The 72,089-nt window shown below is 39.3% G+C and overlaps 3 protein-coding genes across 8 annotated transcripts in view; 1 reads left to right on the top strand and 2 right to left on the bottom strand.

Annotated features, from left to right (window-relative positions):
• The first annotated feature begins 7,286 nt into the window (after positions 1 to 7,286).
• Positions 7,287 to 12,216, top strand: Mterf1 (mitochondrial transcription termination factor 1). 3 transcript variants are annotated; one of them, XM_028778294.1, is made up of 2 exons: positions 7,287 to 7,338; positions 10,917 to 12,216. In XM_028778294.1, the coding sequence occupies exon 2, from the start codon at positions 10,942 to 10,944 to the stop codon at positions 12,079 to 12,081; it is 1,140 nt and encodes a 379-aa protein (XP_028634127.1). In that variant the 5' UTR covers positions 7,287 to 7,338; positions 10,917 to 10,941; the 3' UTR covers positions 12,082 to 12,216. The 3 variants fall into 3 exon arrangements, with proteins under 3 accessions (XP_028634127.1, XP_028634126.1, XP_028634128.1); XM_028778293.1 differs by lacking the exon at positions 7,287 to 7,338 and adding an exon at positions 8,140 to 8,237; XM_028778295.1 differs by lacking the exon at positions 7,287 to 7,338 and adding an exon at positions 8,935 to 8,954 and having other exon boundaries at positions 10,917 to 12,081.
• Positions 12,217 to 27,021: 14,805 nt separating this feature from the next.
• LOC114630195 (leucine-rich repeat and death domain-containing protein 1) lies at positions 27,022 to 53,498 on the bottom strand. Its single transcript, XM_028778282.1, has 6 exons — positions 53,218 to 53,498; positions 45,152 to 47,123; positions 37,076 to 37,274; positions 32,056 to 32,217; positions 27,848 to 27,965; positions 27,022 to 27,252 (listed from the first exon to the last, which is right to left on the bottom strand). Exons 2-6 carry the CDS (start codon positions 47,048 to 47,050, stop codon positions 27,069 to 27,071), a joined length of 2,562 nt encoding a protein of 853 aa, XP_028634115.1. The 5' UTR covers positions 47,051 to 47,123; positions 53,218 to 53,498; the 3' UTR covers positions 27,022 to 27,068.
• A 5,554-nt stretch (positions 53,499 to 59,052) lies between these two features.
• Positions 59,053 to 72,089, bottom strand: part of Krit1 (KRIT1 ankyrin repeat containing) — a 28,501-nt gene continuing 15,464 nt past the window's right edge. For 3 of the 4 annotated variants that reach the window (XM_028778286.1, XM_028778288.1, XM_028778287.1), the window contains exons 10-17: positions 71,764 to 71,871; positions 69,287 to 69,443; positions 68,602 to 68,753; positions 65,887 to 66,053; positions 65,076 to 65,163; positions 64,427 to 64,633; positions 61,287 to 61,403; positions 59,053 to 59,535 (exon numbers count right to left, since the gene is read on the bottom strand). In XM_028778286.1, coding sequence (XP_028634119.1) covers positions 59,467 to 59,535; positions 61,287 to 61,403; positions 64,427 to 64,633; positions 65,076 to 65,163; positions 65,887 to 66,053; positions 68,602 to 68,753; positions 69,287 to 69,443; positions 71,764 to 71,871 — 1,065 coding nt within the window. In that variant the 3' untranslated portion in view covers positions 59,053 to 59,466. The remainder of the gene's footprint in view (positions 59,536 to 61,286; positions 61,404 to 64,426; positions 64,634 to 65,075; positions 65,164 to 65,886; positions 66,054 to 68,601; positions 68,754 to 69,286; positions 69,444 to 71,763; positions 71,872 to 72,089) is intronic. The other variant, XM_028778289.1, reaches the window with a different exon arrangement.

Here is a 72,089-nt window from a genome sequence, read left to right on the forward strand (position 1 = left end):
CTGTCTGCCTTGTAGATATGCCACTGTAGTTGGATCTCTTCCATTTAAATAGAAGCAGAGAGCTGATGGCTGAGAAGCAGAAGTGACTCCCCTTTGGTGCTAGAGTTGTTGGTGTCAAATTACTTCAGTATACAAGACACACAGTTTTAGAGAAATTTTCTAGCATAATATTCCAATACATTTCTGAAGACAGAATTTTCATGATAGAAGATATGTTACAGGTCATAAATTTAAATGATATTTGCAAAACACTAAGAAATTATTTTAAAACCCTTATTTCTGAAAACTTACTCCAACATTTGGAAGGATTTTCAAGCTATAAAACCATCAAGTGCATATCTATCAGAGAAAAATGTTAAAGCTTTAATCAGGACAAAATAACGACAAAGGTCTGAACACTTCCACAACATGCTATCTTGCTTTTAGGTGAAGACTTCCAAATCCTGTATATTCTTAATGAAAATCACAGTAAATACGTTCCTTAAAAAATCTTAAGTACACTAGCAAAAATTCAAGTTCTGACAGGCTTTCTCACAACACAGGTGCAAACGCAGGCAGGCCCGTTGAGGGCCGCTTCACTGAGAGTTTCCCTTTGCCCTCCCCTCCCTCAGGAATTCATATCAGTTTCTCCTCTGAAGATGTTTACATAACCGAACCATCATACAAATGAACTGGCACTTAACCCCCAGAATGACTGTAATAATACATACCCCCAGAAGAAGCATGCCTTTGTTTCCTGAGCCTTGGATTGGTACAACAAATGGTCTGATAGATTTGAAGTTCTAAGTATCTATTTTTAGCCATGTTGGTTCTTTACATTTCTCTTCAACAAAAGAAAACTATTTATTGAGCTGAAGCTTGCTTTCATAATAGCATTCTAGCTTAGAGAGCGAGAGGCTTTGTCAGGCTAGAAGGTTCAGTGAGATGCATAATTTAGACTGTAGGAGTAATAGATCCGGAGAAGAAATTTAAGGAGGAATTTAGATAATGCAGGCAATTAATTAAATACATTAGGGCACCTGACTCAACAATGGCTGATTTAAATATGTCCTTTAAATAGTAGAGATCACGAATCTTGATGACAATAATGGGCAATAGAGAGCACACTCTTACTTGTGTAATAAAGAAACACTGAATTGTTTTATACGCTTTAAAACCTCTGAAAGTCTCTTTATGAGATTAGCATTCATAGAAGATCACACTGACTGGGTAACAGAGAAAAAGGTCAAGCATGGGTTTATATTTAATGCCAAGGAAACAAAATATATTTTAGATGCTTGTTTTTAGTTAGATAAAAATTTTAACTTACAAACAATTCTCTGACAATTCTTGTAAGCATAATAATGGAAATTGTTTTTTAAAGTGTCATAGTAGTTGAGTACAATGGTACTATTTCATAAAACATTGTACTGAAAGATCACACATTTTTGTTTCTGCTACCTCACAAAAGACAGCAGCGATATCCTCATTTGTAGCTGGAAAGTTACCAATCTAATTAACTAAGTAAAGTTACTAATCTAATTAACTAAGTAATCAATCATTGAAGTCTGCCTTCAGGCAAGTTTTAACCCCAGCTCTTCTAAGAGGCAAAGGCAGCCAGATCTCAATACTAGTCGTGTCTATCTAGTGACTTCCAGCCCAGTCAGGGCTACATAGTGAGGTCTTGCCTTAATAAGAAGAAAAGAGAAACCAGTCTTCTTGTCTCTGTTGTTTCTGTTTGGGGATTGTCTCCACTGACACAGGAAATGTGGACTTCTTAGTTAAGGAATTTAAAATAATAAGTTATGCTGTGTTCTTCAATGCTGGTCTCTCTGCTCCTGCCTTTCTTCTCTCTCCCCTTCTCTCCCTCCCTCCACTCCTCCTTTCCGTACTAACTTATGTTTGTTTGTTTACTTGCTTTTTTGTTTTGAACCTATGCCATACTAGGCTACCTTGAATCCACTCTTTCGTGCCTCAGCCTCCCAAGTGTCGGTACATATGTGAGTACCTCCCAAACAGCCTTGAATGTTGTTTTTGAGCAAATGGTTTCATTAGGAATATAGTTTTATGGAGATTTTGAAAATGTTATTAATACTTTATATACTCTAAGGGTTGTTCTTAATTTTTATGTCAAAATTTCACTTTCAAAATCATGCAGTCTTGCTTTCCTTTGCTTTAAATAAACTAGGCTGTACATCGTACAATTAAACCATAGAATCCAAGCAGTTCAGAGATGCTTCAAAAGAGAAAGGAATCTGTAGTTAACTAGGTCCAAGACAAGAGATGGAGAAAATAAAAGAACGAGAGGCATGGTCTCCGAGAATGGTCATAGGTATTGCTGCCACAGGCAGATGGAATGAAACGCTGAGAGACACCTGGCCGCTTGACTCGAGGTGTTACTGAAGAGCCTCTAGGTCATGTAACTTCCTACGGAGTCCCGCCACTGACAGTTTCTGCAGGACAACTTTGTAAAAACGGTTTGAGCAGAGCTGGCAGGCACGGGAGGACATTAGAACAATCATCTTTTGTTTTGTTTTCCTAGAAACTGGTTCCCTTTCTGTTGCTCATGTTCCTTTGAGGGAAGAGTTTAATCACAACGAACAACAGCAACAATGTGTAATGATTGGAACCAAGAGTCCCGGCCTCCGAGGGACTAGACTCTGAGTGTTGAACTGTGCTGCTGCTGCTGCTGCTGCTGCTGCTGCTGCTGCTCCTGCTGCTGCTGCCGCCTAAAAATCCTTGAATTCTCCTTGACTAGGAATAGAATTAGTGTCCACATTGAGTTTAGACGTAGGCAAGGGGAATAAATTAAGACACTAGTTTCAAAGGTGCAGTAGCTTTAAATTCTGCCAGTATATTAGAACCATTGCCAGGAATGGAAGAAAAAAAAACAGAAAAATCACATCATGGTCTGATCCTTATGTCAAAACAGTTAACTAGAATCCCTGAGGGTGGACGCTGGGCTTCAGTACCTATAAAAAGCTCCCTCAGTGATGTTAATATGCAGCAAGGGTTGAGATATGCATGATGGGAGGTACACAGAGGTGAAAGAGTCAAGCATCCACCTCATGGTGTAGGTGGTAGAGGAAACTCTGTGGGTAGTTCTGCAGTGAGAACACTGTAAGTCTACCTGGCTTGCTAGTGGCCCCAGGTCAGGGAGAATCTGGAAGACACTCGTTATTGGTAGATATTGTAGAGCGATGAGGAGAGATGGAGAAAGTATGCCAAATGTTCATGCTGTTTTGGTTGGGTGGATCTAAATCCTTGTGTTTGTGACTGAGAAGTGACACCTACACCCCATCTCCAACACTCAGCATGGGCATAGTAACTTACAACATACCAGAATCTATTATTTTGTTTTGTCCTTTGCATTGATTTGAGCCCATAGGATAGGAGTTAAAAAACTAAGCCACCTCCTTGATAAGTAACCACACTATTTAGGTGGTCAAAGACAAAATATCCCATTGGATAGAAAGTCGGAATTTTAGAACTGAACCATGGGTATGCCCATGGATATGAGTTGATACAATTCCGTGTTTAAAACTGTATCTCACTGGACATGTTAAAGGTGGGGACTGTTTCTCATGTTTCATTGCTTCTCTTGTGACCAGAGTTGGTGCAAAAGTATTGAATGGCCAACTCATGGTTAAATAAAACATAAATAGAGTTACAGAGTCAATACATTACTCAAAACTAGGAAAAATATCTAGAAAGCTGCAGACATGCATGAAAATGTTAAATATATATATATATATATATATATATATATATATATATATATATTAGACTTGAATATTTTGAAACCAAAACAAGAATAATACACCTTGCAAGTCAGTGGGAGAGCAAAACCTAAACAATACACCCTGCAGGTTAAGAGTTCTCTTTGCAGTTACGACATTCAAGAATATGTTCCTGACTAACCTGTGTTAAATCCTTGCAAGTTAAAGTTTCCATTTGTAATTAAGAATAAGCTCCTATTTCTTAGATCCGATGTGAACTGCAAAGCAGGTTTTCAATCTACACAAAACTTTGTGAACCTATTCTCATGATGTAATAATTCTTACCCTTGACCTTGCCTTTCATCACATCATTCTACTAACATGTAACAGCCTACTCTTTGCCCAGGTAACACCTATCTCCCTACAAAAGAGACTTCAAGAGGCTGACAGGCTACTCTCTCTAATCTCTACCTGGGGTGGGAAAGCCAGCTTATCAGTCATGGTGCATCCAGAAATACAGCTTGCTTTAATTGAACAATCGTGGATTCGTTCTTTTCTCCTCAAAATTCTCAAGTGTAACATATTTCTGCACTCTCAAAAATTACAGCTCCATTTTACTCCAGTTAACATTTTGATGCACTCAGTAGGGAAGGCATTGTATTCAGTGCTGTAGAGATTAGCAGAGTTTGGGTCTGCGCTGAGACTCTGGTTTCAGATAGTATGGTTGTAGTTTTTGCTTACATTGTAGCTGCATTATATACAACTAATTATTTAAGCTCCTTATGTATACCTTCTCTGAAGAAAGAGGATAGTAAACTGCCTCCTTGGGAAAATGGGTTTGCCATAGTGAAGTATTGCCCAACAACGGAGGGACCTAGATGAGAAATAATTCTCCTGAGACTCATGCTAGTGTTAGAGACATCAGTGTGGAGACGGGACAGAACACAGTTGAACTGGGACAAAAACCAAGGATCCTGAAATTCTGGGGACCATTCAGAAAAAAGAAAGTGTGAGCCAGTCAACTCAACAGTGTATCCAGGCATTGCTGATATGCATAATCTTCATTTTTCTCTGGATATTTTAGGTGTAAATTACTAGAGTAGAAGGCCCAATTGTTCTGAGTTCTGTGTGCACCAGGCCATGTGTAGTCAGCAGAGGCAGAGGATGAGAAGACAGTTGGTAGTTGGATTCCACAAGGATGAGTAAGATACTGTGTCCACAAGGTGTTGCCATTGAACAGCAAGGAGACAGGCATATGTGTACTAAGTCACTTAAGTACAGATGGGATGAATTTAGAATTACAATGATTGAACAAAAGCCTCAAAATACAGAAATGGGGATGATTATTTTTACTTATAAAGAAATGTGAAACAAGTAAGTTTGGAAATCTGATCCCCTCTCCTGGCCCCACCCCTAGGGCATCTGTATGCACATAAGTGCACATGCACAGAGATGTACACACACACACACACACACACACACAATGAATGGGGTAGAAAATAGTAAAGGGTTAAAACAAGAAGCAGGAATGGAGAAAATAATACACAAATGAGTTTACAAGCTTTAGATAAAAACTGTCTGGCTACTGTTTCCTCTTTCAGATTATTTTGATTTAAAACTACCACATTACAATAATGAGGAATATATCTTTACAGATGGAATTTTAAAACATACTGTAGGCAGTTTTGAACAAGGAAGATGCCATCCTTCTGAGTATTTGCTTTCCATCTCTCTGCTGAGATAAATCCTCTACCAAGATTGAAAATTACTCCATGGTAATTGATTAAAGATAGAGTTCTGGCATTTAAACTCATATGACTGTCTAGTATTTCTAGGAAGTATTCCATTTGTCTTGGCCACTTCTGTCCTCTTATGTTGTTAGCCTAATCCCATGGGAATCCAGGATCCCTTCAGGTCTGCAGGCAGCAAATTTCCTAAGCTACCATCCTGTTCTTTGCCACAGGCCTTTGTTATAATAGGATATCTGATTCAAAGAGTCTCTCTAGATTCTGGTTAGGCACTTTTCAAAGAAAGTAAGATGCCTTGAGTAAGATCTTCAGGACTGTGAGGTCATCAGAAAGGGAAGGAATTTGAGCTAGCTTTTTTGGATGCTTCTTTCTACAAACGACCTTTACCTTCACTCTTTGGGATTAATGGTGTATAGTAAGGGCACATGTGTTTTCCAGCCAGAGGATTTAGAGGCATGCCTGTATTGTAGCAGGAGTAGCCATGTTGCTGGATTAAAGTCCCTCTACAGGTCTGAGTGTAACTACAGGAAGATGTAGATTTGTGTAATTGAGGAGGAGGTAGAAAGGACATTGTTTATTGAATCCTGGAGTCTATGGCTGGTGGTATTTTACTTGTGGGTTCCCTTAGAGGAATGGAAGGCTAATTCGTTTCTGACTCTAACTGGGTTTGTTGAGATTCAATCATGAATGGTAAAGTAAGGGTCTGTGAACTTCTCAAGGAAAAGCTACTGAGGCGGGCATATAAGGCATAGCAGTCAATATTTTAGTTATTATATCACTATTATTAATCTTTGGTTGTAAGAGGCCAGGGGCAATTCTGAAGATGGCATAGACATGGCATTTGAACTACATATTGAGTCTAATGCCCTAGTGATTTAAGTCTAATTTTAGGGAGATTCGTCTTGATGTAGACTTCCCTACTCTCTTCCTTCCAAGTGAGGTCATTTAAAGTCACAAGCATCATCACATGTCACTGTCCTTTCAAAAAAGAAATGGTAAAAGAGAGATGTTTGCATAGCAACACAACTTTGATATAAAGTTGGCTTAATCATCCTTTAAAAGACCAAAGGAAGATGAGAATCCAGGAACAGCGTTTTGGGAAAAGTCTACCGTACTGCTGCTAGTTCTCGTTTCCTCTTCTTTGCTCCTCATCTTTCACTCCCTACCCTTGGTCCTCCTGTCTCCCAAACTCTCCAGTATCTCAGCCGCACCTTTTCCTCATTCACATCACTTTCATGGGGACTTAAGTCATCTCCTGGTGTTCATAGATGAAAATCCGTGGGGCATGCTGAGGAGAGACTATTCAGGGAGAAGTGACACCACCACGGGAGTTATGAACCAGAAAGCAGAGGTTGTCTTGCTTTCTCCTATATTCCTGAATGTGAAACAGGCCTGAAACGCACAGGTGCTCAATAAATAGCCACTGAATAAATAAACACAGGCAAGGAATAAACTGTGATCAGTAGTTTCACTTTCTGGGTAAACTGATTATTCATAATTTAAATTCCCAAATAGAAATCTTTATTCTTACAAACACCAAACGAAACACAAAAACAGAAAGTATTTGGAAAAATATAAAGCAACCTAAGAGAAAGAGTGAGATCAAAACCAAACCTGGTCCTTGGTACAGACAGAATATCAGCCCCAGGCATAGGGAAACCTCGGCTCTGCCCTGTGATCTCGAACCAGCGCCACAGAGGAGCATCCATAGTCTCTAGCCGCCCCCTGCTGGTCTCCTGCCCTCAGACTTGCTAGGATTTAGGCACGACGCGCAGAGCCGATGACGTCACCTCGGCGCCTGGCCGGAGGCCGGAAGTCAGTCATTACTTCCGCCCTCCGGTCCCTCCTGGGCGTCTAGAGGCGGAAGTGAGAGGTGTCTACCGCGAGCTTTGGTAAGAAGGGAACGCGGATACAATGTTAGGTTCGGGCTGGGGCTGGGGTTGGGGAGCTGCTGTGGCCTTTGTAAGCGGGCTGCAGGTCCCTGCTAGACAGTGCAATGCTAAAGGCGATTGCAGAATTGAGGGAAGGAGAGGTTTTGATGTGGAATTACGGCGGGTTTGAGTTAGACTCATCAAATTCTACACTTCACCCAGCAAGGGAGCTCGGCATTGTGTCAGCATTGTAACTTTAGGGACAGTGCCTGCCCCTTAGGTTGTTGTATATATAGGGCTTTACGAAGTAATGTATGTGGAACATTGGGTTGTGGTGTTAAAGTGCGTTTGTGACTCCGCTGCCTTTCCCCCGATGCATGAAGGATGGTCTTTCGTTGCCGTTTTCTTTTCATTATGACTGAGAAACGTTTAGTTAGCGAGAAGTCATGCATCTCACAAAAATGATGTGGAGGTGTCTGGCCCGGATCTCTTTATTCTTTACTCTACTGGCGATATTTTTGCCTTTTCTAACCCTAACCCTTTTCTGAAGACAGCCAAAGTCTCTCATCCTAACGACAAATTCGATGTTGAAATGTAGTTCTAAAAAAAAAAAAACCTTCTCTCCGCGGGACAGAACAGAAGTCTTCCTCCTTGAACCTCGCTCATTACAATCACGGAGATTTTTATGATATTCACTAAATTTAACATTCCTTTAGAAAGTGGTTTATTTTTAAGAGGAAAATTGAAGTCAATTCGATATTTACTTTTGTTTTTAAAATTGCATTAGGCTGAATTTTGTTTTTAAAATTGCATTAGGCTGAATTTTGTTTTTAAAAGAAGATTGTGTTTATACAAGGCCTTACAATACAGCTAGAATTCAAGAAAATGACCCTTTCTGAAAGAAAAGACAGTTTAACAAGGTAAATGAGACTTTTAAAAAAGGTGTATTGTGTATAGGTGTGCACACTCGCTAGTGAGTTTGATACAACAGTAGCAAGTACTGTTAGGCAAAGGGTCTACCAAGAAGGTGACAGGAATATGAGAATTATGAGGAAATACAATAGGACATTTTTCTAATGCAGAATTTAGATTCATATAAAATTATATATGTATATGCATGTGTATAACATGAAAGCAAAAGAAAGACTTCGAGGGGATATATATATATATATATACACATATGTATACATTATTTGTTATGTCAATTAAAAATAATGAAAAGACAGCAAGGACACTGAGACGAAAATGGGTAAGAATGTTCAGAAAAAAATTGCTTTGTTACTGTTTTGAGTGAAGTTGAGTTGGTAAGGAGAGAAAAAACCCTCATAGGTGCATGTCACAAATGACGTTAATCAGAGGAGGGCTGTTTTATATGGAGGGCTGCATAGATGCTCAGTTCAGTTTTGGGCTTGTTGGTTCATTTAGAAGGCATTTGTTTGAAGGATACATTATATAAAGAGAAACAAAATCTACTTGTGACAGATCTAGCAGAAACCTTAATAGATTTTTTTTTATCCCTTTTTTAGGAATCTTGGCAAACCTTTTTGTTTCCTTTTGATTATCAATATTAGAATTTCTCCTGAATATTCTGCGGCATGTTTATCTGTTCACCATGGTGCTAATCATCTGAAGACAATGTACTGTATAGGGCAGTAATCTTTAAGCCTAATGCCTTGGTATATGTATGGTCTTATGTTTGGTATATTTATGGTATATGTATGACTGATTTTTTTAATGTACCTATCATTTAATGATGTATATGTTATGAAACTTATAAAAAGTAGAAATCTTAATAGGGTAAGACAAATACAGTTGAAAATTTATACTGTGTTCTCTCCTTACACCCTATTGGATCATTTTGCATGTTTATTTATGAAGCTTGTTATAAAACTTGGCTGATTGTATTATGATACTGTTCTGTCCGGTTATCCAGCAGAGGTCACCCATGTGTATCTAAAAAAGAAAAGGTTGTTGAATTGTACAAGCTAGAGCCTTCATTTTTTTTTTAGTATGTATGTTTTTACTAATTACTTGAGAATTTAATGCAGTGTATTTTGATCAGATTCACCTGACACCTCCAGTGCCTCTTAGATTCACATTGCATTCCATAACCATTCAACTTTGTGTTCTTGCTCTCTCTCTCTCTCTCTTTTAACTTCAGTTAGTATTGCCTGTATGCATTTAGTGATCTGGCCACCGCCAGAGTGTTTCATCTACTAGGGGCCACAGCCTTCTATAAAGAAAGGAAATTAAAGGAGGACATGGCTGTTCCTGGGTTTGGTGGAGGAGAAGGGTGATTGTAGATATGAGGGAGAAAACAGCCAGAGGCATCTGGAAGAATTTAGAGTGGATATGAGTGGCTGACTGAGCTGGGTGGGCCATGTGAGGAGAGAGGAGGGGACAGGAAGATAGGGGAACCTTGAGCAGTAGCCAAAAGGTAAAAGGGACCAAAAGGGCCAGCGTTGCCAAAATGGCTAGACTATGGAAGAGTACCTCTTCCATATATAATCTAGCCATTTTGGGAGGAGGGCAGCCCAGCCTCTGAGCTGGAGAATTCAGGGGTGGGATATGCTAGCCAGGAGGACCCTGTAACAGTAAAGGACTGAGCGATGATGACAGAACCTGGCTGCCAGGTCAGCTTTGATATTTTTAATGAACATTTCAGCTAGTGTTCTTGGCAAACTCTTGTCCCAGGTTTAAGACCTAACAACTTTGAATGAGAAAATCAATTCTTCCTCCTTCTCCTTTCTGATGATGGGGATTGAGTTCAAGTCCTTATGCATGCTAAGGATATATGATGTACCACTGATCTACCTTTGAATTACACTCCATCCCCTCAACTGTATCATTTTGAAGATAGAAATGAGTTTAGAATTATTGCATTGCACTCAAACAGTTTCGTAAACTGAGGTAGAGATTGATGTTGTTAGCTGTTGTCCAGAGATTTCTATAAGCATATGTATACATATATGCTTATATATAATATACAATTTAATATATAATGGTTATATTATATAATGCTTATATAATATATATTATATCATACATATTATTAAGTATATGTTAATATAATATATGATATAATTTTATATATAATATATAGACACATATAATCAGTGTGATCCATTTAAAGGGTATTATGAATCAAAAAAAGACATTAAAGATGGAAATTAGACAATCTGAAGTGTTTTAGAGTTTGAGATCAAAGTAGCCAGAAGCAAAGAAATCTAGTGTCTGTGGGCGGGGTCAGTTCAGACATCTGGCAAGTTGAAAGGCAAATGGTAATGAAAGTGCCATTTATTAGGAACAAACCAAAGATGCCAGAGACCAAAGAAAGCAGAAAACAGAAGAGATGGAGAGGAGAACTGATTCACAGTCAGAACAGGAGGCACAGTGAACTAAAAGAACAATACAAGGGCAGGGCAGCTTGGGGCAGCAGTGGTGCTTGTTCTGCTTCTCTGTAAGTCAAAAGAGGAAGAGCCCTAAGACCACAGGGATCCGAGGCGCCTCCTATTTAAAGAATCATAGTATTGACATTGGATATTTAACATATGCATTCACATAATATTATATATTAACATTACATGTCATTTACACAGCATTTGGAAAACTTTGGACTATCCAATGATTATGGCATCAAGAAACATCTGCTGTGTGAGAAGGAACTTTCTCTTTGATTTAAGAGGTTGGATGCTCCAATATTCAGCAGAAATTTTCCTCAAGTCAATTCCATTCAGGCTGTTTAATGTGGAATGCAACAGTAAAGGCAAGGAGTCTTTGGAGAATAAGGACCTACTGAACAACTTGCTCAACATGGGAGTTGATATTGACAGGGCAAGGAGACGACAGCCTGGAGTGTTTAACAGGGCTGTTACGAATGAGCAGGAGCTGAAGATATTCCTTCTATCCAAAGGAGCTAGTGACACAGTGATTGGTAGCATCATATCAAGATATCCACGAGCCATAACACGCACTCCTGAAAGTCTTTCAAAACGATGGGAACTGTGGAGAAAGATTATGGCATCAGACCTTGAAATTGTGAATATTTTGGAGCGTTCTCCTGAATCCTTTTTTCGGTCTAATGACAACCTAAACTTAGAAAATAATATAAAGTTCCTCTGCTCTGTTGGATTGACTCATAAATGCCTCTGCCGACTGCTGACCAATGCTCCCAGAACCTTCTCCAACAGTCTGAATTTGAATAAACAAATGGTTAAATTTTTGCAGGAGACCAGTAGATCCTTAGGTCACAATGATCCCACAGATTTTGTCAGAAAGATAATTTCTAAAAATCCTTCCATCTTAATTCAGAGTACCAAACGTGTGAAAACTAACATTGAATTTTTACAGTCAACTTTCAACTTAAACAAAGAGGACCTGCTGCTTCTGATATGTGGCCCAGGAGCTAGAGTCTTAGACCTTTCCAATGACTGTACCAAAAAAAACTACACAAACATCAAAAAGAGGCTGCTTTCTCTTGGACACACCGAGGAGGAGATACAGAGGTTTGTCCTAAGCTATCTGAATATGATCTTCCTGTCAGAGAAAAAATTTAATGATAAAATAGACTGCCTTATAGAAGAAAAAATTAGTATGTCACAAATAATTGAAAATCCAAGGGTGTTAGACTCCAGCATAAATACTTTAAAAACCCGCATCAGAGAGTTGTCACATGCTGGGTATGACTTGAGCACATCCAGCATTGCTCTGCTATCCTGGAGTCAGAGAAGATACGAAGCTAAACTGAAGAGACTGAGTGGATAGGACAGTATGGGAGGAGTCACAGGGAACCGGACTAGTGCACCACTGGTTCCAGCAGACTTTTCAAACAAGAGAGTTTTTTCTTTTTTTAATATATTTTTTTATTTTAAAATTTTTTTAAATAAATATTTAAAAATATTTAAGATTTCATTTATTTGTGTGTGTGTGTGTGCATGCTTGTGTGTGTGTGTGTGTGTGTCTGTGTGTGCTCACATGTGTGTACATGCCAAGACACATGTGGAGATTGAGGAGAGATGTTAGGAGTTAGATCTCTTTCTGCTGAGTGGGTTCCAGGGACAAACTTAGTTATCAGGATTGGAATCAAAGTGTCTTTATCCACTGAGCTTCTTGCTGGCCCAAGAGTTTTGATTTTTCACCACAGACACATGTATAATGATTCTCTGGATACTTTGTTTTATAGGACGTAAGAACTCACAGTTAATATGCTCAAATATAGTCCTTCTAGCTACCCCTTCTTAGTTTAAGTTAATGTTAACAGTCCATCATGTAGTGTAAGCTTTAACTGTTCTGTAGTAGTAGTGGTTAGTAGTAGTTAGTAGTAGTTAGTAGTAGTAGGAGTTCCTGAATTCTACAGTAGAACAGTATGTAGAAAGATTTTACAAAATGTGTTTTTGTAGTTTCTGTTTATATTTTAACAGTCAACATATTTGGGTGGGAGATACAGCTTTCTCAGCATTGGAAAGGCCCTGGGTCAGATGCCCAGCACAGGAATATTGATGGTTTTATATGTGTTAGTTCTGTCTCTTCTTGTTTTCAATCCCAAATTTTTCTTTTATTTCAATATAGCTAGTCAATTGTAGTTCAATTTCAGAGTGCAATGCCAGTAAAATAGTAAAATGTGAGTTTCCATTGTATTACACTTTACATTTGAATAATTAGTGTTCTCCCCTGACAGAGTTAACTATGGGTTGGTGTATTCTGATTTCTTTTATACAGGGTAGCTTAGAAGGTGGAATAATGACTGCCCAAAGATGTTAGTATATTGATTGCAAGAAGCATGAAAATTTGGTACATTGGCACGTTTGTATTAAGTTTAAACGTGGCTAAGCATCTCAGCACTTGGAAGACTGAGGCAGGAGTATTGTGAATTTGAGAGTAGCCTGGTTTACCATCTTGAGACTCTGTCTCAGGAATGCTTATTTTAAAAGTCTTAAGAAGGGGAGATTATCCTGAATTATTTGTATGAGCTACGTGTAATCAATCATACAGTCATTAAAAATGGAAGAAGGAAGTAGAAGAGGGGAGGGATGCTGTGTAAGAAAGATGTGTCTGCTACTTGTGGCTTCCATAAAGGAAGAGCCACAGGTAAAGGATGGAGGTGGCCTATACAAAGTGGAAAGAGCACAGCAACATTCTCCCATTAGCCCAGGGAGACCAGTATCCAACCTCTGCCCTGTAGCACAGCAAGAAAACATTGTGTTCTCTGAAGATTGTACCTGGGCTAACAGAAGTTTTCATTTTCTTAGTGAGGAGATTTTGGTACATCACAGGGATCTGTGGTTGGAATTTACCAAGCAAGGATTGGAGGCCTGCTTTTCCCTCCCTAGTCGAGGAGGTATACAGACAGACTTTGCCCTTTCTGCCTCTAGGAAACACAGGCTCTCATGAAGACCTTGACCTTGTGCTGAACCAGTGTTTCTTCAGGCAGGAAAACTAATGGGATCATGTGTGTGTGGCGGTGGACTGTGAGAGACAGCTGGTTACTGGTCGAATAGGCCTTGAACCCTGGAGACCCTCCAGGGACTAGAGGAGTTAGGCCTTGCTTCTGGGCCCCTGGTTCCTTTCACATAGCTACAGCCCCTTTTCACAGAGAAGTTTGTGGCCATCAGTCATGTAGCATAGGTAGAGGGTGTGACACAGGCCGCAGAACCTCAAGACATCACCATATTCATGAGATACCTAAAGGTAAGAGGGCGTAGCCAATTAAACATTCCTTCCCAGACCCTCCTCCTTGCAAAAGGGATTTAACTTCAGGCCTGCCTTGAGAAGACGGGGTATAGCTTCATCCATTTTCTGCCATGACAATAAATATCTTAAGACCATATTTTAAGACCTGGACTACCTCTCTTCCTTGGGGCCCACCATGGGGAACGGTGGAGAAGGTCTTCAACTACTGAGCCACCTTCTAACCTCCCACCGACTGAGACCCAGCCAGGCGAGTTGCCTTGACCAAGAGCCCTCTTCCGGCATGATGCAGGAGCTTCTTTCTCCCTTTCCCCCCTTTGGCTAAGGATTGATCCAGCCCGGATGCCCCCATCTCAACCTTTCTCTGGCCTCTCAGCAGCACCTGAGGGCCCAAGGGTCTGAGACCAGTTGGTTCCTGGCCAGTGGCCAGGGAATTCTCAACCCAACAGTTCCAGTCCCCACAGGGTCTCAGACTGTGTTCCCTCACCTCTGGAGGAGAGCCCTGCAGCTTCTCACAGCCAGTGCACACCCAACGCAGCATGGAGTGAGCACAGTCAAATTCCCTCTGCCTCTCTGAGCTCCAACTGCCTGGATAGGACAGACAGGGGACCCACAATTCAACCCAGCCCAGCAGGATCCCATTCTCAGTTCTTTTTCGATGGGTAGAGTATGAGCCCCTGCTTGGAGACATTACCTTCTTTTTGCTTCCCTGCTGGGTCATGTTACCATGTAAATATTAACTCAAATGCCTCTAACTGAATCATGGCTTAGGAGTACCACAGCCTGCTTGGAACACTGTATGTGACTGTATCTCGCAGACCTGCTCAGCATCTTCCAAATGCCTGCTGTTTTGATGGAAGCCCTATGCCTACACATCACATGAGCACAGGATATGTGTTTTCAGCTTATCAATCGAGTGTCATGTGGTAAACTTCACTGAATTTAAAGTCCAGTTTAGTGTGTGAGCCCCTGGTAACAAAGTTAATTATAGAAATTATAGATCACTGATAAAATATAGACTGATGAAACACTAAAATTACGTCCTAGTCATTCTGTGATTACTTGTGTATAGAACTTGATGAGCAGTAGGGGGAACTGTAGACAGCAGTTTGGCCATACACCCTTCTAAAGTCATATAACCACAAGTCTGGTGAGTGATTCAAACTGAAGACCATTTCATAGATATGAAGAGGATTTCAGTGGGTTGTTTTATCTTTAGGTTCTGTAAGCCTCAAGCTGGAGTAAAATAAATCATTATTCTTATATACAACTATTTTTTAGTTTAATAGCTACTTGTTGCTTTTTAACAAATACCATTTCTTTTACTTTATGTGTAAGTACATTATCTGCATATACACGTGCATGTCAGTAGAGGGCATCAGATCCCGTTACAGATGGTTGTGAGCCTCCATGTGGTTACTGGGTATTGAACTCTGGACCTCTGGGGATGCTGATGCTGCCGAGTATCCCCTCGCACACATTGTTAGCCTGGGAGAAGATCAAGATTCAGACTTCAGGGCCTGGTTTCTGCTGAATGTGTATCACTTTTGTATCATCATCAGCTTGAAAATCACAAGGCACACCACTGTACCTTGGGGGTCATTTGTGTTTACAGAATCACCACACTCTGAGTCAGCACCACAGTTGAGGATGTTAGGAGCCTGGAAGAGTTCAGTGGTAGCTCTGATAGCTTTTATTTGCAAACGTAACATTTTTTCCTGATTTCAAAATAACCATATGACTATAAAAGCTGGGAAATACAAAATACAAAAATAAGCACATGAAACACTTGTTAACAGGGAGACATATAGTTCTCTGGTTACTTTCCGAAATAATATGTTACATGTAGAAAATACTGCTCAGGAGCAAGGACAGGATCAGTGACAGTGGGGAAGGAGACAGGGTAGCCGGGGGTGGTGTCAGTGAATATGGTCACAGTGTATTGTATAACTGCACAAAACTGACAGACATAAAAGATACAGAAAAGAAAGAAAAGTCAATACATTATCAGTGTAACAGTGCCGTGTGTTGGTAATCCTCACAGTTATCCAGCAAACACTTTACCCACTGAGCCATTTCTCCAGCCCGTATGTAAGATTTTCAAAATGTGTTTTCTAGGTATTTGTCAAGAATGCTGAATGGGCTGAGAGTTTTAGCATAATAATCTTTAGCCTGCCAAAGATGTTGTCAGGAATTATGAGGACCCTGGGTCAGAAACTGAGGACTATTTATTATTCACGATGGTAATTATAGCTGGAGAATTAGGATTTGTATTGGTTCCCTGAATCCTATGTTCTCCAGGGCAATGTAAAGAGGACCAGGTAACGTTTGCCCATAGAGTGCAATTCATTGCCTAGAGAACACCTAAGCTTAGGAAACCTGTATCCTTTGTAATGGCCAGTAAGTTTGCTTCTACTTTGACACTCCAGAGGGAGATACTACATCTTCTTAGGCTGTTCACTGAACCCTGCATAAAAATAATAGAACAAATGTCTTTATGTATTAGGGTCTTATCTTGTAAGGTGTGCACAGACTTGAGATATCCTATCTATAGAGAACAGTTCTGACAATAATGTTTCCACCCTGACTTGGTATGCTTCTCTTGGTTGAAGTTTAACTAAAACAAACAGGTCTCCATTATCACACAGCAGCAATTATTAACTTATAATAGTATTAACAATTTATTTCTGTTTAAAATATTTTTCATTGTGTGTATACATGTTCATCCAAGTATGAGAGGACTGAGTTAGCCAGAGCCAGACTGACTCCAAAACAAGCTGCAAACTGGCAGTTTGTGAGATGAGGTCTAAGTTTCTGTTTCCCAGAAGTGGGAACCCAGATCCAGGAAACCGTAGACAGCCAACTACAGCCTTGGCCAGCCCATCCGAGGGAGGACACCATGTCATCTGGCCTGAAGTGAGAATAGGAAGCTAGAATGAGTCCTGGAATTCCTCTGACAATAAGAGCTGAGCCTGTGAGTCCTTCAGAGATCTCTCAAATGGAGAGACCTCTGTGTGCAGGAAATTCAGCTCATGTAGACTATTTGAGTCTGGGGCGTTGTTATTTGGCAATTCTTGAACCCTGACAGTATGTTCTGTATGTGCAGATTTTCCCCCCCTCCCTTTTTCGTCACTCCCCTCCCATTAGTCCTCTGCATTCTCCTAGATGGTTTTGCTTCTAGGTGCATGTCATATATGCATATATGATTTTATTCTTCTATATAAAATCTCTGAGCTACAAATTAGAGACTGGCTCAATTCACCTGATATGATCACCTCAGGCTGTATCCAGTGTCTTGAAAATGATGTAAAATTTTTCTTCTTTATGGCGGAAAACATTTGATTGTGTGTCCATAATACCTCCTCTTTACTCAAGTGTCTGCTGTTGGACACATAGGTTGGTGCATAGTACCTGGGTATTGGGAATGCTGCTGCAATACGTATCACTGTGCAAGTGTCTCTGTAAGATGTTGAGTTGGAGAATTCTAGGAATGGCATACCTAGGTCACGTGGCAGATCTTTAACGTTTGGGGACTTCCATGTGAGTTCCCATAGTGGTTGCAATGGTTTTCATTCCCACCTGCAGCAGAGAAGGTCTCCTGCGTCTGTCTCTTCACCAGCGTTCACTGTCACTTTACTTGTTACTTTTGCTAATGATGGACACTCTGGCTAGCGTAAGATGGAACCTAGGATTCATTTGTTTGTTTTTGAGACAAGGACTCAGGTATCCTGGCCTGAACTTGAACGTTCTCTATAGCTATAGGTGACTTTGATTCCTTACCTTCTTACCTCTAACCTCCCAAATTTTGGGATTTTAGGCATGTGTCACAACACTTGATTTAAGTGGTGTTGGGCTTGAATTCAGTGCATTGGGTATGCCAGGCAAGTCTACGAACTAAGCTGCACCTCTAACCCTTGCGTAGAGTTTTAATTCTGCAGCTCTCTGATTGTTAGTGAAGGTGGATGCTTTTTCCATGTGCTTATTGGTCATTCACCTTTTATCTTACAGAAAATGTTCATCTTATTAGCCCATTCATTATGTTACTCATTTTATTTAGTATTTTTCATCCTTTATAGATTCTAGAAATTATTACTCTGACAGATATTTAGCAATACACATATTCTATTTCACCCTTGGCTGTCTCTTCATTTGACTGTTCCCATTGGTGTGTAGAAGCTCTTCATGTCGAAAGCCTGATTCATCCCAGGCTTTCTCAGAGGCTCTGATGAAAAGACAAAAGGAACATAGTTTTGTGTCTTTGCTCAGGGTCAGACTTGGCAAGGCCTGTCTGGGGATGCTGGCCAGGATCTTGAAAGAGTTATGGTTATGCTTCCTAAGAAGTTGGCTTTTCCTTCTGAAGAGACTAAAATTATCAGTCCCAAGGCTGCTGTGTGCTTGGTCTATGAGGCTCTTGAGATGCCCAATGTTCACTCTATGGAACATTGCTTGATCAACCTCCTGCTGACTTTGTCCCATTAGGTGATAATATTCTGCTGACTCTGTCCCTTTCTTTCTTTCTTTCTTCCCTAGAAATAGTATATAATATGCTGTACTTTTTTATTGGACATTTTATTTATTTACAATACAGATGTCTTCCTCTTTCCCCATTTCCCCTCCCTAGAACCCCCTATCCCATCCCCCTCCTCCTTTATGCTTTTATACCATTATGATTACATGTATGTATTAAGGTCAGTTCTAGGTTGAGGATCTAGCAATACAATAGATGCAAATAGTCAAGGAACAAGCAACACAATAAACACAAATAGTCAAAGAAAAAGCAAGGCATTAAACTCAATTATGTGAACACTCCCATGATCACTGTTTCTAAGAACTTATCAGGATGACCAAAGTATCTGAACCTACTTCCCTGTCCTAGCCCAAGGTCATTTCCATGTCTGAAGCCTACTTCCTTGTTCTAGCCTAAAATTTAGATTCCTGTCTGAAATTACCTTTGTTCTAGCCTAATATTTGGTTCCTGCCTGAGATTACTTCTTTGTTATAGCCTAAGATTTAGATTCCTGCCTGAAATTACTTCTTTGTTCTAGCTTAATGTCAGATTCCTGCCTGAAGTCCACTTCCTTGTCCTTGGCCAATATCATATTCCTGCCAAGCAGCCCATTTCCTTGTCCTTAGCCCATGTCAGATTCTTGCCAAGCAGCCCCCAAAGGCTCTCTGCCTCTTCCCCTTTTTTATTTCATTAACAAGACTGAGTCTGTCTTAGGTCATTCTGTCAAGAATGCCTTCCTTGGCAGTCTGGCGGTATCTCAGAAAATTGAACATAGTGTTACCTGGGGACCCAGCTATACCACTCCTGGGCATATACCCAAAAGAAGTTTCAACATACAACAGGGACACATGCTCCACCATGTTCATAGCAGCCTTATTAATAATAGCCAGAAGTTGGAAAGAACCCAGATGCCCTTCGACAGAAGAATGGATGCAGAAAATGTGATACATTTATACAATGCAGTACTACTCAGCTATTAAAAACAATGAGTTCACGAAATTCCTAGGCAAATGGATGGAGCTGGAAAATATCATCTTGAGTGAGATGACCCAATCTCAAAAGAACATACATGGTATGCACTCACTGATAAGTGGATATTAGCCCAAAAGCTCACAATTTCTAAGAAACTACATATAGACCACATAAAACTCACATAGAAGAAGGAAGACCAAAGTATGAATGCATTGGTCCTTTCTAGAAGGAGTATCAAAAGTTTCAACCAGAGCTCCCAAAATCTAAACCGCCAGCCAGAGAGCACAAAGGGAGGGACTCATGCACCTATATAGGGAATTGAGGGTGACCTTGTTAGACTTCAGTGAAAGTGGAGGGCCATGGTCCTCGAAAGTTTGGATCCCCTACTATGTGGGAATTCGAGAGCAGGGAGATGGGACTGGGAGGATGTTTGGAGCACACAGTCACAAAAATTAGGAGGAAGGGGTATGGGATAAGGGGTTTTGGGGGAGAATGAGAAAGGAGATAACATTGAAAGGCAAATACATATAATATCCAATGAAAAACCCACACAGATAAAGGGTCTAAAAAAAAAGAGAGAGAGAGAGATGGAGAGAGCTTACTTATTTTAAATTAATTTCAAAAGTTTCTAGGAGTTGCTAATTGGCTAAGATACTATTTTAAGCTCTCCACAAAAGAATTTAAATCTCTGTTCAATATTCTCAAGAGAGAGGTAAACCCTAATTTCCTCAACAGTTAATTGACAAAAGAGAGGTAATCTCACAAAAAGTAGAAAAAGCTATTTCTTTTTTTTTTTAAAAAAAGCTATTTCTAATCGATATATTATATAGTCTGATTAATTGTCAGTGGTGCTATAAAAGTCCTTTGACAAAAGATTATTAATATAGATTTATATATCCTTAAATAAGGTCTTCATGACTCTCTGAGTGTGGAAGGAGCGACTGTTGGCGCTTCTGCCCTGATTTTACAAGAACTCTGAAAAATTGGCTTTAAAAACAAAAGAGGGGGAACGGTACCCCCTCAGAAGGAGTCCCCCTGAAATACTCTCCATCATGCGTTGTTCACTTTTATCTCTCTAAAGCTGAAAGCTCATGGCAAATCTCTTGCTGACCATGTTGGTGACCTCTGGCACCACCAAGACCAACAAAACTTTGCCACAGATATGGGGAAGGACCCTCTTACCCATAAAGGGAATGGCCCAGACCCAGTTCCCTTATGGAGCTGAGGACTGATATGCCTGTCCAATACCACAGAAGGCACAGCTAACCGGCTACCAAAAAGATTAATGAAAAAAAATAGATACCCCCACAAAGCCAGGCCCAACCATAAATACCATGAATAACAATTTACATCCAGGGAAGAGAAATCTCCCTGAGAATCCCCTTCTTTTTTCTTCCCAGGTAAAAATGAATCACCCGTGTTGCCTGCTGTTAGAAGTTCTAATCCAGATTTGACAGAAGCCAGGACCCTCGCCCTTACCCTCACCCCCTACCTTTCCCCACCTACACAGTGTCCCCTGAAGCTTGGCAACTGCAAGATACTGCTTGGCAACTGCAGATAGACTCAAAGCAGTGTACCATATCTTCTGAAGAATAGCAGGGAGACCATAACTCAAGCAGTGTACTATATCTTCTGAAGAACAGCAGGTAGATCATAATTCAAGGCAGTGTACCGTATAGACCATGACATGTTTCAAGGCACAGGCCAAGAAGATTCTGTACTTTTCCACCACCTGACCCCTCTTACCCCCTCCCCTTGTAAAACATGCTATAAAAAAGCATTTCATGTTCAAAAAAAATTAAATTAAAAAAAAGAAAATATAAAAAAATTTAAAAAATAAAAAAAATTTAAAAAAAGAATGCCTTCCTTACCTCTCATGAAATATGTATTATCAAAAGCAATTCACTTGTCTTAGGTTGGTAAGGCTCTGTTATGCTGTATTTAAAAAAAATCTAATAAATATTTGCATAGGATTTATTTTTCCTTCATTTTTATTGATTTGTGAATTTCACATCATGTACCCCAACCCCACTCATTTTCCAACCTGAGTCATATCTACCAGTCACCCTTGTAATCTCCCCCAAAAGGAAAATAGAAAATAAAAATCTCACTGTGGAAGATGCCATGTGTCACAATGTGTCACACAGTATATTGTTTCGCCCAAATAGCTTTACTTCCAGATGTTCATTGCAATGAGTCTGGTTCGAGGTACGAGTCTGGTCTGGTTCGAGGTCTCTGGCTTCTACCACACTATCAATACTGGATCCTCACCTGGACTCCTCTAGGATATCCTGCTGGTGCTCTGTGTCATGGAGATCCTGCAGCTTTGGTTCTGAGGACTAGCTTCTTTAATTGCTCTAGCAGCTCATAGCTGAGGTAGGTATTGGGGTGGGTCAGCTTACCTAGATCTGGGGCTGGGTGGTAGCTGAGTTGGTCAGCCCACCAGCTCTCCTGCACCTACTTCAATGGGTCCAGTTCTTCCACCCTGCCCAGATGAGGAGCAGAACCAGCTTTCCTGGGCTCAGGCCATCAGTGCCAAATATGCTATACTTTTTAATATCTCTTGTTCAGCATTAGCTATTAGCTTATGCAAAAACTACCAATCTAGCTTTCTTATCCTCTCATCTGGTCATCTCACCTAGGAGTAAAGAACAACTTGCTTGTTCAGGTCAACTTCCATGGGATCCCATTTGCCAGTTGTTGATGTAATTTCTTGAGTAACAAGAGTCCTAGCTGTCTCACCTGTACCTGTATCTTAAAGTATTTTTCCTCTAATAGACTCAGGTTTGGATATTATGTTAAGATCTTTCATGCATTAGGAGTTGATCTTTGAACAGGGTGAGAGAAAGGGATCTTGTTTCATTTTTCTGCTTGTGGACATCCAGCACTTGAGTATTTTTGGAAGAAGAGTCTGTCTTTTTCTAGTATCTAATTTTGGATTCTTAGTCAATATCAAGATCGGATGACTGGACTGGGAGTAGTGAATCACAACTTTAATTCTAGGATTTGGTAAGCAGAAGCAGGTGGATGAGTTCTGGTCTGGCCTAATTCGAATCATGAATTCCAGGTTAGCAAGGATTGCAATATAAAACCTGGTCAGCAGAAAAAAAGGAAAAGAAAACTCGGATGACTGTAGCTGCAAGACAATCATCCTATCCTATCTGCAATGGTTTATATATGCTTGCCTCAGGGAGTGGCACTATTAGAAGGTCTGTCCTTGTTGGAGTAGGTGTGTCCTTGTTGGAGTAGGTGTGCCATTATGGGCATGAGCTTTGTTCTAGATTCCTGGAAGCCAGTATTCTGCTAGCAGCCTTCAGATGAAGATGTAGAACTCTCAGCTCTGCCTGCACCATGCCTACCTAGATACTGCCATGCTCCCACCTTGATGATACTGGACTGAATCTCTGAACCTGTAAGCCAGCCCCAATTAAATGTTGTCCTTTATAAGACTTGTCTTGGTCATGGTGTCTGTTCACAGCAGTAAAACCCTAACTAAGACAGAAGTTGGTACCAGGGATTGGGGTATTGCTGTGATAGGCATGCTTTTGTTTGGAAGAATGTTGATTTTGGGACTTTGGATTTGGAAAGTGGTGGAATCCTTTAAATGGGGCTTAATGGGCTATCCTAGCAGGAATGTGGAAGACTTTGTGTTACTGAGAGTGGTTTGAATTGTGCAGAGCTGGCCCAAGAGGTTTCAGTGGAGAATTTCAGTATGTGGCCTAGATACTGTTTTTGCCCTTGTCTGAAGAGTCTGCCTGAGGCTAAGGTGAAGAGACTCAGATTAATTGCATTGACAAAGGAAGTTTTAGACATGCCCAGCAGAGACTTTGTTCTCTGGTTAAGTCTCATGAAGAGCACTTTGAACATGTGTAGCAAGCCAGTAAGTAACATCCCTCCATGGCCTCTGCATCAGCTCCTGCTTCTTGGCCTGATTGAGTTCCAGTCCTGACTTCCTTTGGTGATGAACAGCAATGTGGAAGTGTAAGCTGAATAAACCCTTTCCTCCCCAACTTGCTTTTTGGTCATGATGTTTTGTGCAGGAATAGAAACCCTGACTAAGACATCGTTCCTAGCAGGAAAGCTATAGGTAATTAATGTCTACCAAGACGAGAGAATTAGTCTTCTTTCCAGGGATAAACCCACTAATTAGTTATCTTATACCAGTGGTCACTCTTGAAATCATATGCATACAAACAAGCAACTCTAAATGAACTCAGCCAGTTATATTTATGTATTTATGCTGCACACACACACACACACACACATCTAGCATTCCACATGTCTAGCTCTCCTATCTGTGAGCTTCCTTTCTCAGTGAGAAGTGTGGGTGAGTGAGTGTAGACCTGCTGATAAACACACACGGTGGTTTCCAGTAACATTCAGCCATGCTTGGGGCATGGTACCGTGGGCAGGGACTTTCAGGAGTCACTTTCAAAAGGAGTGAAGATGATCCTGAGAGACAGTCACTATAAGGGATGAGGAATCCAGGGGTGACATTGATATAGTAATGAGGCTTAGCCATCTGAGAAAGGCCATCTTGAGAATGGTCAGATGTCAGTGACTCAGACTTGTCTCCAGTCCTGGCCTCCCTTGGGGTTGTGTCTTAGTCCTTCAGAGACTACTGGGGCAGGGGCTGTGAATTTAAAAAAAAATAATAAAGAAAAGTAAATGCAAGGCACAAAGATGAGCATTTATAGCTGACTGGTGGAGTTCTAAAGAGCTTAGCTTGACTGGAGAATAATTGGAAAAATAAGGAAAGATTTGGCTAAAAACTAAAGAGTTTTGTTGTTGCTGTTGGTTTTAAACAAAAATATAGCTGAATGTCATGGAACCTTGTTGTAATTATTTAGAATCGGCCTCTTGCTCAAGCCGACTATCTAAGCTGTGGTGGCTCTGTCTAGCTCAGCTGCCATGTTCTGTGGCCAGAGGCCACGTGCGCGCAGCAGCTAGAACCGGCCCGCCAGAAACACCAGCCCTGCCACCCATGAGAAACCAGCGTGGGAGATGGCTCTGCCAATCTTCCACACTGTCTCTGAAAGGCTGGGCAGTGCCCAGACCATTCCGCCATCCATGCGGGCCCAGTAAGAGAATGAGACTCTAATTCTTATAGATTAATCAAAGGCTTTATGTATTTGGTAATGATTAATAACAAGATGCCCATAGAAAGTTGTATCCCAATTAGGTAACCTAACTATAAGTTGTTCCCCATGACTTCTCTCCATACCTGTGTGGTTCTCTATCCTCCTACATCTCTGCCCTCTCTAGCTCCTCCTCTTCCTTTTTCCTCTTCCTCTCCTAACTCCCCCCACCTTAGCTCCTCCTACAGTACCTGCCTTTCATGCCAGCACTCAGGAGGCAGAGGCAAGTGGATCTCTGTGATCCACCCAGCCTGGTCTATATTGTGAGTTTCAGGCCAACCAGGGCTACTGGTAAGAACCTGCCAAAAGAAAGGAAGGAAGGAAGAGAGGGATGGAGGCAATGAGGGAGGGAGGGAGAAAAGAGAGAGAGAGAGGGAGAGAGAGAGAGAGAGAGAGAGAGAGAGAGAGAGAGAGAGAGAGAGATTTTAGCAGATGGGAACCCCAGGCATGTCTTGTAGCTCTATCCTGGAATATGTGATGCAGCAGAAACAAGAGAGTCAAGTAGGTAGAAAGAGACAGCCACTCCTGAAACTTGTCCTATGACCTCTACAGTTGTCCTGTAGACTGCACACACACGCACACACACACACACACACACACACACGTTATGGTAGCAATTTGGCAAGAGACAATAAGGAATAGGTTAAGGAATAGGTACTTTCCTTTTTCTGATGTTATCCAATCTTCTCCTCCTCCTTCTCTTCCTCCTCCTCCTCCTCCTCCTTCTCCTTCTTCTCTTTCTCTCTCTCTCTCTCTCTCTCTCTCTCTCTCTCTCTCTCTCTCTCTCTCTCTCTGTCTCTCTCTCTGTCTCATACACACACTCACACACACACAAATGTTATGGTAGTAATTTGACAAGAGACAATATGGAATAGGTACTTTTATTTTTCTGATATCAAATCTCCTCCTCTTCCTCCTCTTCCTCCTCCTCTTCCTCCTCTCTCTCTCTCTCTCTCTCTCTCTCTCTCTTTCACACACACACACACACACACTCATACTACTCACGTTTTCTAGGTCTTAAGTTTGTTCATTTATAAAGTGAACTGATATTACTAGGAAATTTGCAAGGTCCTTCCCACTTCACTGTTTTGTGAAAATGTCCCATGTCCAAGGAGGCATAGGAACAGCAGCCAACACTAAGCTAATATAAAGACAGGGGCAGATTAAAAATTCTATTCTAAAATTTAGGGGCAGATTAGATATCGACTTTTTGCTGTTGAATGAATTATTTTATAAAACATTTTACAACTGACAAAATATATACATTTTCTAACCTGAAAGAAAATTTGTTCTATAATTAGTTTTCATATGACGTTTTAACTATGGTGTGTCTATAATATTATTAACTACCTACATTTGGTCTCTTCTCATTGAAAATTATAGAACCCCATTAGAGTCATCCTAACTTAAATGAGTTAAAGTGGGAAGTTTGGAAGCACAGTAAGCTTCAGGTATGGATTTGAGGTCTAAAGAATCTAACTAGAGTTCTGTCTTTCTCTATGCAACACCGAGCAGATAACCACATGTTCCCGGATGCATAATCTCCCAGTAAAAAAAAGTGCACCTTCCCATGAAGCACTCCATGAAAGTCCAAGGAAACTCACTGACATGACTTGAGTCCAATGGCTTGCCACAGACAATCAGACTTTAACATTAGTGACTTCACAAAAGAGGAAAATAGGTTACATACAACAAGGGCAGATCCAAGTGAAATTTGTACAATAGGTGCCTCATGAGTGAGAATTTTTTGTAGCAGAAGAAAGAGAAAAAATACAGGACAGGAAGGTAAAGGATGCCCATGCCATCATTGCTGTGGGGACATGCAGCTGAAGGATTACTGTCCCTAGCTCTATTTTATGGATGATGAAGACACCCTATTTCTAAATGAGGGAGAAACAGTGGTGATATACCATTTTCATTATAAGTCAGAAACTTCTCTTCTTTCTCAACTCAATGGAAATCACCATCAACCTGTTACCTATACATCTCAACTTGTAAGAGTACTATATTAAAACAATCTTAATAGAATTATTTTCAAATTCAATAACAATACTAATACAACAGAAAAATATGCAAAGCCATGTCTGTGATATTTTTGTTTGGATAAAAATAGAATGTTAGACAAATGTTGACAGCATCTCTTAGCAATAAATAAATATAAACGTGATGTGGGCTAAGCCTGATGACCTGACTTCAGTCTCTGGACCCACACGATGGAAGGAGAACATCGACACCTGGAAGTTTTCCTTTCACTTCAGCATGCCAACTGTATCACATGCATGTTCACACACACACACACACACACACACACACAACTAGGAAACAAAAAAGAAAAAGAGAGAGGTTATGCAAATAATTCCCTTGTATCAGCAAAATAAAACAGCAGAGGTCAGGTTTCGCTCTGTAAGTGCGTGGTAAGGTTCGAGCTGCTGTTTCAGATCCACAAGCTAGAGTTTGATGGCACTTGTATAAAGGTTCAGCGCTCTGATCTTGTCCATTATATCATAGGCACCTATCATATTTAGTGCCCGAAAAAGTTTGTCTCTTAAGGCAGCAGCTGTGAATAATACATTCTTCTCTGCTTTCCACTTAACGAATGCCTGGTAGATTTTTTCATTTAATGGAATAGTGCTGCAAAAAATTTAAATAACAATTATTTTAATTACAAAGAACATTTTATTTTAAGCTGCTTAAAGGTTGTCTAAGTGTTCAAATTCATTTACCACATTTATGCAAGACTGAATTTAGCTGAAGTCAGTGTCTATGATCATTCACCATGAGCCTGACACACAGAAGCAAACATTACCTCAGTACTTCCATTCAGCTCTAAAGACAATAATCACCATGGGTTATTTACTATAAACCAATACAGCAAAATTTTTAAGTAATCCGTTATAGCTTAGTCTCACTTGATCCTCTTGGCAACTTTCTAAGTTCAGTGTGTTATTTTACCACTGAAAAAAATTGAAGCAGAGAGGAGGAAAAGGGCATGCCCAGTGTCAGGAAGCCAGCTAGACTAAAAGCCCAGTAGCTCATCCTCACAGGCCTCCCTTCTTCTTCAGTACATTGTATGCTTGCCTAACGAGGACCACATACAGTCATAAGCAAAAGCTATCAGCCACAGTAGAGTTTAGGTTGATGTAAATATTTCAAAACGATGTAGTATCAAGACCATACCAATGCAGAAATGAAAATACATTTTTTTCCAAATGCCATCCATACTTACGTCTTTACAGGGATGCTATTTTCGGAGCTTGCCATGTTTAGTTTTTGTTGCAAAAATTCAAAATTTGTTTCAGTGATACTGTTGGCAACTATGTTGAATATCTTCTCTAAGATTTTCTCTACATTTGAACATAGAAGAAACATTATTTCTTTTTTTAAAATATGCTCTGAGTTTATATTTAGTTTTCTTCTGTGCTTTTTATCAAATATATATGTCGATTAAAATTGAAAATAACAATATAGCACTGAACTGTCTTCCTTTGCTCCCCACACTATTACTTTTAGAGTCTGAGGAGCCAAATCACCTAAAATGGCTGCTTAGAAAAAATATTACACAGCATTTTCAACAAATGGTACTGGTTCAACTGTCGGTCAGCATGTAGAAGAATGCAAATCAACCCATACTTATCTCCTTGTACAAAGCTCAAGTCCAAGTGGATAAAAGACCTCCATATAAAAGCAGCTACACTGAAACTAATAGAAGAGAAAGTAGGAAAGAGCCTTGATCACATGGGCACAGGGGAAAAGTTCCTGAACAGAGCAAGAGTGGTTTGTGTTCTAAGATCAAGAAATGACAAATGGGACCTCATAAAATTGCAAAGCTTCTGTAAGGCAAAGGACACTGTTAATAGGACAAAGCAGCAACCAACAGATTGGGAAAAGATCTTTACCAATCCTACATTTGATAGAGGGCTAATATCCAATATATATAAAGAACTCAAGAAATTAGACTTCAGACAATCAAATAACCCTATTAAAAATAGGGTACAGAGCTAAACAAAGAATTCTCAACTGAGGAAACTCAGATGGCCGAGAAGCACCTAAAGAGATGTTCAACATCCTTAGTCATCAGGGAAATGCAAATCGAAACAACCCTGAGATTCCACCTCACACCAGTCAGAATGGCTAAGATAAAAAACCCAGGTGACAGCAAATGCTGGCAAAGATATGGAAAAAGAGGAACATGCCTCCATTGTTGGTGGGATTGAAAGATGTTGCAGCCACGCTGGAACTCAGTCTGGTGGTTCCTCAGAAAACTGGACATAGTACTACTTGATGATCCAGCTATACTACTCCTTGGCATATACCCAAAGATGCTCCAACATATAACAAGGGCAACTGCTCCACTATGTTGATATCAACCTTATTTATAATAGCCAGAAGCTAGAAAGAACACAGGTGTCCTTCAACAGAGGAATGGATACAGAAAATGAGGTATATTTACACAACGGAGTACTACTCAGCTATTAAAAACAATGAATTCATGAAATTCTCAGGCAAATGGATGGAACTGGAAAATATCATTCTTAGTGAGGTAAAACAATCACAAAAGAACACACATAGTATGCACTCACTGGTAAGTGGATATTAGCCCAAAAGCTTAGAATATCCAAGATAAAATTCACAGACCATATGAAGCTCTAGAAGAAGGAAGACCAAAATGTGGATGCTTCAGTCCTTCTTAGAAGAAGTAACAAAATACTCAAGGGAGCAAATATGGAGACAAAGTGTGGGACAGAAACTGAAGGAGGGGCTGTCTAGAGATGGAGCAAAATATTCGTGGGAAATAGAGGGTGGGAGAGACTTGGGAGGAAGAGAGGAGCGGGAGGAGGAAAAGGATCAGGTATGGAAGGAGACAGGGATGGTATGCAGAGGGTCAGGAATTTGAACAGAGGTGTCCCATAGCAATGGGAGATAGGGAACTGGGGGTAGCCACCAGCAAGTCCTAGATGTCAGGAAAGCAAGAGGCTCCCAGGACCCAACAGGGATGAGATTAGCTGAAATGCCCAACAAAGGGGAGGGAGAACCTCTAGGGACCATATCCAGAGGTTAGGGAAGGCCCCTGGTTGGAGAATGGGGCCACCCACTCATCTGTAAAATTTTAACACATAATGGCTCCTGTCTAAAGGAAATATGGGGTCAAAGTGTGGAGCAGAGATTGAAGGAAAGGCCATCCAGAGACAGCTTCATCTGGGAATCCATCCCATCTACAGACACCAAACCCAGACATTATTGCAGATGCCAAGAAGTGCTTCCTGACAGCAGTCTGTTATAGCTGCCTCCTGAGAGGCTCTGCCAGAGTATGACAAATACAGAGATGGATGCTTGCAGCCAACCATTGAACTGAACATGGGGTCCCCAATGGAGGACTTGACTTTTTTATATTAACTACTTTGAGAAATTAACATCTATTGTAAATATCTTATATTAGATATTTAAATTAAAGTAATTCATTGTTAGATGTTGATTTTTTTAAATTATGTAATGCCAGGTATAGTAGCATATAACTTTAATCCCAGCACTCGTGAAGGCAGAGGCAGGCCATCTCTGTGAGTTCAAGGCTAGCCTAGTTACAGGGAGTTCCAGGACAACCACTACTACATGGAAAGACCCTGACTCAAAAAAATTATGAGTATGTGAGAGTTTGGCGATCTATGCACGAGTGTAGGTAGCCACAGAGGCCAAGGATATCAGATCCCCTGGATTTGTTATTTCAGGCAACTGTGAGCTACCCAATGTGGGTGCTGGGAACTGAACTCAAGATCTCTGTAAGAACAGTATATACTTTTAACCACTGAGCCATATTTCCAGATCTATTAGTGCTTTTTTAAAAGAGGAAACTTCTAGATAGTGGGATCTGGAGTGAGATTTTAGAATACCATGAGATTTTTCAAGAATTAGGGAACTCTCATGCTCCGTATCATGACAAATATGTTCTGATCTTTTCATTTTGGGAAATTGTATATATACTATTAATCCCTCAGACTAGATTTCATGTTAATGATAAGGAGAAATTCTAATTACTCTATAAAATGATTAGAAAAGAACTCTATAATCCTTGTAAACTACAGAATTAATAAGCCTCCCATGATCCTATCCCCAGCTTCCCTGAGGATCAAAACTGGAGGATAAAGACAACTCAAGAAAAGTGGTGAATGTCTAGATTTCTTCCCTTCCCCACTCTTTGAGGTACTGCTGTTTCCTACAGTCTTTCTGGGGGGGGGATATTTTATTTATTTACATTTCAGATGTCATCCCTTTCCCTATTTCCCCTCCCTAGAAACCCCCTATCCCATTCCCCCTCCTCCTTTTTGCTTTTATACCATTTTAATTACATGCAAGTATTAAGGTCAGTTCTGGGTTGAGGAACTAGCAATACAACAGATGCAAATAGTTGAGGAACAAGCAAGACAATAAACTCAAATAGTCAAAGAACAAACAAGACAATAAACACAAATAGTCAAAGAACAAGCAAGGCAATAAACAAAGTTCTGTGAACACTCCTGTGATCACTGTTTCTAAGGGCATATCAGGATGACCAAAATATCTGAGCCAACTATCCTGTCCTAACCCAAAGTCATTTTCATGTCTGAAGCCAACTTCCTTGTTCTAGCCTAAGATTTAGATTCCTACCTGAAATTACTTCTTTGTTCTAGTCTAATGTCAGATTCCTGCTTGAAGCCTACTTCCTTGTCCTTGACCTGTGTCAGATTCTTGCCAAGCAGCCCTAAAAGCTCTCTGGCTCTCCCACTTTTTAATTTTGTAAACAAGACAGAGCCTGTCTTAGGTCATTCTGCCAAGAATGCCTTCCTTACCCATCATGGAATATGATAATGCATATTCCTACTGTCCTTTTTAGGTAAAAAGCTAATCAACACGCATCCTGTTTATTTGAGAACTGGAGAAACAGAACTTTAGCATGGGAGTTCAGCCACCTAACTTGACCACCTTTCTCTATACAATAGAAATACTACATGGACCTGTGAAACTCTGTTCCCTTTGATGTAGTACAGTCAGCCAAAGTAAGTTGAAGGAGACAGCCACTATGACTTAGTTTTCTCTCAAGCTACTTCTCTCACGGATGCTCAAGTCTCAGAAAAGCTTCTGCATGGCAGCCATGTGCATGAGTGGCTTACGAAGGACAGTCCTTGTTAGTACAATTTTGTCATCAGCCTACACTGGTATATGCTCTTGTGTGTATAGTTATGATACATGGTAAGATGATTGGGGAGCACTTTTAGATATTCCAATATCCCTGTGACTAAATAATCAGATTTATTAACATAAACAGCTAACCTTCACATAAAGGAAGATGATAAATAATTTTTAATTTTACCACCAGATTAAAATCTCCAACTAGAGCAAGCTCTTTTATTGTACAGATACCAGACAGTTTCTTGTGAAGATAATCCCTCACTCATCACCCACCATCTCTTTCATCTGCTCTTTGGAGATAGCATGTGATCGTATGCATCTGTTTCCCTTTACAGATTTCCATTGGAGGTCTCATCAAAGGATTGTCATCAAAATTTATCTCTTTCAGAGATGAAAGTTTGTAGATACCACTGGGCAAAGTTGTCACATTGTTTCCTAGTAAGGAAAAATGGTAATGAATACACCTTTCTGTAGAATTAAACTATTGCAACAGAAGCTACACATACAGAAGTCTACTGTTTTGGTAAAGTGCCCAAGGACACTCACTATGATGACAGTTCCAGGGTTCTTACTAATGTCCATGCTAGGAGGGGAAAGGAGGGTGTATAAAAACCACTGTGGTTCAGTTTCTCCTGAAGGTCAGAAAATGAGGCCAGAAGCTATCCTTTTACAATACAGCAAATGACTTTGCAGAATAAGTATCATCATTTGTAAAATAAACTTTCAAAAATATTAAAGTTTTACACAAGTTTACATTGTATGTTGAGCATATTTTCCCATGTCCCTGACCTCCCTTTTCTTACACCCCATTTTTCCTCTGTGCTCTCTCCAGTGTTACTTTTTATATACATGCATTTTTTTGTATTTATATAAAATATAAGAAGCACAAATGAGAGGAAACACACTATTTGTCTATGTGAGACTGACTTAATCCATTTAAATGATCACCCTGAAACTGACATGACTTCATTGTTTGTGACTAAAGGGTTGTTTTGAGTGTATATCATGTTTTCGTTGTCAGTCCTCTGCTGTTGGGCACTAGGTTGGTTCCATTATACTTGCCCACACAGGAATGCTGCTCAGTGCACACTGATGTACTGGAATCTCTGTGATGCATTCACTTGGAGTCTTGGTGGAAACACGGGTGTGGTATTAAGGTCACATGGGAGATCCAGTTTTAGTTTTCTGAGCAACCTCCAGACTGACTTCCATAGTGACTGGATTCACTGACATCTCCACGTGATGGCTTCCCTTTTTTTGACATCCTTGGCAGAATTTGTCGCTACTTGTTTTCTTAATGAATGCCAATCCTGACTAGAATAATTTTAGATCACAGGAGCATTGGCAGTCTGTAGTGCTTTAGTATTGGCTAATGTCATCTCACACTAGCTGCTTCCCTTGTACTGTTTCTGTATTTTAGACTTCTGTTAGTTATCGTGTAGATGAAGGGCTGTTCCTCTTGACGAAGCGTGGTATTGAGAATCAAGGTCTGGCACAGCTCAAGCAGCATTAGCAGGGGAGATTGGCAGTATGCACTCTTTCAGTTTGGATATTACACTTTGTTAAAAACAGTTTTTTCAAGCAGCAAACATATGTGAGGAAAGAGCAACTTTATACACTGCTGGTGAGAATATACAGAGTATAGCCATTCTGGAAATCAGTGGTGGGGGCTTTATAAAGCTAAAACAAACAAACAAATAAAACAAAGAACTAGTGATACTGTTCCTGGGGAAACATATGAAGACACTCAGCTAACACTCCACAGTCTGTCCATGTTGACTGCTGCACTGCTCACAGTAGCTAAGAAATGGAACCGCTGGATGTCAATCCACAGACAAATGGAAAAGGCAGGTGTATAAAATAGAATTTTATCCAACCATTAAAAGATAAATGAAATAATGATATCTGTATAAAAATTAGTATTGAAGCTCATTATGTTAATCAAATTAAGCCAGACTAAGAATGGAAAGCACTATTTTTCTTATATGCAGACTCTGGATTTAAATGTTTTAAATTAATGTATTATTTTACGTGTAGAAGTGTTCTGCCTGCATGTATGTATATGTACCATGTGAAGTCCTGGTTCCCATGGAGATCAGAAGAGGGAATCTCTTAACACTTGAAATACAGACAGTTGTGAGCTGCCGTGTGAGTCTTAGGATAGAATCTGGTTTCTCTACAAGAGCAACCGGTGCTCTTAACTGCTGAGCCAACTCTCCAGCCCCAGAACTCTAGATTTTAACTTTGTGTGTGTGTGTGTTCATGTGCATGCATGTTTATGAGCATGTGTGTGCGTGCATATTTACGTGCATGTGTGTGTACATGTGCATATATATGTGTGTGTGTGTGTGTATGTGTGTGTGTGTGTGTATGTGTGTGTGTGATGAATGTAGCAAGAGAATCAAAAGGAGATGGAAAAGATCTTAAAGGACAAAAGAAGGAAGACAAAAAGAATAATGGAATACATATCACATAAAAGCAGAGAGGGGGACCAGCAAGAGGAGGGCAGTAGCATAGAGAAGTCGAGGAGCGGGGGAAGGAAATAAGAGTAAAGGCATATATGTACGGAATGTCACAGTAAAGCCCATTACTCTGTATGCAAATTACAGAAAATTAGAAACAGAAAAATACCTTGAGGATCATTTCAGAGCTCTGTGTAGGCACTGTAGACAGTGATACTATCAAAACATTTAATAACCAATCTGCCAGAGGAGCTAGGATCAGAACGGATGTTGCTGTAGACTACAGATGTAATTTTATCAGAAAACTAGCCAACAGGCTATCTGGAAGGCAGTAACTAAAACCAGCACCACGGCTTTGAAGTAGATGCAAAGAAACCTGGGCCATGTCCATGAGGGAACTCTCCTTCCCAGGTTCACTGTGCCCGTGTTCTTTTCTTTAATTTGCTATTCCGTCTTCTTGGGGGCAGAGATGCTAGCATCTGTTAAAACCATGATGTCAGGCTCTGTGCTTAAAGCTTGACCATTCATTCCATCATTCTACACTAAAAGTGTAGTTCTCAGTCTGTGGGTCAGGACCCCTTTGGAGGTCAAAAGACCCTTTCACAGGCATAACCTATGACCATTGGAAAGCACAGTTATTTACATTATGATTCACAGCAGTAACAACATTATGAAGCAGCAATGAAAATAATTGGTGGGAGGGGTGTCACCACAACACGTGGAACTATATTCAAGGGCTGCAGCATCAGGATTGAGAACCACGGCTCTAAAGGGTCGGTATGTGACCATTCATTACTTCCTCAGTCACTGCTTCCGGACACTGCCACTTCTGTGGTAACCTTAACTCTCCTTGGCCCGTCTAGAGATGGACTGCCTTCAGACCTGAACTTGGGAGGGGGTGTTGAAACATGGCTTTTCCCCTGACCTGTGAGAAGCCAACCCAGTTTGTCTTTGGAAATTGATTGACAGAATGGGTTTTAATATTTTCTAATTCTGATGTGGAACCACAGAGAACTGCCCCAGCCTGAAGGCAAAGTATGATGTCCCTGGCCAATCTGTCTTGATGTTGTCCTAACTCAAGCATCTCCAGGCAATGTTTTTCCAGTTGGGAGTTCCAGTCTCCAATAGAGCAGATGGCTCTGTGAAATTCTCTTTGTTTGATGGTATTTTGGTTTTTTTTCTTCTTAATAGTTTATCTTTTGAGAACATATACATAAGCATGACACTCACATCACTCCCTCCTCCTCTCGCCCACCTCCAACCCTCCCACATCTCTGCTTCCAGATCCGTGTTCTCTTCATCATTCCTATTGCTTGTATGTACATGAGAATGATACACATGTATCTATGACCTACTGAGTCCACTTAGCTTTGTTCATGTGTACGTCTGTTCAGGGATGATCATTTGGGATTGGACAACCAATGTGGAAGCTGTTCACAGAGAAAGCGGATCCTCCTTTTCTCTGTAGCCACTCGTAGCCTGTAGCTCTTCACCTGTTGGTGAGGCCATGTGGAATTTTCCTCGTCTATAGTGGCATGCCAGCTAAGGTTGTCGTTATGCTGGGCTTGTTCAAGCAACCATGTTTGTTGAGAACTCTTGGATACAGCTTCTCCATTATGCCTAGGGGGCACTATGGAACAGTGGCATCCTAAGCTCTGGACTCTTACAGTCTTTCTGCCCCCTCCTCCACAACTTCCCCTAAGCCTCAGGTTTAAGGATTGCATTGCAGATACATCAGATAGGATTGGGTACCACAGTAACTTGTTCCCTGAATTCTGATAGATTGTGGATCTTTGAAATAGTCTCTCATCTGTTGTAAAAAGAAGCTTCTTTAGTGAGGGTGAGAGATGAATTTATCGGTGGTGTAAGGATAATTATTTAGAAAACAGTAAGAAATTATATTGCTTTAGGAAGCTGACAATTATAGGTCCTCCTCTCCAGGCTGTGATCTTTCCAGTCATGGGTACTTCGATAGGTTTATAGTACAGGCATCAATATCCTCCTTTTGAGTGGGCCTTAAGTCCAATTACACAGCTGTCACTTATCCCAAAGGCAAAATTGTCGCTGTTGACCCTGTGGGTATCTTCCTGTCCAGTCATGCTTGTGTTTCATAAGCTTGAAGCTGTGTAGGACTACCAGTTGCTCCTCTCCCTTGACAACTTGCATAACACTGTCTGACAGTAAGAGACCCAGTTCTCAGGGAGGAGACTTCCAGGTTTGTTCCAGTTTGATGTTTCCTAATCCTGTGTCCAAAGTGTGTGGCGTATTGAGTAATAGGTCTTACCTTCTAATTCTGGAAGGCAGTCAATGGCAATATTGATCGCTTTGGAAGTCTGTTGGACTCCCCTGACCAACAGCTAGAGAAGAGGTTTCTCATGCCTGTACTGGAGTTTTCATTAGATGGCCTATGGCAGAGCATTGTCACCCCGAATAGCATAACTTTATCTAAACTATATATCTATATATGTATATTACATGTCATTTTAGTAAACATCATGTGTGATTCCTTATGTCTTTTCAAACATCCATAGTGTTATTTATGCACCCCACCCCGTATTGCCCTCTTCCCAGCTTCCCATCCAAAGCTCCTCCTCTTCTTTCCCATTCCCCCAACATAGCACTTGTTTCCTGATGTTTCCATCTCTGGATTCAAGACAAGAAACCAACTCTTCAACTTTGTGCTCATTTCCTCTAAGTAAGAAAAGCACTGAGCCTCTCTCCCTCTGATGCCCACCTTATGCATTGACATTTGTTTTTCAGAAAAAGCTGCAATCTCAGACCAATGTTCTCCTTACAGATTCTACTTACTGCTTATTATGTTTGAAACTTACCTCTGAGATCTAGGCTCTCTAGAAGTTTTAAAGACAGTAAGGATGGTGGAAGAGAACTTATTTGATTGTTGCTTGCATGAAAACTAACCAGACTTCTCAGCTCCCCTATATTTTTTGGAATATCTTTGATGACATTGTTGGAGATGTTGAGGTTTTTTAGTTGAGTCATATGAGATATCTCTTCTGGAAGTTTTGTTAACTGCAAAGATGATTACACAATTATAAGTTTATAAATCCAGAAATAGCTGTCTCCTACATTTCCCCCTGAAAGCAACTAGAAGAATGAGAGTTTTGTTCCAGCCTTTGTGTAAAGAGATACTTTCATTCTGTTACAGGTTTTAGTGACTCCACTTCCTGAAATCTTTGGGCTTTTGTGTATCACCCATATGTTCCCCAATCTGATCAGTGCTCCGCAGTTAACACTGTTGCCTGGGGCCCCCACACTTCCCAAGCCAGCACAGTGGCTGCAGCCCCATGCCTTTCTTCTCTCCCTAAGGCTGATGCTGCTTTGTCTTTTTTCATCTCTCAAGTTTTTCCAACTCATCAGTCATACTTTTTCCTAATCTCTTCACAAAGAGTGCACACATATGCACTAACTCCCCACATAATACATGACCCCACACATACCACACACACCACCTACATACCACATACCACAAACACACTATAGTCATACACCATACACACAAAACACATACAATATACACATACACACAACACACATACAACACACATATTGTAAATATACCACCACACACACATAACACATTCATACTCACATGCATACCACACACATTCCACATAGATACAGACACACATATAACATACACACACCACACACATATACCACACACAAAGACGCCTACACACACACACACATACTACACTGGCACAGTTACATTTAATGAGAACAGTGAAAGTCACAAAGTCAGCACAGCTGCTTGACAAAGGTTCAGTAAAGCTGAGCCACATGATGCAATCATTGTTGTGTGGTCTTTCACTTTTGGTCTTGCTCTCCACATGTTATATGCTTGGGAGTTTTTAATATTCGTACAACGTGAGGATATTGAATTGATTGGAAATTTCTTATGAATCACTTATGCCTTCTCCCACAAGTACTTCTTCTAAGAGTCCCGAAGAAAGTCCTGAGCATACGTTTCCTGCTTTTAGGAAGATATTCTTATCTGGCCCTACATGAAAGTCTTCCTTATGCTCTGGAGATTGTGATTTCATGATGCCAGGGATCTCCTTATGAGGTTCTGACTCCAAGATGTTCTTGGAGCATCTATCCCTGTACTTATTCAGGAACAAGATAATTAGAATAAAGTAACATAAAAAAGTAAACACAATTCCATAGGCTAGATGGGTTGGCAGCAGATCAGATTAATAGCATCTTCCTACTATATGCTCAGGTGATTATGTGGCAGATAAGATTGGGGGCTGCACACGGTTTGCCCCTTTGAGAAAAGATACAGCAACAAAGTTAGATTGGCTGGAGTTATCTCTACCATACACAGGGGCTTATACTGATGGACGAAGAATGGTGTGGATGAATGATAAGAGAATGAAGTATTAAGACCCCCCCTTTTCTAGAAAAGTTAGCTTGTATAGAACCACTGTGGTGTCATATGATCAAGGAAGAAAAGAATACCAAGGTTAGACATGTCAATAAATTCTACAATGATATAAAATATAAACATTCTATTGTGTCAGAAATTGATTAACAACCACAGCAGCTTTGGCATGAAGATTTTTTATGGACTTAATGACAACTGGCCCTCTGGTCATTAAAAGTTGATAATACACTGCTCCAGACATGGCAATCTGCCCAGGCTGGCCTGAAGATTTTCTTTCTGTCTAGTGCCTTTGAAACCCCAAGAGCTACCAGTTTGAGAATGGGCAGTCATGCTTCGTTAAAATGTGCCTGCAGATTCTTAGTTTGGTTTTAGGCCTGATGAGAAAAGTAATTGGAAAAGATAACTGTTCTGTCATGATTTATCAATGATGACTAAACTTAGGACCAAGAGGAAGTTAAAACCCATGTCCAGGGACAAAAGTAATATGATCTATGACTTAGACCAACATGAATTGATCCCTGCCTTCTGAGTTCTGAATAGATAAAGAAGCACTCTGACTGCCAGTCAGTCAGGATGCTAGATTCCCCTGGTACCCATGCCTGGTACACACTCCTTCCTCTCCAACTTCTTGTCTCTACTGAGGGACCTGGAGATTGCTGGGGCTGATCTCCCAGCACCACACAGATACACATAGCACACACACATTCACACACACATACACACACACACCAAATCACAAACATATACACAACATATACATACACATATACCACACACACACATATCACAAACATATACACAGCCCATACATATACACATACAACACGCACACACCAAATCACAAACATACATACAACACATACACACACACATACCCCACACACACACATCACAAACATACACACAACACATACATAAATACCACACAGACACATCACAAATATACGCACAATGCATACATATACACATACCACACAGATACACACACATATCACATCACATACACACAACACATACTTACACATGTACAAATCACACACATCATAAACATACACATGACACATACACACACACACAATGAATAGGATTAAAGTATGTTACATAAAGCAAAATTAATATCATGCATAAATATGGCTAGTGAGGGGGTGCCCTGTACAGAGAAGAGATACTTCAGAGTTATACGTGAGTAATCAAGACCATGCAAGACTTCCAAGTTTATACAGTAGGTAAAAGATCAGCATAGGTGGGCAGGCCTGCCTATGATTTCCTTCAAATATTCTTTTTGAACATTTCATTTAATTTTTGTTTTGTCTTGTTATTTTGAGACAGTATCTCTCTATGTAGCCCTGGTTTCCATGGAGCAATATATAACAGGTTGGCTTCAAACTCACAGACATCCACCTTGCTCCTCCTGCCCCCTTCCTGGGATTAGAGACATGGTCAACCATATGTAAATGTAACTTTTATTCTTCTGTGGTAATTATTGTTGAGGCTTAGTGCCTCCATCTGCTAACCGAGGCCAGTCCTGGAAGCTTTCCGTCTCTGTCCAATCTAATCTAGGCCAAGAAAGTTTTCAGCCCGTAGAATTTACTACTGACATATGAAGTCCATTCTTTCTTGTTTTTTTCTGAGCTTTGGCTGGCTGGTTCACTCAGCTGTTCTGGCACAAAGTTCTCTCCAAGCTGACTGATTCAAACTGGCTTCTCTTTCAGCCTCTGACTTTCTGCTCTGCCTGGTGTCAAACTAGTTCTGGCAATCTGTTCTAATCTTCTGTCTCCTCATTCACTGGCTGGTTCAGTCTTCACCTGTGTCTAGCTTGATCTCTCTTCAACTCATCTCTGTAAAACTCTCCTGGTAAAACTGCCTTTCTCCTCTCTTTCACTCTGTACTACCTTCCCTCTTGCCTCTTCTCATAAGAATTGGGAGTATCCTATTCTGTCAAATCTTTCACTAATTCTTCATAATGTCTGCCACTCAATTAGATGTCACTTTAAAACATGGGTGTTTACTTCTACAAACTAACTTTACATTCATTGTTTGGATCAATGGTGTGTGCTAAAGTCATGTCTGTATTCTAGACAGAGGGATTGGATGTGTGTGCTAAGGGATGAGCCACACCACAACTAGAAACAGATATTTCCATTAAATAACACGATCTTGGGGGTTCACAGCATGATCACATCCTGCAGCAACCATGCTTGGCTAAATAGTCTTTAAATATTGCTCAGTGTTATCAGAGGAAGAAAGAGCTCTGAGAAGATGGTCCAAATGTTGAAAGCAGAGTCCTGCTGAGTAATCATCACTTCGCCCAGTAGAAGATCTGTGACTAATCATATTCATCTTCTAAAGATGGTTGGTTATTGATCAGCTAATAGATAAACTAATCCTTTACATGTTTCGTTTCCATTCTATCAAAGTGACATTTTCAATCGCATTGGATATTCTTCTGAACAGAGATTCTTATAAACAATGTTTCTCCATCTAAAGACTGTTGAAATGGTCTTGTAAAGGCTTTAACTGCGGCTTTTGGCAGCTCCTTCAATCACGAATTCCCCTCTCTCTTACTATCTCTCTCTTCCTTCTTCCCTGTTTTCTTTCTTCCTTCCCTTCTTTTTCAGACAGAGTCTCCCAAGTCGAGCATCAACTCACTAGCTCCTACCTCAGCCTCATTAGTGTTGGGGTCACAGTCAGACACCACCATGCCAAATACAGCATACTGACAGCAGCTCCCAGGGCTCTGGAGATTTGGCTCCACAGTTAAGAGCACTTGCTGCTCTTGTGAAGGCCTCAAGTTGGCTCTCAGCACCCACATGGCAATTCACAAAGAACTGTAAAGTTCCTGAAGATCAAGCATCCTCTTCTGGCTTCCATGGGAACCAGGCACACACATACGTCAAAGCAAAATAATCACATAGATAAAACAGGCATTATAAAAAAGAGAATCATCATCTGGAATGAAGTCTGATGACTGACAAAGCCTGATGAAACAGGAAAATAAGTCAGAGAGCACCATGTAGGTGGTTGCTGGAGTAAACGAGGCATGTGTTAGTCATGGACAAGAGCAGAGATAGAGACATTGGAAATTCCAGGGAAAGTTGCCAACTGTGGAACTAGAGTGATAGGGACTATGTGTGTGACAAGAGAGTGTGATAAGGTCAAAGAAAGAGTTAGTGAGAAGGAGAACGTTAGGGAGATAGTCTAGACACAGGAAGAGAGAATCAATGTACTTCCAGGAAATTAGTCAAATTAGCTGGTAATTATATTACAGAACCAAAGCGTGTATTTTACTTCAAAATCTACTTTACTACAACTTGTCTCAATCTTCATTTCATTGCTTAGGCTGCAAACCACTCACATGGTAGGATCACTGAAAATGTATTACCCAGTAGGTGTTACATTATAAAGGCCACTTAAGTTGGTTCTGAGCTGTAACTGTAGCCATAGATCATAGAGATTATTTTTGAGCATCAAGGAAGATTTTTAAGAACAGATTTTTTAATAAATAGTTCAGCATTAAAGATAGATGATAGCTGTTGTTATTGAGATCTAAAGATATATCAGTAATTGTTTTTAACTTTTAAAAAGTAAGTAGTATTTCCAAAGCTTGAGGTATAATTTAGTAGTAGAGCCCTTACCTACCATGTGTGAGGTTTGAGTTTGATTCCTAGCACAATAAACAAACAAACAACTCAATAATCTATCAATTTTTCAGGAGTAATTTCCAAAGAAAACAGCTTTAAATATGAAAATGTATTTATGAAGAAACATATTAAAGCATTATCATGAAGAAAATTTCTAAATGCTTGACAGAAGATTAGTTACATAAACCATGTATTTATTATAAAACTTACTGGGAAGATTGTTGCGTAGTATGAAAAAGAAAAGCTTGTGTAGAATAAAATTTTAAATTGAGTTTATAGTATTTTTATAACTGCTTATAAGCATGCATAAGAAAAAGATTAAAAGTATATTAAAGCAATATACAATAGTTTTATTATGATATACTTGTGGAAAATTCCTATCTTCTCAGTTTTCTAGATTTTCAACAATACATTGTGGGTAGTGGGGATTGAACCCAGAGCCATTCATGATTTGGGAAAGTTAAAACTTATAATAGGACTTAAGTAGATGATTCAAGCAATAAAGTGTGTGCATGTGTGCAGATCTGAGTTTGGATCCCCAGCACCTACTTGCAAGTTGGGTTTTGCATGTAACCCTAGTGCAGACAGGCTCAGGTGGAGGCACATTTGTTGGACAGCTAGACTAGCCAGTTTGAGAGCTCCAGGTTCACCAAGAGACCCTGTGAGCACAGTGACAACAATGGGCAGGTGACACTCACGTTTAATCACAGTCATCAAGGAAGAAGCAAAACAGGCAGAGTTCTGTGAGTTCAAGGCCAACCAGGTCTACACAGCATGTTCCAAGGAAGCCAGGTGCCAGAGCCAGCTCATAGCCAAGGCAGGCAGCAAGGTGGCATAGCATGGGCCAAAAGCCGGTGACTTCTGACAATTTAACTCTTTCAGTATTCAGGAGCCAAAATCTGGCAATTTAACTCCTGCTGATAGCAACAGGGGGTTAAAAAATTAAACTTAATTACTTGGGCTATTAACTCTTTGACTCATGGGTCTTGATTAGTCAAGAGGCTCACAGTTCATTAACTCTTCTTGAGCCAGAGAAAAAGAAAAAGGAAGAAAGCCAGACATACAGACACACGCACATTGGCTCAAGCAGAAAAGGGCTATGCTGTCACTTGCTTTTGTTGTTCTTAGTTTTTGTACTTTCTTGGAAGTAATTGATTATACGTTTTTCTAAGTGCTTTTGCATTCCATAATTTCAAAGTAAGTTTAATGCAATAGTTCATGCCATAGACAAGGTTTAGGGAGAGTTACTGCAGAATTGTTTACGTGTCTTTGCATTAAGACTAGGACCTGACTGAACACTCCTTATCTATTTTCTAGCACCATAGGTTCATTATACATTTAATAAAATAATTTTTATGTCACAAGTTAGTGTGGTTTTGTGAAGAGAACAATTATCTGCCTTGTGTCTTATTTTGAAGTCTTGTATAGATAAACTAGTCAATCTTTTATTTTTTTTTATCCTTGAACCTACAATAAATTGTCCATTCCCAATTTATGACCTTTAGTTACCAGATAGTGGCGTGATTCCGAATTTGTTCCCAGCCTGCTTTCTTTTCCTAGTGTAAACAGAGCTCTATTTGTAGCTTTTATTCTACATGGGCTTTAAAATTACTTGTATCAATATAGGAATTCTGTAAAATCATTATGAGGAATTTTGAAATCATCAGTTCTTCTATACAGCATTACTACATGCAAGTATGTCTTCATCAATATGATTTCTTCAGGAAATCTGCCCAATAGGGTGGGCTGATGCTCAGGAGTAATTAGGCAATGTAATAGTGGCAGGAAAGGCACATCAGTAGCTGGAAGAAATCCTGGGATAATGTCTCTGGGGTTGTTGCCTCCAGAGCATACCCATCAAAGCCATCCAGAAAATTCACTTGCTTGCCATAGCCTTTCCTAGATGGTTTCTGACAGCCAGGGCTTGGAACAAATTCGGAATCATGCCACTATCTGGTAACTAAAGGTTATAAATTGGGAATGGACAATTTATTGTAGGTTCAAGGATAAAAAAATAAAAGATTGACTAGTTTCATACTGAGACCCTTCCTAAACAACAGCAGCAGCAGCAGCAGCAAAAATGGAGCACAATTGAACACACATCCAGCTTCCGTATTCATGCACCCATGCGTACCCATATGCTCCCACATGCATTCACACACACAGACACAGGAATGCATACAAATACAACACATAGTTTGAAGAATCTCCTAATGAACTAAATAGAAAGTAATCTACAATTTTTCTTTGTTTCACATTGCATGTATATGAAATGTCCTGTAAAGCTTTTGTGTAGAGTGGTATGTCTCTAAGCCATGTTTTTAAACATAGGACATGTCACCTGTTTAAAATACACATATAAACAGTTGTTAGTCAGGGTTACTATAGCTGTGACTCAACACTGTGACCAAAATCAACTCGGGAAGGGAAGGGTTTACTCCACTCACAGTTCCATACAATAGTTCATCTTCAAAAGCATCGAGTGTAGGAACTCAAGCAGGGTGGGAACCTGGGGGCCGGATGCAGAGGCCATGCAAGGGTGCTGCTTACTGACTTGCTCCTCATGGTGTGCTCTGTTTGCTTTCTTATAGAACCCAGGACCACGAGCCCAGATGGGAACCCCACCACCACACAATGGGCTGGAGCTTCCCCCATCAATCACTGACTGAGACAGTACCCTGCAGGCTTGTCTACAGCCTGATCTTAGGGAGGCATTTTCTCAATTGAGTCTCCCTCCCCTCTAATGATTCTAGCTCATGTCAAATTGACATAAAACTAGCCAGGACACATGTACCCTGTTCTTCAGGTTGAGATTCCCCTAGACTCCCTCCCCTCCATGCCCAGAAGAGCATTCTTACCTTTTTCCCCCTTAGCTGACTCATATCCAGCTCCTCCAGTGTTTGAAGTTGGCACAGTTCAATAGGAAATTGTGTGAAATTATTGTTTGACAAGTTTAACTTCTGGATCCTTTTCAGTCTGGATATTTCTGAAGGTATTTTCTGTAATTGATTTTCTGAAACATCAAGCACTTGCAAGTTTTTTAAAGAACACAGTTCCTTTGGGAAAAACTCGAACTTATTATCAGATAGAATGAGAACATGGAGTGATACCATAGCAGAGATACAGGGCGGAATTGTCTTTATTTGGTTTTTAGCAAGATCCAGGTATTCCAGATTAGTGAGAGAACATAAATGTTCTGAAAATATGGTGAGTTTGTTTCTATTCAACTCTAAATGAAGCAGCTGCTTACTGAACGACATGTCCACAGGGATTTCTGAAATATAATTTCCATTAAAACTCAAGTAGTCGAGTGACTGTAAAGCACACAACCCCACTGGGAAATACATTATATTGTTATAACTCAATTCAACTCTTGTTATTTTTCTGCAATTTTTTATTTCAATAGGAACATGTGTGATTTGATTGCCTGAAAACTCCAGGATGTGTATATTACTAAGATGTGCAATTTCTTCAGTCATTTTTATCATTTTATTTCTGTTTACATGGAGCTGCCTCAAATTTTTAAGCCTGCGGATTTTCTTAGGAAGTTCTTCTATATTATTATCACTAAGACTAAGAGATTCCAAATTTACACAGTGGGAAATCTTCTTTGGTATGCTTTGCAATAAATTTTTATCAAGGTTAAGCACCCTGAGTTCTTTGAAATTCTCAATTTTGGGTGAAATGGCTTCCAATTTATTGTCAGCTAGATGAAGTTCTTTTATTTTGGGCAACTGAAATATTTCCACAGCCAAAAAAGTAAGTTTATTGTGATCCATTAAAAGGTTTTCTAAATTTTTGAGTTCCCTAACTTCTTTTGGCAAACTGCCTATCATGTTTCCAGTAAGGTTTAGAGAATTTAATTTTGGAAGAAAGCATAGTGATTTAGAAAATATTGTTAATTGGTTATACTCCAGATTGAGAATTTTCAAATTTTTCAAACTAGACAAAGTATCTGGTATATATGTTAACATATTTTTACCCAAACCTAAAGTTTCCAAATATCTAAGATTTTCTAAGCCAGAAGGCAAAGTCACAATATGATTACTATTTAAGAGGAGTTGTTTCATATTCCCAAGTTGTAGTAGTTCTTTGGGTATGTGTGATATCTCATTGTAACTGGCATTTAGTATCTTTAAATTGTGAAACAACTGAATCTCCAAGGGAATTGATGACAATCCATTTTCTTGCAAGGACAGAATTTCAACTCCTAGCAGATCCCCTGGGTCTGCCCCTTGGAAAGTTTTTATTTGATTCTTATCTAAATATAGATATTTTACATATTTGACTTTTAAAATGTTTACAGGGAATTCTTGTAAACCCCTGGCCTCAAGATTAACTGTAAAGGTATCATCCTCCGTGTCAAATCCTTTCTGATTTCCATTAAAGATTCGTCCTCTATGTTTCCTCCCAGTTGGGAATTTGGCTGGGTAATAGTCTTCCCCTATTTTAGTATCTGATGACTCAGTACTCTGCTGACTTTCTATTTTTGACAGCGGGATGATATCTTCTATGCTAGTGTCCAAAACCGGAATCGCTGTATTTTTCTCTTCATTTTTATTTAGCTGGCTTGTGAAGGAATCTGTTGGCTCTTCTGTGTACTTTGAAGGATTTGCTTCATAATTCTGGCTGGACTCTTTACTTTTTGAGTAAGGAGAAGCTTCATTCAGGGGATCTGTTATTTCAGATCCAGGCTCCTCCAGTGCCTCAGATCTAGTGAATCCTTCGGGCTCCACATTATCCCGGTCTTCAGACATCTTTCTTACTGGCAGCTCTTGCACGAACTAAGACTATAACTTTATTTTTCGTGGTTTTTTTTTTCCTTTGAACCTACAAGACAAATGTTGATGTTACTAGTATAATGACGATGTTGAAATTTTACATGCAGATCTTCACCTCTCCCTCGGCCACTCCAAATCCAGCAGCGGCCACCTTCGGCCCACCTGCCCCATCTCTGGTGGATCAGAAACAATTTTCTCTCTTCAATTCCCTCCTCCTACTCATCGCTTTATCCCAGAACTCAACTGCAGCGGACACTCACTGGCATCCCCCAGGCCACTCTGACCAGACAAACAGGCTGACTTCAGATCTTCCTTCCATTTCTCTGAGTCCAGTCCCACAGTGTCACGACCAGCTGTGTAGCAAACCTTTTGTTGTGCCTCTCCTTGCTCTCTGCCTTCATTCACAGGGAACTAAACAGATCCTGGCAGAACACCCTGATTTTTTCCTGTCCTCTAGACCCCCCAGCACTGCCAGATCTCTCAGGATTCCTGAAGAATGTCCTACTAGGCAACATGCATAGTGAGAGCTTGTCTGAGAGAGAGAGAGAGAGAGAGAGAGAGAGAGAGAGAGAGAGAGAGAGAGAGAGAGAGAGAGAGAAGGAGAAGGAGTAGAAGAAGAAGAATATCATCCTGTTGAGAGACAAAATTCCTTTGGAATTGATTAGAATCAAGAGTGAAATATGTCATCAGTCCTACTGTTTAACACAGCATTGATTTTTTTCTGTTTGTTTGTTTGTTTGTTTTTGAAACAGAGGCTAACCATGTATCCCTGGCTGGTCCAGTACTCACTATTTTGAACAGCCTGTCCTTAAACTTACAGAGTTTCAAAGTCATGTTTCATCATGCCCAGCTTTTTTAATGGGGGGGGGTGAGGTGACAGAGAATTTAAATGAAATATTAGGCTAGCATAGAAATTAGTGGGTTTTATGATAACATTTTCTTATATTTGTTCTTTGTTTGAGATAGAATCTCATGTATCCTAGGCTGTCCTTTTACTGTGTAGCTGAGAATGCCCTTGTACTTCCAATCCTCCTGCCTCTACCTCCTGAGTGCTTGGATGATGGGCATGAGCTACCACATCTGATTTCTGTGGCGCTGGGGATTGATTGATCAGGGATTGTATGTGTACTGGGCAAGGCACTCGACTGACTGAGTTGAACCCCAGCTCCACACACTTTGTTCTTCCTCCTGCCCTTTCCCCTCCCCTCCTACCCCTTCTCTCTTTTGCAAGTCCGCCTCCCTTGAATCCCCTCCTCTGCTCTCATGTTCCATGTACTGCATTACCTCCTCTGTCTGTTTGCTTTTCTCCTCTTCCTCCCTCAAATTCCCGTCCCCCTCCCATGGTGTCTTTCTAGTTTCATGACCTGAACTTATACACATATATTTACACACACATTAAAATCAAGAATCCACAGGTGGTTCTGGATTATATCACACAACTTCATGCCCTGCTGTCACATCTGTTTTCCTGAAAATGTTATAATTTTGTTTTTATATAGTGGAATCAAAGTCTGTTGTGTATATGAACCATATTTTCTCTATCCATTCATCCATTCTGTTTCTTAGTTAATGTAAACATTGCAACAATATACATGGATATGTTTATTGGCTACTGGATTGAAGGTATGTCTGTGATAAGAGTTAAGAATCCTGATAAGAGCCTGATATGGATGTCTCCTCAGAGGTCTTCAAGAGTCTGACATATTCAGAGGCAGATGCTCACAACTAGCCATTGAACTGATCATGGGTTTCTCAATAGAGGAGTTAGAGTGAAGACTGAAGGAGCTGAAAGGATTTGCAGCACCATGAGGAGAACAATAATACCAACCAACCACAGCTCCCAGGGTCTAAACCACCAGCCTGGGAGCACTTAGGGGGGGGGATCCAGGGCTTCAACTGAATATGTAAGAGTGGAGGGCCCTGCTGGGCATAGGTGGAAGAAGAGAACCTTGACCTCATGAAGGCTGGATGCCCCAGGGGGTGGGAATTTTGAGGGTGGGGAGGTGGGAGTGGGGGGGAATAGATAGAGGTTACATCCACAGAGAAGAAGGAGGAGGGGTGAGGGGATTGGGGGTTCTGGGGTGGGTGGGGGATGGGGTAAGGGGACAACATAGGAAATGTAAATAAAACATCCAATAAAAAAAAAAAGAGTTAAGAATCCTGTGTGTGTTTCCCTTGAGACCTTGTTATCTCGTTTTGGTGATTATTTTCTTTGTTGTGCAGGAACTTTTAACTATAGACTAATTACTCTAATTAATATATACATGGCAATTCTCAATAAAGTAAATTCACGAATTTATAAACTAACTTCAAGACTCCACTAAGAACATTGATGCCATGTGTGGTTGAGTTGATTTCATCCCAGAGAGGCAAGACTGGGTCATCAGATACAAATACAAATCAATAAACACAATAAAGCATATAAATAGATTGGAGGATAGGCATTTACATGGTCATCTCAGTAGATCCAAAAACGGCATTTGACAAAGTTTAGCATTGTCATGATAAAAACAATTCCTAAAGGAACTGAGAATATTGATCACTTTTCTTTTTGCTGTGACAACTAAGTGAGGAAGTGTATATTTTGCCTTACAATTCCAGGTCACACAGCCAAGAATGTTATAGGAAACCAGGACAGCATGAGCAGGAAGCAGCTGGCCACACTGCATCCACAGTCAAGTGGGGAGAGAAACAAGAAATGATGACAGGCCATAAAAACTCAAGGTCCTCCCTGGATTCCACATTTCCTCCAAAAAGGCCCCACCCTCTAAATGTTCTACAGCCTTCCCAAATAGTACACTGCCACTGCTGGTGACCAACTGCTCAAACACAATAGCTTAAGGGGGCATTCCATAGTCATGCTACAACAAAAAGGAGCCTAGTTAATCAGGATAAAGCATATATATATATATATATATATATATATATATACATATATATATATATGTATATATATATATATATGTGTGTGTGTGTGTGTGTGTGTGTGTGTGTGTGTGTGTGTGTATGCTAACAAACCCATAGCTAACCCATATATGCAAACTCATAGCCAACATATACAAAGTGGGGAAATACTACAAATATTTCTTATCTTAATATGGTACTTGAAGTGTTATGATCAGTAAGTCTATAAGTGATACTGTTTTCCTAGATAAGATTTAGATTGCTTGGGGGAAAACTATTTCTATTACTGGGATGAAACACCATGATCAAAAGCAAACTTTGGGAGAAAAGTGTTCATTTTCATATCACTGTTCATAGAAGGAAGCCAGGACAGGAACTCAAACAGGGCAGGAACCTGGAGGCAGGAGCTGATGTAGGGGCTATGGAGGGGTACTGCTTACTGGCTTGCTCATCATAGCTTGCTCAGCCTGCTTTCTTATAGAATCTGGGACCTCTATCCTAGAGGTTTCCCCACCCACAATGGGCTGAGGGCTTCCCCATCAATCACTAACTAAGAAAATTCCCTACAGGCTTGCCTATGGCAGGATCTTATGGAGACGTTTTCTCAACTGAGGCTCCCTCCTCTCCAGCGACTTAGCTTGTGTCAGGTTCACAAAAAACTTGCCAGCAGAGCATTTGTTAAGTAAGAAGTTAAATTAGCCCTATTTGCAGGCCATGTAATTCAAGACTTAAGACCCTAAAAAGACAGTGCCATAAAAATCAATCAAACTTTCTGGATCAGTATAATGAGAATGCTACGAAAAAAAAAAAAAAAACGGGAAAATAATCAATTCCAAAACTACCAAGAGTAATGTTAACCAAGGAAGTAAAAGACTTCTATAATGTTACTTACTTACTTATTTATTTATCTATATTTAAACAAGATCTTGTAATGCAGTACCAGACTGGCTCTGATGTTATGATTTCCCCTCTCTCCTCTTTCCGAGACTTTGGATTTATATGGAAATACCAAGACACTTGGCTATATTTTGCATTTTTTAAATTGAGAAAAGTTTTTTTTTCAGGACTCCACACAAGTTAGGCAAGCAATCTACCACTGAGCTCCATGCTATGACCTTCAGAAGTCTGAACTTCTCATGGAATGCCACTGTCATTAGATAGTGCTGTTTTCCTGAAGGGAAATTTACTAACTCATAAATCCAGATTATATTGTGTGGGTGGCGATATGGGAAGTTAAATATTTCTAAATTTTTTAAAAGGGGGTGTTTGTTTGTTTGCTTGCTTGCTTGTAACAAGATTCCACAGACTAAAGAAGATCCACTCAACCCTGGTAACTTGAGGGAAACTTAACTGAATGACTTACAGAGATGGAGGCAGAGGAGGGAAACCACAAATCTCAAAACCTTTCATGTTGGGTCGTCTGGTCCATGTAGCCCCGAGGATGCTCTAAGATAAGGATGGAGTTTGTTTCTTATCGACCTAGCCATAGTTACCCAGCTCAGTGGATGGTGCACTCACCAGTGCTTTCTGATGCTGCTTGGAATATGAGTGTGTGAAAATGCTCCCTGGGAGTTGTTTCCTTTTTGTTACGTTTCTATTAACGACACATCTTAATTATAACCTTCTAATAAATCTTGTGTCTGATAAGGCAAGTGTGCTCACTCTAACTTTTATTTCAAAGTGATGGTGGGTATTCTCAAGCCTTTTATATGCATTTTAAAATCGGTGTGTCATGTTTCACAAAACTTCTTGCTTGGATCTCAGTGAGAATTGACCATATGGAGTTGACGGCCAGAGTTCAAGAAGTCAGGTGTTTGGCTGTCTTCATGCAGAAAAGCTCATCTTCTTTGTGATATAAATAAAGCATGAAGATCTACTGGTTTGAGACTGATTTTTCTGTAGCCCAGATTGAAAGTAAACCTGTGAGCTTTACCTTCTCAGCCTGCCCTGCCGGGTGGCGAGGCTTACAGCTTACGTCATCACACCCCGCCTTAATTTGAACCAACTGAAAGTGCTCAGCCCATGGGATTCTGTGTGTTTACATTGTGGCACACAGAGCATTTTTAAGATCCAAAGCTTTTAAAAACGACGAGGACAGCAGTGTCTCAGAGTGAGGATAGGTGAGCCGGAGACCAGAGCTTCGTGTCCACTGGCCAAGGTCACATGTCCAAGACTGAACCCATGACTGTGGCCAGGAACTGGAAGAATGCTTTTTTGATCTAGCTGCATGGTTCAGCCTAAGCCTGAGGTAGCATCTGCCTCCCCTAAATCACAGATGCTATAGACTCTATAAGCATAGAGCAGTGCTCTCAACCATCCTAATGCGACCCTTTACTATACAGTTTCTCATGTTGTGGTGACTCCCAACTAAAATTATTTTTGAGGCTACTTCATAACTAATTTTGCTACTGTTATGGGTCATAATGTAAATAACTGTTTTCCAATGGTGATCACTGTGAAAGGTTCATTTGACGCCCAAAGGGATCCCAATCTACAGGTTGAGAACCACTGGTATAGAAGGATAGAATACCCCAAAGAAAAATTAGGGGCTGGAAAAGCAAATAAGATGTCTTCTACAGCTTTTTAAAAGTAACAGTTGGTGATCTTCCAGGTTTTTTTTTCCCCAGGGAGAGGGGGTGACACTGAGACCTTAATATATGGCATTTTCCAATAAAGTAAACACTAGCAAACATGTATCCATTCCAATGGAAATTAAGTAAAATTACAGTGCAGCTCCTCAGTCATAGCTGTATTTCCAGTGACTACCTTACTGAATAGTATAGACTCTTAACATTTTCAGTATGGTCTTGAACCAGGTTGTTTGAAAACACGTATCTGAAAAACTTGCTTTACTGGCCACAAAGTATTCCACTGAAGGAGTTGCTATCAAATTACCCAGTGAGATGGCTTTGCTGCCAAGACTGACAACCTGAGTTTGATGCCTGGGACCCACACGGTGGAAGCAGAGGGTCAAAGACAACGCCAGCAACTTATCCTCTGACCTCCACGTGTGAGCCCTCTTTCCCCGCTCACCTCCTCCTGCACATGTGTCCCAAAAGTGTTGTAAAGACTGAAATATACAGCTAAATAACACTCTAAAAATGTATTTAAGAAAAATCTCCGTTCTCATGAGCATTAAGTCCTATTTAAAAACGCATTGCCCATTAGATAAGCAAAAAAGAAATTAAACTATTTTTAGCAAGTATTAGTAAAGTTGAAGGTACATGGTAATTTGATACCTATCTGAACGATGTGGACATCCAGGTAACTACAAGACTTTTTCAGATAGTGACATCAACAAATTGCTTCGACCGGTGTAGGGAGATCTTCGCTGAGCGGCAGCTAAAGCAGCGTGGGACAGAACGCAAACACTAGGAGCTATGGGCTGGGAGCGTGAAGGGAGGAGGATGTGCACCGCTGCAGGTGCTGCGAGATGCAGATGTGGAGGCAGGTAAAGAACCTGGTCTGGGCTTGCAGTCCTTAAATCAGTCCCGCGGAGCCTCTCTATGGCACTCCGAAGCCGGCAGGGGGCGCGCCCGCGCGGCGAATGTCTGTGATTATGGCGATGGAGGTTGCGCAGGCTCAATTATGTCCCGCCGCCCTCTGGCGTTTATGAGCTGGTTTTGGTCGCAAGGGGCTACTAGGTGGACCCTGCTGTCATTCAGCTGCCCAGCAACATCTCTGGCCAGCTGTGGGGCAGTTTGCTGGTTGACTGTCCTTTCCTTGGCAGATCTTGCAGCCCTAGCGATCTGATTTAAGTGATGTGAGGTGAGCGGCAGGACAGCACATAACTTATTTAATAGTTTTCTTCGACTAGACCCAAATTGGGTACTTACACATTTCTATTACGCCTATTTTTTTTGAAGTTTTCTAACTTGTACAAAACCTTCTGCTTCGTTTTTAAAAATGTGTTTAAAATTTATGTATAGACTCTAGGATCTTTTTTTTTTTTTTGGACACAGATGCTATTTCAGCCATCAGAGTATTCTTCCCTTTCCACCACATTCTTTACACTTCTCCCTTATGTTCCCATGTTTACCCACACCCATCCTTTACATCTAGTAACTGCTATACATACTTTCTGCCCTGTAGTTTTATATTTCCCACAGTGCTCCCTAAAAGGAATGCTAACTGTATAACCTTTTGAGTCTGGCTTATTCGGTTAGTGGACTGGAACTCCATACCCATGTTGCTCATCAATTGTTTATTCCTTCTTGAGTAATAATCTATTTTATGTATTGATATACTTAAGTTTTCTCACTCACCAACTGAAGGAATTTGGTCAGTTATGAGTAAATACAGTTCACAGTGAAAATGTATCCTTTGATAAAACCCATAGAGAGAAGGGGGTGGAGGGAGTATACCTCAATCCAATGAAAGCTACATATGACCCATAGTCAATACAATGCTCAATGGAGAAAAATGTGAGGCAATTCTACTAAAATCAGAGACAATATGAGACTGTCCATCTTCTACTACCATTTAAAATAGTGTCTGAGGTTCAAGATACAGCAACATGACAAGAGAAGGAAATAAAAAAGGTATGACTGGGAAACAAAGTCAAGTATCCCTGTCAGCCGGTGATACAATACTACACATAAGAAATCCTTAAAGTACCATCAGGAAACTAGAGCTGATATATTCTTTCAGCAAAGTGGCAGCATACAAGATTAACATAAAAATCCACAGCCATTCTATATGGCACACTAAGAGAAATCAGGGAATTGACAACAGTAAACAAACAAAAATCCCATAAGGCCAAAGAAAAATCAAGATTGAAAGACCTCCCACGCTAATGGATTCGAATTAATGTTGTGAAAGAAACCATCCTACTAAAAGCAATCTACAGGACCAATGCTGTTCCAACCAAAATTCTCATGCCATTCTTCACAGAAACTGAAAAAAAAATCATAACATTGATACAGAAGTACAAAGACCCCAGATATCCAAAGCAATCCTAGGCAAAAATAATACTGGAGGCATTACCATAACCAGTGTGTTTGTTATTGTCCTATTACAGTGAAGAGATACCACGATCAAGGCAACTTATGAAAGAACGCATAATTGGGGGGTTGCTAACAGTTTCAAGAGGGGTAGTCCACCACCATTATGGCAGGAAAAATAGCAACATGCAGTCAGACATGGCACTGGCACGGCATGGAGGTTGAGAGCTTCCATCTGATTCATTAGCAGGAGACAGAGAGGGGACTGGGCCTAACATACCTCATCCTACAAGGCAGTATCTCCTAACTCTTCCTCAACAGTTTTACCAACTGGGAACCAAACATTCAAATTTGTGAGTCAATGGGGCTCATCTAAACCACCACTTCTGGTTCAAGATATACTATAGAGCCACATTTAAGACAAACCAGCATGGTGCCAGGTGGTGGTGACACATAGCTTTAGTCCAAGCATTCAGGAGGCAGAAGCAGGAGGAAATCTGAGTTCGAGGCCAGACTCTACAGAGCATGTTGTAGGACAGCCAGGGCTACACAGAGAAACCCTGTCTTGAAAAACCACACTAAACAAAAGCAAAACAAAACAAAAAAATCAGCGTGGTACTGGCATAAAAATGCATTTAAATCAGAGAAAGAGAAGAGCCAGACATAAGTAGCACTATTACAGCCACTTAATTTTTTAAAAAGAAAAGAAAATAGCATCTTCAACAAATGGTGCTAAGAAAACTGATATCTACATGCAAAAGACTAAACTACATCCTTATTTCTGACCCTGCACAAAAACCAGCTCCATATTGACTGAAGAATCCCACAGACAATCTGAAACTACTAGAAGAAAAAATAGGGAGTGGGTAAAAAATATAGCTATAGATAAAGGCTTTCCTCAGTGGGACTTGGGTTGCTCAGGGTATATGGCCAATGACTGACTAATGGAAACTGAGGAAAGTAAGGAGCTTCTGAGCAGCAAAGGAAGTGATCAATCAAGTGAAGACATAGCTTACAGGCCATGGGATGAGAGCAAGTCTTTGCTAGCTCTATGTCCAACGGGATTACTATTAAGAACGCAACTCAAAAAAACAACAAGAAAACAAGGAGCCCAATTAAAAATGAGCCATAGAAGCCGGGCTGTGGTGGCGCACGCCTTTAATCCCAGCACTTGGGAGGCAGAGGCAGGCGGATTTCTGAGTTTGAGGCCAGCCTGGTCTACAAAGTGAGTTCCAGGACAGCCAGGACTACACAGAGAGACCCTGTCTCGAAAAACCAAAAAAAAAAAAAAAAAAAAGCCATAGATCTGAACACAGATTTCTCAAAAGAAAAAATATGTATGGCTGCTAAACACTTTAAAAAGTTCCACACCCATAGATATATGAGCATTTTCAGAATCCAAAATGGTTAAAAGTTATCGTGAGTCAATTTATTTTCCCTTTTCATCTGGGCAATCATGTCAAATGTGCTATGTGGCTAGGTTACCATTTTAGATGAACTTAATTGACTTTTAATATATACTGTTATAAATGCATACTGATTATATATAAAACCTCATATATGACAAGTTAAATTTAAGAAAAAGGTTCAGTTAGTCACTTAGTAAATGAAAATTAAAACTATGGTAAGGATGTAGAGAAAGAGGAATAATTGTTCATTGATGATGAGTGTGTAGACTTGGGCAGCCTCTGGAGAGATCAGCGTGGAGGTTCTTCAGAAAGCTAACAGAATTTCCAACTGTGCTAGCTGTCCCACTCCTGGTCATACACCTCACAGGACTCTACTCTTCTACAGAGATGTGTGGTCACTCATGATCACTGCTGCTCTTGACAATACCCAGGAGATAGGATCAGTTTATCAACAGATAAATGGGTAATGAAAATGTTTAACTATCCATCAATCCAGCCCAGCACTCCGCCTGCCCACACGCCCACCCACCCAGCCACCCACCCATCCAGCCAGCCAGCCAGCCACTCACCCACCCATACACACATATACACACACACATACACAGTGGAATTCTATTCATTTGTAAAGAAAAGTTAAATTATGGAAACTGAAGGCAAATGAATGGAACTGGAAAATTATACTTCATGAAGTAACCCAGATCCAGAAAATCCAAATCCAAATGTTTTCTCTCATTTGTGGATCATAGACTGAACTGTGTTTAACTTGGAGTACCTGAAGAAGCCAGGACACTAGAAAGGGACTATTGAAAGGGGATGTTGGGTGTTAGAACATAGGTAATGTGAAAACAGAAATGGGATGGAAAGGTTTAAACAGGGAAGAGTGTGGAAGGAAGGGGAACATGGGGAGGGTTAATCAAAATAAAGTATTATGAGAAAGCTATATGGAAACCTATTTTGTAGGCTATATGGAAACCTAAGTTAAAAAAAAAAAGGTGTAAGATATCATACTCGGCTGGATAGTGCTACTTCTAGAAGCCACTGATTAATAAACATAAATGCTAGTGCCGGGTGTGATATCTCCCTTTGAGTTGTTGACAGGAGGCTCTGAAAGCCCCCCAAACAATACAGGCTCTATCCATGCCTACTGCTGGACAGAACTTGAATACATGAATATGGGGAAAACATCTATAGGAAGGAGGGGAGATCGACAGGAGTGTGAGAGAGATAAGGGTGGCGGCGGCAAGAGTAACCACAATGTATTAAATACATAGGAAACTGAAAGAATGAATTTACTGGTTTTTTTTTTAAGGCTTGTGTTCAATATTATGAAATTTAGAATTTGATTCTGAATAGAAAGAAAAAGTCTGCTGCATGGAATGTGAGACGTTACAGGAGAGACTGAGGTGATGTCCTTCCTCCATACTGAATAGTCCACATCTAAAGAAAGCAGTGTTTGCTTGCTTGCCTTCACTTCTGGCCAGTGAGTGAATCTACCCTCTTGCTGCTACTTGTGTAGATGTGATCCTTCACTAGTAACAGACGCCAGCTCCTTGAGCCTTTCAACTTGAACTAAGGACCAGCGGTGCTCTAAGAGTCCTCTAGGCCTTCATCAGTATTTTTGGGCTGCGGAGGGATCCAGCTCCACAGAGTAGGCAGCTACTGCGTTTTCGGTCTCTGCAGTATGCTCACAGACACGGCAGGACTACTCAACTCTTCTTATGTAAGCTAATCTATAAATCCCTTTGTAATTTACATTTCCTTTTATGGGTTGTTCTACAGAAGCCTGACTAATACATGAATCATGAAGTGTTCTTGTGTTAATACACAGTGATCAGGTAAGATAAACAGTGTTGGTGAAGTAGAGGCAACGTAGGAGCTGTGTCAGGCCATCAGCCAAGGAAACAACGGCAAGGACCTCAACTCTGGTGGCTGCAGTACAGCGAGGAAGTGACTGGGAAAGGCCTTATAAGATATTAGATTACATGTGATAAATGTATGTAGCCAGGAAGGCGAAAAGAAAAAAAGTTGAAGACCACTTGGAGATTTCACAGCTATGTAAATGGATGTAATCTGACAATGCCATTAAGCAAACAAGAAATAACAGTGGGGGAAACAAATTCTGCTTCAAGATATGATGAAAACAAAATCATTTATAGCCTATATTAAGTGGAGCTATAATAATAGGAACTTGAAATTAAGATCTGGAATTCAGAGAGAGACTATGGCTCAAGACATAGGATTGAGATTCCAGAACATACTAGCAAACAGTAAGGTTTAAAATGGATCAAATTACCCAGGAACTGGTTACACAGAATCAAAAGTATGCATGTAGCATAGAGCTACTCTATGGCTTTCTTGTTAGCCTCACTTAATGACATAATTTTAATTTTAATAAGGCTTACACACGGTATCATTTAGAATAAAAGGTTAATGTCAAGAGTAGAAAATGACATAAAAATGACATATCTGCTGGTATATGTGCTCTGGCATTAAGAAATTATTCCCAGGCCGTCCTTGGTCTATCCAGAGGATGGAACGCTGCAGGGAGTGAGTGTCGGGACTCATCAGTGTGTTAGGACACTAGGACCCAGGCAAGGAGCTCAGCAGCAGTCCTCCCTCCTAGGGAAGCCATCTTGTGGTAGAGACACCATTAATGAAGACTGCTAAAAAACATCCTTGAGACATGTTTAAAGATTACAGAAGAAATGGTTTAAGTAATAAATCCAAGTACAAAATAAGTTTTATTTATTCAAATCATGTTGGTTTTCAGAATATTTTGAAGTAACACACAAAATTAGATCAAAGCTAAATTTTAATTTCATTACATTACACACTAAATTCTTTGCTATTTACCAAAAATAACTTTTTATAAAGCTTACTATTTTGTCTAATATAATACAGACCACTGATCTATTTTTATGTGTTTCTCTCAAAAATCAGAAGAGCTTATGAGCATATCATACAAAACTAAGTGGTATATTACACACCAGACGTGAGTACAGATTCTGTACAATATATGGAACAGCATATACATACTACATGAGACTACATGCTTTGTTAAGTCATATTCTCAGAAATCTTTCATGGAAAAAATTCTACATTACAAAATATGGTGGTTTGTACTCAAACTCAAAATTCATGAATGTCTTTCAGAGGGCATTAGTTGTCCATTTAACTTCATTAGCAGCTTTACCACAAGACCAGCCTACAAAATAAAACATACATTAGCATCAAATATGAAACATATAAAAAACTTGAAAGACATATAGTAGTGCACATTTTCATACCCATTTTAAAGGTAACTTTATTAGGAAGTGACAGCATATCAAGAAATTGGGCATATCTGACATATCTGCAAACCCACGAACTTCGTTCTAGACCTGTACATGTGACCCCTTTTCATTTAAGAACTCCCTCTGCCTGGCCTGGCCCCAGCCCTGTAGGTTCAGAGCCATCTTTCTCTGGTTCAGTTAACAGCTTTCCCACCAGCTTTACGTGGCCTACTTTAGATCACACATCTGTCGCATAGCCCACTCTAAGGAAAGCCAAATTATCACATCAGACACACAACCGACACAGGAGTCCACTCAGGAGTGACACAACCCAGGTCAAATGGAAAAAACAAAAAGACAGCATGATTGGCCAAAACAGCGTGTCTTCCGTCAAACCCACTAGTCCTCCAGAAGTGTTCTGTAATGCCAACTACCTAGATGAGCCAGCCTCAGGACACAAAACTCAAAAGAATAATCATAAATGTTAGCAAAGAATTCAAGGATTACAAGAAGATACATATACTTTATTGAACTCCAAGAGGATAACAATAAACACTTGAGTGCTGCCCAAGAAAATACACACAGCTGAGTACAATAACAAAAGTAACTTAAGATTTAAAAACTGAAATTGAATAAAGAGAAACATTAATGAGAACACAAGCTGAAATGAAGATGTAACTGAGAAACTCAATATGCCAATGAGAAGACTCAGGGAAAGTTTAACACGCAGAATCTGAGTCACACAGACAACAGAGACCTGGACTAGACCATAAAAGTATCTAGACTAAATGAATGAAAAAAATTAAAAGTTTTAATAAGCACAGAAAAGAAACATACAGGAAATGTGGGACACAAGCAAAAGATCCAATCTTTGAATTACAGGCATAGAAGAGGGAAAAGAATGCTAGGGCATTATTCATTCAGTGACATAAACCAGATCTTTAACAAGAGGATACATGAAAACTTTCCCAAACTAAAGACACACCTACAGATACAAGATGGACACAGAACACCCAATAAGTAAGACCAAAAAGAAGGATCCAAAAGTATATCACATGAAGTAAACATAACAAAAGAGAAGAAAATAACAACAATAACCCCCACAAGCCACATATATAGGAAAACCCATCAGAATAACACCTGAAACTCTGAAAGCCATACAAGCCTAGAGGAATGCACTCCAAGTTCTACAAAACAGATCACAATTGCAAAACTAGACTATTGTAACCAGCAAAACTATCTACCATAGTTGACAGAAAAAGAAAAACTTTCTATGATCCAAACAGCCTATAAAAATTCATATCCAACTACAACAAAAATACTAAAAAAGAAAAATAAATTGGGACTAGAGGAAGAATTGACTTAAGATTTTGAAGATGGTTAAGAAATGCCACCCTGAGTATACTGAATGTTTCAGATAATATAATGGTCCAGAAAGGGGAGAACTTTAAGAAGAGACAGGGATAACTAGTCAGATTACAGGAAATGGTGTAAGGAAGAGCTTAACTGCTTTAAAACAGAAACAGATTAGTTTGCCAAGTTTCTGAGTCCTTTAGTTAGGAAGGGAATCCCAATCTCATCTAACACTAAGGTTTCTGGGGAAGTTAAGTGAGTTAAACACTGAAAACAAAGACCGTTAGTAACATTATAGTTTGCTATGTCAAACTAACTCATCAGTACTTGCCTGTTTTGTGTGTACTATAAAGCTCATTTTATTTTCCATACTATGGATTTGAAAACAAGTACCAGCATCTCCCAGCTGCCACGTAAAGCAACAATACTTAAGACTGATGAGTAAGGCCTGCAACAGAATTAGAAATTGTTATGCTAAAATAGAGCTAAAGGTAACATTTGTTCAGTCATAGTGGGCCATCCCTTGTTAAATCCTACTTCTTGGGAGTTGGAAGCTGAAGATCAGAAATTCAGGGTTATCCTTGGCTAACAGTTCACCACACCAAAACACTGAGTCACAACACAGTTCATTTTATGTGAGTAGAATAGACCAGCCTCTGATGAACACTTGTAATTGGCTGAGCTGTATTTTCTGATGGACTGCTTAGAAGACACAGAAGATAACTGACATTTTAAAAAAAATAGCTGCATTCTAGTTTCTCCAGAGAATCAATCTCTAAAGGACAACAACCTACTTGATGACTAAAAAATAAACATCGCAGGTCTTTCAAAGGCATCGTAAACATCTCAGTAGCTTAGGAGCAAAACAGGCTTCCTCTTTGGTTCATCCTCCTTTTTATATACCTAAGGATAACATTCCCACTCATATTTGTATCTGTTCACTTATTTTTAAGGTTTATTTTTATTTGTGTGTGTACACATTTTCTCAGAGGCCAGAGGAGGGTATCAGGACCTGGAGTTACAGGCAGTTGTGTGCTGGAAACCCAGCTCTAGTCTTCTGCAAGAGCATAAGTGCTCTTAACAGCTGCACTATCTTTCTAGCCCTCTACTTAGAAATTTAATATCTTACTCTGAAAAAGAAGTCTGCCAACTAATAACATTGCTATAATCCTTTTACCTGTTTTCTCAATTATTCAACTCCTGTATCAGAATATTATTAAAATATAAAATGTTGCATTATACTGCTAATTCATCAGTCCATCATTGGGATGCTTTATAAAACATTTTACTGTTATTCAAACTTGAAATGCTACCAAAAGCCAAACACTGCATCTCAGAGAAACAGTGTTGTCCCAGTCACAGCATTATCATGCAGTTCTACCAGGAGGGATCTGTAAACACAGGTACACACTTAGCAGAGGAAAAACATCTTGAAATGGTGAAAAATATTTCCCTCATTTTTCTCATTGTTTTCTCTCCTTTTCTTTTCTTTCTTTTTTAGGTATATACCTGTATTCATATGAAGTCTACTAATGGGCACTACAATGCCCAGCTTTTCATTTCTTTTAAATAAACTTAGTTAACTGAAATAGAAAAGTGGCCTCAAATCACATAGCAGTAGCCTACCTGGTGTTTGTAAGCCAATTTTAACAGAAATAAGCAATACCCAAAAGCAAGTAGTAAGGAATTTCAAGAAATCAAACCCTATGTCAAGTATGAAAATCTGTTATTCTGTTCCATGGTGTATTTTATTCTCTAGATCCTCCCATAAGTTAGCAGCATCATAAAATAACTGTCACCTGAAAGACTGATGGCAAGTTCACACAGATGACTGTGTAATCAGGTTACGGTAAGAAAAGACTGTAGAGCTGACGGCTCAGTGGTTAAGAGCACTGATTGATCTTCCCAAGGACATAGGTTCTATACCCAGCGACCACAGGGCAGCTCATCTCAGAGCTGTTGGTAAGTCTAGTCCAAGGGATCCAGCACTCTCCTCTGACTTCTCTGAGGACCAGGCATGCACACACAGACTTACATACAGCTTAATCACCCACACACACAAGACTTAAGACAAAACATAACAAAAAGAAAAGACTCCACAATAAGACACAAAAAGGAGAAGAATGAAATTCATAAAATTTCCAAACTAAAATGTCCTTTGGAACATGATCTGACAAATCTTAATAAGTGAGGCAATATTTTTATCCGATTACTATTATAAATTAGAAAGATGTTCATCCTGCTTAGATGTGTTAAATATGTTAAAAATAACTGCCAAGCTTTTATACTCTAATAATTTTGATTAGAATAAGGAACAAAATAGTGTAAAGAATTTCTGTATTGGACCTAGAGAGACGGCCCATCAGTTAGGAGCACTTCAGAGGACCTGAATTAGATTCCCAGCCCATGGCTGCACACAACTCCTTGTAACTCCAGCTCCAGGGTGATCTGACCCCTGCAGCCTCTGAGGGCAATTGCACTCACAAGAACATACTGCACAACATATAATTATGATTATTATAGACACGATAAAAACAAAAAAATAAATATAAGAAAAAAGCCAAAAAACCCTCCTAATAAATGGTCATATTCCCTTCCACACGAAATCTTGTTCCCCAAAGAGTTTCTTACAACTAAATTTCCAAAATAAAACCGTTTTGTCATACACTACATATTTCTTTCTTAAGTCTAGAGTCTTCCCACACTACCTCCTTCCAATCAGTCTTACTATGCATTTTAGGTTAGGCTAGCCTCAGAGTCATAACCCTCCTACCTTAACCCTCAGGTTCTAGGATTACAGAGAAATGCTACTATGTTTGAGTAAGTATTACTTTCCACTGTGTGAGCAAAAATGAAAAGCTGGGTAGTTTATAACTCACAAGAGAGCCTTCACCAGAACTAGACCGTGCTGGTGCCATAATCTCAGGCTTTTAGAACTGTCGGAAACAAAAGTGCCTGTTGTTTGTAAGTCATCCAGCCTAGGATAGTTTTATAGGAGTCTACATGACAGATAGGTACATAATGATGTGGTGGTGAATGCCCAGAATTTAGGAGGTTGAGGCAGGCAAATCTCTGTGAGTTTAAGGCCAGCCTGATCTACATAGTGAGTTCCAGGATGCCAAAGCTACATAGTAAGAACCTGTCTTAAAAAACAAAAATTATCATATAGAAATAAAAATGTAATCTGTATTTATGTAAATATATTCTTCTATTCCTACAATTTTTATAGCAATATTAGCACACTGTGAAAAGTTCAGCACCCTTTTCACATAAATATAACATATAAAACCATCATTCTACCCCAAACTCTATTTATTGTATTGTATGGACAAAAAGTATTACAAATTCAAAAGTGTATTACAATTGATGAATATATTGTATATAGATGCCATTTCTAGATTCTTCATGGAAGATGGCAATACTATTCTAAAATATACATGATATAACCATCATATATAGCTGAAGAGCTACCTTAGTTTCCATGTTTAGGAGATGAATTCCTTTTATGTTCACTCCTACATACACAGGGATGACTTTATGATTGCTTGGGCTTGCCTTTGTAAATATTTGTCCTGTGAAAAAGGCTGCTCCATACGTAGGAATTTCCCAGCAGTTCTGTAGAAACATGCGTTGCAGGTGATGCATTTCCTTACTGACACCCTCACTCATACTAAGATTCTGAAAACAGAGTAAAGAGATGTGACCTTTTAATAATGCAAACAGGTTAACTAGCCATTTCTAAAATCAATGTCTCTAAACAAAAATGAAGTTACAGTATATTGTTCCCAAGTGTATTTTTTTCTCTTGTGGCCTTAATATTAAAAAAATAAACCAGCTAAGATCCTTTAGGTTGTCTGTTCTAATAGAATGTAAATGCTATGGGCAAGGACAGCACATTGTTTCAGTTTTAACTCTAGTCTTCACCACAGTATTCAACACATAGAAAGCACTCAGTAATATTATACTTCTAGAAATAAACCATCTTGCTATTTTCAGTTTCAGGGACTGTGAAGTAGACAGTGCATCTTGAGTTCCAGGATTGTCAGTTTAGTTAGTTTCAAACACTGTAACACTAACACAAACAGCCTGCAGTCATCTCTGTGCCTGTGGGGCGGCTTACCTTGTACTCATGGAGTATTCGATTGATCCAGTGAGGTGCCTTACTTTTCAGTTTAGTAATAGGAACGATGGACTTCAGATTTTCTTCACTGGAAGTACACATGCCAATATCCTTAAATAAGTCATCTTTAGTAGCTAAAGTATAATAATCCTTCTGTCACAAATGGCACCAAAGAATGGAAATTTTAAGCTGAATATGATGTTTTAAAACAAAATGTTCCACAATCTTAATATTACTGTTCAATATTTCCTTCTTCAATAACCAGAAAATATTTTCAAAAGTTGAAAGAACACATTAAAAAAACTTTAAACATGCTAAAATCTGTATCTTCTCTCAAGGATTAAACATCAAACAACTTTATATGGTGGGATTCTTAAATATCTGATTTATAATTTTTCTTTTATTAAGTAAAAGTTTTAGTAAACTTATTTAAACACAAAATAAAGAAACAAAGAAAAATCATAAATGGAAATTATATCAAGTACAATATATATAAGTAAAACTTTGAAATGTTTTACTAACCAAAAAACAACAAATGCTTTACAGTAAGTTTTTTCTTTTACTTGATGTTTTGTATTATTTAATTCTAAACCAATGTATAAATAGTCTGTCTGTCTGAGACAGGGTCTTACTATGAAGCTCAGGCTGGTCGGATTTGTGATCCTTTCTCTGGTCTTAGTCTCACTGATTATGAACAGGTGCCACCATACCTGGCTAGCAATACATAAATACTTTGCAGTAATATTAAAATTGTGTTGGTTAAAGAGAACCTTGAGCATATGATAAACCATGCATTGTATCAAATACTTACTTTAAGAAACCTTGTTTGTGTTTTTTACTCTCATAATTCCCATAAACTATTTGTAACAGTAGACTTGCCAGTGTTATCAGTTTAGCATCAGGAGCTGTATAAAAGCCCTTCAGTAAATTATATCTGGCTTCATCAAAGAGAATAAGAATAGCTAGTGGGTCTTCAATCTTAAAAGGAAAAAACATATAATTTGGTTATTAACCTACAATTTACTTTAAAAAATAGACAACTTTTTCTTAGCCAGTATAACAAGCTACAGCTATATAACTGTGTGTGTGTATGCTATTACTACACTAGAGCAGGGGTTAGCAAGCTTGGTTTCTAAAGCCCATACAACAATACTATAAATCATATAATTTATGAGTCACATAATCTATTATAAATATTGTAGCATGAAAGTATTAACTTTTATATAGATATGGGAACTTGAATTAAAATTTCACATATGAAGTATTGTTTGTAAGCTAGTGATGTTTTGCAAAAACTCCTCAGTCTACAGACTGTGTGAGAATAGGCGGCAGGCAGGGTATGGCCACAGGTGGTATACAATTTGATAATCTACAAATATGTTTACAGTTTATGCTGTTAAAAAGTTATGGCACAAGCTTATCTAAATCTTTACATCCATAAGACATTTTCCTATTATCTATACTTCATAAAATACAGTAGTGAACCTCAAAAATAAAATGTCAATTCTTAGAAGGGCAAATGAGGTTGAAATAAGCTTCTTTTAAGGCAAACAATCATTTACTTTATACTTTCAGATACAGTAAAGGAAGAGTACAGTATTTTCTTACATTTAAACAGCTTATCTAACAGGATTAATATTGCCAATGTTAATCTAACATATATTTCTACTCAGTCTACTCAGAAATTTTCTGTCATAAAAATGACAAGAATATCATTCTAACTTAAAAGACACTAATAGGTACCAAATACAAAGTATGAAATTGACTAGATCCTACAGGTGAGAGCTTATAAAGAATTTCTGAAATAACTGGGGAAATGTTAATTTGGGCATGAGATATTATTACGGAGACCTAGTTTTTACTACAAGGCCTTTGTAGTGTGTCCTCATCTCTGTGGCCTCTTCTGACCTGTACAGTCACCAGGATCACAAGCCGTGCACAGGCACACACAGGAAAAATACCACACACAGAAAAAAAGACAAGTAAATGTGGTCAGATATTAGCAATCAGTGGATCCAACAACTGATACACAGTGTTAATTATATTGCTTTATAAATCTACCTTTGTTTTTTTAATTTTTTAAATTAAGATGTTGGGGAAAGGCTGAACAAGTACTACAGACTGACTTGGTAGATTTGAAGAATTTGAGTAGACAGTTACACAGAAATTTTGTTAGTACGTTAAATGAGTTTTAATCAATGGCTACTATTTTCTAATGAAATTAGGCTGTTTTCATCCTAAAATAATGATGTCAACTAATAAATGCACCATTCTCCTATTTTTCAGAGTATAGATATGAATTTTTTACTTATATAAATTAAAAGGCAAAGATACTTTATCATTTGATAAAGACATGCTTTCTCTTATGAATCTACTTTTCTAACCATGAAATTTAATATCAATGATCTTTATTATTCCTTTCTTCAACCAGACAACTTTCAAAATATTTCAGGAGTCACGAAGGTAGACTAAGTATGCTTAGATTACTTACAGATATTTTACAATTTAATGAATTCAAAAAACTGTGGTAATGTATGCAACATACAACTTGCCATTTTAATCATTCATAAGTAAATAATCTCAGGACATTAATTATATCCTCAGGATTGTGCTACTGTCCTCACCACTGTTCCCAAGGATTTCACAGTACTTGGACTGAGCTGGATGCTAAACAGTAGTAGAGTGTGTGTTTAGCTGATATAAGATTCAATCCTCAGAACTAATCAAATAAAACACAACAAAAGTCCCCAGACTCCCAGCACAAGAGGGTTTACTAATATTCTTTTGTAGAAATAGCTATGGATAGAATTAAATTTACTTTTAGCAATATTGTGTGACCTAGCAGTTACTCTGTTAGATTTTCAATTTTTATAGATACTATTAGGCTATCGTACTGTGTTGCTATAATCTCTCACTTAGGTTTCTTTTTATTTATTCTTATCTCATTCTATATCTCATTTTCTCTAAATCTACAATACTTCAACCCAAACATATTTGCTTGGAGAAGCTCAATCAAATTTAAATTCTGTTCTTCCATCAGGAATGGTTGCTTTCTCACTGTCTAGGACAACATTCTCACATCCCCTTTGTGAAAACTCTATTCTTTACCCAGGGTTTGTAGGCTTTTTTTTTTTTCCTGTTTTTTCCTACACCTTCTTTGAAATTCACAAAGCTGATTTCTATCCTAAAAAAAGTTAATTTCTATATAAACCATCTCTCTGGTTGCTAATTTTCTTTAGTATGCCCTCCTTATTCTCCTTATTTTTGTTTCAAAAGGAAAAATATATATATTTGTTAAGGTAATGGAAATAAAAGAAAAAAATAGAAAAAAAGAATAAAAATATCAACCAGAAGTTTGTATGTAGGCCACCTGAAATTCCCTCTTACAATGCGATATAAAATTTAACAGAAGAAGGAAGTAAACAGGCCTTGTATAAGAGGAACAGCACAGCCAATACCTCTACCTTCTACAGTAGACCCTACAGATTCTGTGGATTCAAATAACTAAATAAGGTTCTAAGCAAACCTTTTTTTCAACTTCTAAAGGAAGTCCCACATCTCTTCTTAGGAAAAGCTGTGGTGTTTCTCTTTGTGGATCCAAATTAGTCAATTCAGCAAGTATTTCTGGCCAGTCACGAACTTGTTGCAACGGTTTATGATAAGGCTTGAACTGAAGACCTGAAAAAGAGTTGTCCTTTATACATAATATTGTGAAAACAAATCCACTATAACAATGCACAGAAACCTTGCATTCAACTATACACATCTAAGTATCAGTTTACAGATCTAAATTTAAATCAATGTTCAATAATTATTACCACCCTAATTGTGGCTATGCCCCTGTTTCACAAGTATTTACAGTAAATTTGGAAGGATAAATATACGTTGATATTAAATTGATTTTAAACAAAAAGTTGGACAGAAAACTAACATGAGAAACACTGAAAATAAAGACAAGTTATATGAATTTTACATTTAATAGCATTCACACTAACTGTACTGTCAGAGAGAAGACCTCCAGTGTTTACTATTTTCGGTGTGCTTTGGATGAAGCAGGGGAGAAGGTCCTCCCCATTTCAGTTTGAGCACTAATAATATAAAATGTAGCTAAAAGTCAGCAATAATTAATGGTATCCTCAAGTTTCTTAATGCACTTCCAAAAAGGAGCAATGAGGTTTAAATAATAAATTTCCCCTCCCGAGTTTTCTTACTAAGATTTTCTGAACAGATCCAAATAGTGAAATATTGCTGAGTTTCCTGAGAGAGTCGCATTCCCTCCATTATCTGCTGTGCTGTGGTATTATTGCCATGCTTCAGTTCAACAGAACGATATGATCCATCCATTCTGTAGATTCGAACTTTTTCATACTAGGAAAAAATATGAAAAGTCATGTAAGCCGTCTAAAAATTACATATCCTGAGCCTGAAGAGACAGTTGAGTAGTCAAGAACACTTACTATTCCTGGAGAAATGGAGTTTAGTTCCCTACACCTATTTTGAGAGGTTCACAACCACTTGCAATTCCAGGTTCAGGGAATCTGATGCCATCTCTGGTCCCTGTGAGTACTCATATAAACACATGTGCATATACACACGCAGGCACACTCACATATACATTCAAAATAATTACATACCATAGTGCAACAAGATACTTTCTGGCCAACTTCATACTCTTCATGTATAGTGTTGTGGTGTGGTCTGTTACTATGTACTGTAATGTTAAATTCTATACCTGAAGGTCTAGGCCTAGGAGTGACTTTTCATGTTTATAGTGTTTTGTTGTGTAAACCTTGTTCTTTAATTTAAAGCTGTGGTTAAATAAAATTGGCTACAGCCAATAACTGAAGGGATTAGAGGCAGGTGGGTTTTGAGTTCCCTGGTTGGGGGTGGAGAAGAGAGAGGAGGAAGAGAGTTCAGGAGACGGAGGAAGAACAAGAGGAAAGGAGGAAGCTGCCATGAGGGGAGAGGGACCATGAGCACGTGGCCAGGAGAAACAGCAAGTGTCTGGAGTATACCACTGGGGAGGTAGCCAGGCCAGAGAAGAGCAGATTAGGGGTTATAGTCCCCCCATCCCCTGTAATTATCAAAGCCAAATATAATAACCATAGTCTGAGTCTCATCTATTTGTAAGCTAGTTAGGTATAAGTTTAATTTGGTTGTACTACAGTATAGATTTCTAATGTAGGAACTATCAAAAACTTGCTCAAAAAAGAACATGTTGACAATATTTAAAAATGATTATTTTTATTGTTTGCACTTATAAAATTTCTCCTAAATGTTCCATGGTCAAATTAAAGGGAAATTTTTTTTTGAAAAAAATACTGTTAAATTCTTCTAAGTGTATCATTATAGAGCATTTAATATACAAAGTAAATGCCTCAGGAAATATAAACTTGGAATTACATCCAAGAACTTCACGAGTCTAGTGGATCACAAATACTGAAAATTGTGGATCAGCAATAAATTACACTAAGAAAAGTTTATAAAGGAAGACTTTGAAAATCCAAGTCATGAAATACTGGATTTTGAGTTAGTTTCCTTCCTCAAGTTCATAAAATCTTAAACAGCAGTAGCATTATCAGTAGATTTGTACTGTTAAAGGAGACAGGTAATCTCCCAAATAAAATTTAAGATAATTAATTTTAGACTTAAAGTATGTGATATATTTGATCACATTCACAATATAAAAGTTTGGCCAGGAAATATTACCTAACTGTATCATCAGAAACTGAACGATAGTGAAGGGTAATATAAGGATTTCTCTGTTCAATTAGCTAAATAAAAAAAGCAAGAAAGGGCTAGGAATATGGCTCAGTGAAGCACTGCTGTGGATGTAAGCAGATCTGAGTTTAAGCTCTCAGCACCCACATAAAAGCTGGGAATGGCTGCTTGTGTCTGTAATGCCTGAGCCGGTCAAACAGAGGAGTGAGGAGGGGAGGATCCTAGCAGCGAGACAAATGGTGGGCTTTAGAGTTAGTAAGAGACCCTTCCTCAAAAAATAAGGGGACAAGTGATAAAGACTCCCAACATTATCCTCTGGTCTCCACATGTGTATAAACAACTACACACACACACACACACATCTACCTCTTTCACAAATCTAGGAAATCATCTATTTCACTTTTATAAGGAAGGAGTTTCTTCTTTTTTTTTTTTTTTTTTTTTTTTAGCATAGAATAGAGTTTATTCAGGGCATGAGGAATGGAGACGGGAGGGTAGTAGAGGCAGAGAGAGAGAGAGAGAGACCGAGAAACAGAGCAAGGAAGGAGTTTCTTATACATTTACTTGCTGGAAATTATTAATGGTGTATAATGCTGCCGCTTACAAGTATAAATGTTACTTGGGGGAATATAGACCAGTGAGAAGAACTATTTATAATAAGCACATTAAGTACAATCATACATAACTTAATATTTTGGTTACTGACAGAACCAAACATCTAAGGGCATCACACATATCATACTATATGCCATATAGCCTAGGTATACATAGAAGGTTACACCATGGATGTTGTGCAAATATACTCCGTGATGTTTGTGCAATGCCAAAAATGTCTAATATTTCTTACATCTGTCATATGAGATTATACTATCAATAATCTTTTTAGTAAAGGGAAGAAACCTAGGGTCTTTTGTAAACTATCAATTTAAATACGACATTTGGCTCTAACTATTCAGATAATACTTACTGGCTTACTAATGGCTTCTTTCAATAATTTTGCAGCTTCTTCCCAGTTATTTTGTTTGTTTTCTTCACAAACATTTAATGGGGATCTTCCTTGTTGGTCTGTTATGTGCTAGAATGGAAGGAACGATGAACAAAAAGACATTACAAATACACAGGATTCTGAAAGCATGTTTTCAGTTAAAACTTTAAAGAAATACTCTGGTCAATGATTAAATATTTTCCATACTTAGAACATACTATAACAAAAATTAGAAAAGCTAAAAACTCATAGCACTAATTAATAGGACAATATTTCTTAAAAGTTCAGTTGTACATTTAAGAAAGGTT

The sequence above is a fragment of the Grammomys surdaster genome, unplaced genomic scaffold (genome assembly GCF_004785775.1).
Source record: "Grammomys surdaster isolate TR1022 unplaced genomic scaffold, NIH_TR_1.0 333, whole genome shotgun sequence".
Lineage (NCBI taxonomy): Eukaryota > Metazoa > Chordata > Mammalia > Rodentia > Muridae > Grammomys > Grammomys surdaster.

Excerpts from the sequence above, each read along its gene's own strand:
- Mterf1 (XM_028778293.1), top strand. The coding sequence starts at position 8,203 with ATGACCCTTTCTGAAAGAAAAGACAGTTTAACAAG. Across the intron at positions 8,238-10,916 it reads AGAAAAGACAGTTTAACAAG|CATTTGGAAAACTTTGGACT; the intron begins GTAAATGAGACT and ends TCATTTACACAG.
- LOC114630195 (XM_028778282.1), bottom strand. The coding sequence starts at position 47,050 with ATGTCTGAAGACCGGGATAATGTGGAGCCCGAAGGATTCACTAGATCT. Across the intron at positions 32,218-37,075 it reads AGAGAGCCTAGATCTCAGAG|GAAACAATGTGACAACTTTG; the intron begins GTAAGTTTCAAA and ends TTTCCTTACTAG. Across the intron at positions 27,966-32,055 it reads AAGAGCAGATGAAAGAGATG|AGAAAATCTTAGAGAAGATA; the intron begins GTGGGTGATGAG and ends GTTCAAATGTAG.